Genomic DNA, 61,398 nt, shown 5'->3' with positions numbered 1-61,398 from the left:
TGTTATTTTTTTTGTAATGGTAATTTAGCCATATTCCGTAAAACACTATACATGAAAATATGACTTTTGGCTCCTTCGATAGCAAATTTGTTCACCTACGTCCTCGCATGCGTCATTCTGGTAATGGGTTTGAATTCTTAAATGAAAAATTATTGGTGAAGTTTTGGGTACCAGTAATTTGTCAGAGAAGCTAGGGTTGATGATAAAGTATGAGGTTTTATTGTACTGGAGACCAGGTTCGGTGGGTTTGGTTTTGGATCTATGATGGATATATTGTGTCCTGTTTGGCCTACTTGGATAATGAAGAAAATATGCAAACATGTGGTCATCTTATCATGTTATATTCATAAAAATATTGATTCTGAATGCTATATGGTTTATGTCATGTTTTTTTTTTTTACTTGGTTCGAATCCAGATTAGGAACGGTAAAGTAGCATTGTAATCATCATGGTAATGTAACCATGTAACGCCATGGTAGTTTAACCATGTAGCAGTTTGATTATGTCATGTTATTTCCTATTTTGATGGTAATTTAACCATTTTTCTAAAAACAAAATCAGTGGAAAATATGATTTTTTATTGTATGGTTGGCCAACTTGATCAATGAAGAAGTAATGCAAATATGTGGTCATGGTATCATGTTATATTCACCAATGACATTATGGATGCTAGATAAACCGTGTTGCATGAAGTAAATTTGACAACATGAATTCATTGTCAAGTGATGCTAGTAGGTGATAAATTTACCATTTTATATTGGCCAAGATTAGTCTACTTGAAAATTAGCCAATAATTATTTGTCAGTGTTTCATAATATATGGTCATTTTATCATGCACATTATAAACATGGTCACTGTATCATATCTGGTTGGCAACATAATCATTTATTTGCAAAATAATCCACATTGCATGACATAAGTTTAACCAATACCAGTTTTGAGTGTAAACATTCCATGTTTCATACATTATCCAGTCATGAAACCTTCATGAACAATCACCAAATTTACCTTACTTTTTCTGACCTAATTGATTGTCCTATATTATTTCAGGAGTTACGCCTAGTAATGTGGAAGGAAGAGCTAGGTTGAAACAAAGAGAAGTGGATCTAGATGATGCAATAGTTGAAGGTACGCCACCTTCGAAGATAAAAGGTATCAGACCACAAGAAAATCATGATGTGGAAGGGTCCTCAAAGATTTACACAAGATTTGAGAGTGTAGCACGAGAGATTAAGGCTAAACAGTCTCGACTTGATGTGGAATAGTCCGTGCAGAAACGCACAAGGGAGAAATACGTGAAACAGAGTATCGGGCAAGTCTGGATATTATTTTGATAGTTTGCCATGTACTTAACTGGAGTGTCTATTAACTTTTGGATGGATACTTTTCAATTGGTATAATATAATATGTGCATGTGGTTTTATGTAGTTGTTTCATTACTATTTTAATTGGCATTAGGAATGTATTAATTTGATTGTGGGCATTTGAGATATGGGCAACTGATTATAAAATATGCTTGGCTCAGGACCATATATTGGCCAACGTTTCATGGTTAATATACCACAAAAACTTGTAGGTAACATGATTAATTTACCATATAGGTAACATGGTTAACAATATTTTGCAATGATTGATAATGCTGAAATGTTCATGTACGTGTTCAATACATGTTGCACAGTGGAATCAACGGAACGATTCTTGATGAACAAGGCTTTGGCCATCTGCTTTGTGGAATATAAATGGAACGAGAAATCAGTGGAATTTTCTTTGTTGGAAATTTGAAATTTTGAAAATCCTCATCCCTTCTCCTGTTTTATCTCACTTAATTCCATAGATGCTTCCATATTCAACCTATTTGTTTCTCATAGATTTAAGAAACAGTTTTCAACCCCCCCTCCCCTATAAATGTGTAAATGTATGTATATTTAATATAAAAAATTAGTCTAGGGTCCACTATAGAGAACTTGTAACCCAGTTAGTCCACTTCTAATGTTTGTAACCCCTCTAGTCCACTAATATGGTTTGGTAAGGCTTTAAGTCCACTTCTTTTAAAAAAGAAATTAAACCAAGACAAAAATGTCCTTCTATATAAGCTGTCATATAGAAAGAAACCCTAAACCACAAACAAATCTAGAGCACAACCTCCTCTTTCTCTCTCAAACTCATGGCCTCCAAGCTCCGCTCTCAGTCGCTGACCTGATGTCCCTCCCCTTGCCCACGATCGCCACCGTCATCGGCCACGCCTCTGCTGTCGACGATGGACGGGCTCATGATCAACGTGACCTGTTACTACCCAGACTCGGCCCAAGTGCAACGACAAAGAGCTCCAAGCTTGGTACACCGAGTCCATCAACGTGGGCCACGCCGACCTCCGCCATGAGAAATGGGTAGTCCTTGATTAGGAGTTTTTGTCCAGTACTGCCATGCCCCTAAATCATTCAATCAAGATAAAAACGTTCGTTGGTTATTTTGGTTTTGCAATACTAACAGTAATCTACTTTTTTCCATCCCCCGATGTCCCCTAATCAAATCATTCCCAACAAATCTCTCTCTTTCTCTCTCTAAAGAACCATCTGTTCGTGAATGGAAGCAATCAGAAAATAAGCCACCAAGCTGATTGTTTATGACAATTTTTAGAGCCCTACTTTGATCCATGTAAAAGTTCTTGTTTTTTAGATCCGTTGGAAAGTCTTAGTTGTTAATTCTGAATTTTTTTTTCTATCGATTCATGGTGCCCAGGTGCGCGAGGTCCACGAGAAGATGGTGAGGGTGGAGGTCTTGGAAAGTCTTAGTTGTTAATTCTGATATTTAAGGTTATAGTCTAATTCTTGCACTAATCTTGAATGAATTTGGATTTTTGACTTGTTATGTGTGTGGAATTTGTAGTTTCAGTCAAATTATATAACGTTATTCCGTTTTTTCATAAACATGCTTTAAAGTTAGTTTGTCTATCGTATTAAGAAAGTTGATCCTGTCTTTTATTTGTTTTACTGGAGAGAAATCTGGAGTAGTAAAAACAAAAAATATAATATTATAAGAAGGTTGATCCGGTCTTTTGTTTGTCTCGTGTCCGGTTATCATCAGATTTGGAGGTTTTCGAATAAATACATAAGGTTGTATGTGTGTTTTTCCTAGGGTTAAAGATCTGAAGTGTTTTGAATAAATATATAAGGTTATATTTGTGCTCTTCATCAATCACCTATTGATTTGGTCCGCGCAGCGGCCTCTCCGACTTGCTTTTGATATATTTAGAGTTTTTTGAATAAATATATAAGGTTATATGTGTGTTTTTTCTAGGACTAGACATATAAAGTTGGAACAGATTGTGTTTTTTGAAAAAATATATAAGGTTATATGTGTGTTTTTTGTGCCACACATATAATGTTGTACATTATAAAATTTTTATCACTCATATAACGTTAAAAAATCAATACAAGAAAAATAGGAAAAAACAAAAAGAGAAATTTGTCACATATATAACGTTAAATATTAAATGTAGCGGGTTCAATAAAAAAAATCAAGAAAAATGAAAAAATACGTTTTTTGTTACACATATAACGTTATATGTGGCGTGATGGCAACGGCGACGGTGGTGGTGGCAGCGGCGGCCGCGGTGGTGGTAGCGGCAACAGTGGTGGTGGTGGTGGTGGCGGCGGCTTGATTGCAACAAAAACGAAAAAAAATGAAAAATATATATTTTTGTGTTAGCCAAACAAGACCCTTGTTTCTTAGGTTGGGTATTTTTGTCATTAAAATTATTAGTGGACTTAGTGGGTTGTGAAACTTAGAAGTGGACTAGATGGATTTAAAAAGTGCTATAGTGGACTTATGAAAAATTCTCCCTATTTAATATATGTATATATAATAGAATAAAGGGTAATAAAAGTAATTTACATATTGCAAGGATGAAAACATAAGCATGAAAATGAGCAGATAGATCTTTTTCCGTCTATAGGGTAAAGTCCACTTTGACCCCCTATGGTTATTGCCATGTGCGGATACCCCTCTCGTGGTTTAAAAGTGAGCACATAACCTACCTGTGGTTTCTAAAAATGAGCAGATAGATCTTTTTCCGTCTATTTTAATGGGATGTGTTATACACTCGCCTTGCAAGCGTGTGAGGCAGTGAAAATACATGGATTTAGGACCATTTTGCCCTCAAATGTCCACAAAAATCCACTCTCTCTCTCTCTCTTCCATAATCTTCCCCATTTCTTCCGCCCATCACATGTTTTCACCATTTTTTCCGTCAAACCTTTAGCATCATTACAAATTCCAAATGATACCCAACGGCCACCCAGTCATAACCTCAACTTACCATGGCGGACTCGTCGGAATCGGTTGCCAACGAGGTGGAGGCCCATCTTTTCTTCTTTTTCAATTTCTTCTAATTTTTTGAGAGGGTTTGACGTCGCCGGAATCGGTACAGACCTCGCCTCAACTCGACTTCGTCTCAAATCCCGCCCTCCCAACGCCGACCCACCAGTGCAATCAACTATAGATTCCCCCATCCCCAGATTCCCCACGGTGGTGATTCCCATCCCCGGTTTAGAACTACAGCCTTGCATTACCCATCCCCAGATTCCCCCACGGTGACTTCAACCTATCTCTCTCTTTGTTCAATTTTTTGAAAGGCAAAACTGTGCTTGTATAGTTATATATATACAAGGGCATATTAGACATTTCATCCTTTCCGTTAACGGCGTAAGCGTTGAACCCCTTTTTAGAAACCACGGGTTATGTACTCACTTTTAAACCATGAGGGGGGTATCCGCACATGGCAATAACCACGGGGGGTCAAAGTGGACTTTGCTCAATTGGATATATATATATATATATATATATATATATATATATATGACACAAGAATGATAGCACAAAAACAATTAATTAGCGCCATTCTTGCACAAATTTTCTATGGAGTTACCGTTCTTTCTTCTCTCATCGAATGTATGAGGACGCTTTGATTTGTCCTTTTCTTTTAAATACAGATCTTTGATGCTAAGGCTCCGTTTTGGAAACCTTTTTAAAAAATAAGTACTTATTTGTCATTTCTCATTCAAAAAATAAGAAGGGTCATTCCACAAAATTCAAATAAAAAGTTCCTTTCATATTTTCAAACTCAAAAATAATGTAAATGAAAAAAAAAATTAATTTTTTTTTGCACCGTATTAAGGATCTCAATGAGATCTATCAAATAAGATCCATAGTGGTAGGAAAATTATTTGCGTAAACACATGATTTTTGAGCTTGAAGTTGCCTTATACAAAAAATAAGACTGTTGCTATGATAATGGGCGCCGGCGGAGGAAAATCCTATCGGCGGCCGCGCCGGGCTGTTTCCGGCCACCAGACGGCCGATCCGAGCCGTCCAAAAATTCTAAAAAAAAAACCGAGGGGCCTAAGCGGGAATCAACGGCATCCAAGGTATGTAGGGTACTTGATCCGAGCATCCATTTTCCGTGTATATATGATCAAGCACCCTACATGGAAAAGGGGTGCTCGGATCAAACACCCTACACACCTCGGATGCAGTTGATTCCCGCGTACGCCCCTGCGGGTTTTTTTTTTTAAAAATTTTGGACGGCTCGGATTGGCGGTCCGGTGGCTGGAGAAGGCCCAACGCGGCCACCGGTACGATTTCTCTCCCCGGCCGGTCGGTACCTATATAAATTCTTCCAAAATAAGTACCAACCTTCTTATTTTTCGGAACAAGCCTTCTTTATCACACAAAAAACAAATTCTTATTGTGTTTCTGGAACACAGTCTAAGTAGTCTCTCTTAAAAAAGGTGCTTAGGAGATACTTTGATGCTTAAGTAGTCTCTCTGAGTAGAAAAAGTACTCAAGAGTAGATCAGATTGGAAAGTACAACATAACTTTTTTAGGGTTTTATCTTTGTTATTACTGCTCCAATATAAAGAGAGCTGGCCTCCAAGCGCCTCGTGTTCTCATAACGGCCTTGTGATTGTAGTGTCATGCATGATGTTGGCGACGGCCGACGTCAATGCCATGTCAGGTCGTCATGCGGCCCAGCTATGCCACGGTTGCCACCCTAACATCTGCATAGCGATGATTCGATAAGATCATATGCGAGTGGGTGGGCCAAATGTGGTAAGTTTCGGCCCAATAGTCGCACGACCGCGGTACGATAGACTGACCTGTTTTGATATCGTCCGTTCACAAAACTCCATTGGGCTCCCATTTGTACGAAGGTGGAAAGCTTATGACCCAAATACTATTAGTTGGTGGGGAGAGGGTGACCTTATGCTTTTGCCTATGCATTATTTGGGTCGAATTAGGGCTGTATTTGGTTGGACGAGCCCATGTGGCTCGTTGCTCAGTTCTCACCATTGTCATTGTCTGAGCAAATTTTTATTTGCCAACAGTTTTCGAAAAACACTTTTTCCACCTATCTTTCGTGGAATTTATTTTATTTTTTATGAACAAAGAAGGGAGTGATGGCGTTGTCAAATGTGTCCAAATTATTTCACTAAATAGGAATAAAATAGGAAGTGATGATGGTTTTTATTTTAAAAAATAAATTTTGAAATGTGCTCTAGAAAACTAATTCCCGAAAACTACTAAAAAAAATCCCTAATTGGTTTGAGTTGGTTCTTCTGGTTAGATTTTATTCCAATCTTCTCCTATGATATTCACGTATGGTGCAATTCTTTGTAGATGTCTGCAATTGAGTTTGACAACCGAAATACTAATTGGGCTATGAAAATTGTACTGGTTATTTTCCTACACGGGTTATGAGATCACTATGAGAGGGCATCTTTTCATTTTATTTTATTATTGCAAACAGTAAAAAAAATACAAATATCTAAATTACAAGAAACATGATACTAAGGCTCTGTTTGGTAGGATGTAAACTGAAAATGTTTTTCGTGTAAAATATTTCTGGTGTTTGGTTGAATTCGAATATATTTTTTTTTTGGTACAAATCTATAGGCAATAGTTCATTTAATTGGCCTAGTATGTGAGTAGTTGATGTTTGGAGAAAGCTTTGGAGAGAGATGCTGGAAATTGATGTGTACAGGAGAGAGAGAGAGAGAGAGAGAGAGAGAGAGAGAGAGAGAGAGAGAGAGAGAGAGAGAGAGAGAGAGAGAGAGAGAGAGAGAGAGAGAGAGATGCAATGAACGAATAGGTACACTGGATTCGAAAAAACAACATATCGGGTTTTCCAAGGTAAATCATTTTACCGCCAAGGGTATAAAAGATTTTCCCAAAAAAATTATGTAAAACACTTTTGGCAAAAATATTTTACGTCTAAACAAATAGGTCTAAGTCTTTACAGTTAGTTCATAAAGGAAACAAATATTCCCACCCCAGGGGAACGTTTGATCAATCTTTGCTTGTGGTAAGGATTTTTATTTATTTTTCAAAAAAATTGTAATAGCTTCATTGATAGAGAAAACAAAAGAACACAAGATAATCATATAGGAGTAGCATCCGTCCTTAATTAAAGAACTAGAAAGCCACAGACAAACCACAACTACATCTTCTAACCAAAGAATGGGCCACCTCATTCGCACTCTTACAAAAGAAAACTCACATGGATTAAAGACCCAAACAATTGTTGCAATGAAGCTGCATGACAAGTCCATTGATCTGGTTCGTCATTGGATTGGCGTCACCACCGTCTTCCTTTGTTAGAGAACCATCACCACCACCACCACCACCACCAATCTGAACCGCTATTTCAGTGATTAAAGTATACAAGAGCGGCCAATTGGGCCAACTCGAGTTAGTTTACTTATTATTTGATTATAATTTTGTAGATAATTAAGTTTCTTAAAGGAAAAGAAAATAATTGAAAATCCACCGTTTTTCCCTTTATGAATCCGGCCCTCAACTAAATAGCAATGCCACGTACACAAATTTATGTGCACAAATATGTCTTGAACCGTCCGATACACGTTGACAATATTCATTATTTTGCGAATTATCAATCCCGCGTACATAAAAGTTCGATACACATCCGTACGTGAATCTATCCGCGCAACTTTTCTCTAAACTAAAAACAGTAACAGCGCCCTAAGAATTTGAAGTGGGGTTCTTGAAAGCAAAGAGGACGAGTTCCATCAATTTTCAACGTGTGATCCATTATGGCACTTAATTGGTTCACCTGCCCGGCCAACTGCAAAAACGAATGCTTTGAGCTTTCGTTTTCTTTTAGTTTGCCAGCTGCACCTCATATACTTTAAGCCAATGAATTAATGCACTTCCCCAATAATCACGACAAAGTGTTTCGAAGAGTAATTTCTTCTGTTATAAAGCTTTCATGCTCTCATCCTGACATTCTTCTTCTTTCTTTTTCTTTTTTTACTTTCAATTTAGCCTCCTTTTGTTTCGATGTAAGTTACACTGAAAAATATTTTTCATGTAAACGATTTTTTTACAAAAACATAGTACTCCCTCCGTCCCAAATTGTTTGTCCGGTCCGCAAAACGAGGACTCAAAAATAATACATTTATTTCAAGAAGAAATTCATAATTTTTTCATAAATTAAAAAAACTCATCGATATCTAGTGAATTGTTGAAAAAAATTTAAATTTTGCTTGTAAAAATTGTATTGTTTTTACATCCTCGTTTTGCGGACCGGATAAACATTATGGGACGGAGGGAGTATTTCTTTTTAATTTTAATTTTTCCGTGTTTGCATGATTGACATGAGAGTATTTTCTTCTGAGGTATATCATTGGGTTTTTTTTTCTTCGTTTCTTGTGTAATTTTGCCACTTGTCAAGCGAAGTGTTGTTTTGATGGATGGGTTGGTGCTGTGAGGACAACGTGGAAAGGAAGCCAGAGGAGTCAATAAGTGTTGATGGTTCGATGGACTTCGGAAAATGACTTACCGGAATCTCACTAGCATAAGTCATTTTACCCGCCTTTGATGGAAATCATTTTCCCTAAAAAAAATTACACAATTTGTCAAACCAAACAACCAAAAATGAGTAAAAGATTTTCCTCAAAAAAGTTTTATGTCCAAACAAAGGGGCCTTACGTATTTTTCCTTTCAGAAAGCAAAAAGCCTACTTTTACTTGACTTTTCAATTGACTACAAATCAGTAGCCTAGAACCAATTTTGGACTTAAAATTGAACTTAAGTAGCCTAGAACCAATTTTGGACTTAAAATTGAACTTAAGGGTCTGTTTGGATGGGGGCTATCGAAAGGGTATTAGTAATATTCTCTCCTAAGACTATGGGCCCATGGTTAAGCCATGGTTTGGGAACACAATTGAAAAATGCAATTGGAAAGTCATGAAAGAGTATAAATGGAAAGTCATGAAAGAGTATAAATATACACACACGTAATTGGAAATGAAAAATATACGTAATTTATAAAGTGAATACACGTAATTGGATCCAGTCAATCATTTCCCTACGTAAATACAGTATGTAAATATAGATCTACTCCACACAACACCTCAAACCCACCCATGCCCCTACCTAACCCCATCCTCTGCAACACCTCGTGTAATCCGTCTGCCGCCGCCGCCGCTGTCAATCATCACCAGTCCGGCCGTACTCCTTCTCCTCCTTCTTCCCCAACCTCCTTCTTCTCTGATGTCGACGATCTCTGGGAGGTACCAGTACTCCTCCTCCTCCTCCTCCTTTTCTCTCTCTCTTCGTAATACGTTTTCTATTTGCCCCTAATTCCTCCAACAGTTTGGATGGAAGAGAGATTAAGGGCAAAACAATCATTCGCCTTCCCCATATCACCCCGCATATCCAACGACAGGGGTACCCCCTATCGTTACAAATCCGGGCGGAGGGGAACGTCGACCAAATCCAGGAGAAAATGATGAACTTTTTCCCTCTCCTATACATAGGAGATAGAGTCGGGCCTGGACTCCTTATCCAGGAAAGGGTTATGCGGGGTCTTAAGGACCCAGCCAAACAGGCCGCATCTCTCTTCCATTTTAACTACAAAATAACATTATTCCCCAATTTTATCCCTCATCCAAACCAAGTACTACTTAATCCTTCCGTCACATCAATATGAGCCCGCTCTTCTTACATAATACCCCATACTATCCTATCTCCCATTCATAACTAATACACCCAATCCTTATGCCACATCCAAACGGGCCCTAAGTTTGGAGGTTAGGGCCTATGACTCCCATGGGATATCAAGATCATGAGTACGAGCATTATTATTATTATTTTTTTAATGAATCGTTCAATGGACTAACTAATTTAGCAAATTAATTTTATCGTCCAATGGCAAGGAACTTAATTAAATTTAGGACAAAACTCTGTATAAATTGGTAGTACGTACGTACGCGCATGAAAATCGAACATGAGTTCAAGCAATATAAAGTAGCTGCAGCCTGCATGCATGGTTATTATTTCATTACTTCCGCTGCCTTGACATAATAATTTCTAGACCTACACTCCATAAAAGCTTGTCCAAATGATAACCTTTTTGGATTGAGATAATGATGTGTTTGGCCTGCATTATTAAATGGGGTAGTAGTTGCTTACCTTGCTGTCAAATTTAGTGCCCAGAATTTTAGTTATAGTTACGTCAATGGAGGTTTCTTGTCCAACATTCTATCGAACTACATTTATTACAAAATGAATGGTAAGTATTAGTCCACTTCTTATAAGAGCGTTCTTACCATATTAAAATGCGGACTTCCTTTTTTCTCCCCTTTTCCAACTAAATTTTGATGATCTAAACTGCTAATGTGTTCAGAACGTGATTTTAAGGGTATCCGCGAGAAATCAGCAAAAAAAAAATGACTGGAAAGGACTTGATTTGAGCAGTTTTTATTTGAATCATTCGATAAAATATAGACAAAAACTGCTCGAATCAAACCCTTTCTGGTCTTTTAATTTTTTTTACTGATTTCGCGCGGGTATCCTTAAAATCATGTTCTGCACACATTGAGCAGCTCGGATCATCGCAATTTGGTCGGGAAAGGAACGTCTTTACCTTAATACGGTAAGACCGCCCTTGTAAGAAGATTTGTGTTGTAAGTATATATCACCGGAAAATAAGCTTTGAAATAAATGTATCTAAATAATTAGGTCATCATTGACTAATTATTTTTACGCTGTAGTGAGCAACAAACTCCACAAATTTCACCATTAAGGTCATGAGGTCCCGTTCCGGAACGTAAAATAAGTACTTATTTTGTAAGAAGGCAATTTCAAGCTCAAAAATAATATGTTTACGCAAATAATTTTTTTATCAATATGGATCTTTAATACGGTGCAAAAAAAATTAAAAAATTATTTTTCATTTATATTATTTTTGAGTTTGAAAATATGAAATAAGCTGCTTATTTTTTAAGAAAGTTTCTGAAACGGGGCCTGAGTCTGGCGATGATCAAATCTGGGTGGAGCGTGCGCTAGTCACGGTAGTGCGTCAACCCCATAACAAGGACTCTTCTTGTTCATTGCAAATTCCAAAGAATTAATCTGATTGTCAAGACCTGAAATATAGAAACTTGTTATTTTTTGCGAGCATCTCCAATGGAGAGCCACTTTGAGATTCAAAGTCATATTTTGGCTTGAAGACCAAAATTCGATCTCCTCAAATGGGGTGCCATTTTGGGAGGGAAAAAAAATTGGATAGGCCACTTCCTTGGCCTAATTTAGCCATGAAAATGGCCATGAAAAACTCGAACAGGGGAATTTCTGCAAAGTAAAGCCGAACGGTCGATCCGGTCATTTATCTCGGCACAGACGACTTGGATTGAATCTGAGTGCATACAATTCTGAATCGTCCATCACTCGGTTTAGATTTGAGTCGTCAATTGCCGAGATAAACGGCCGAATCGACCATTCTTCACCCGTTTTATAGGGCACTGCTTGGCAACATCCAAAACTCCATGCCCTTCAATCCTGAGTCAGCCCCTCATTGCCGTTGTCATGAATTTACCTACGTGACTCAAGAAATTCAAACTCCTGTCGCACCCAACATGCACGCCTCAACGCACCACACCACAGATCGAAGCACAGAGAAAAAGCATGAAAAGTTCACACTTTATCAATCATGACAAACACCACCACCGCCAATGATCATATCCACCCCTTCACGCCTCCCCTTCTCCTTATCATTGATCCACTTAAAAGTACCACTAGAAAATTCAACCCCCGTGATAAAATTAAAAAACATTCAACCCCAAAAGCAAAACTACTCCTACTTAAAATCACATTAATTAATTAGGATAAAATAACTAACCACTCAATGTAAATATATGAGGACTACTCTTTTTGAGTTGGAGCTGAGAATTTTACAAGCTATTAAAACGTAGCTCATTCCGTTTCGCATTTTAGAGATAAATGGAGTGATTTACATCGTATAATATCAGACTTAACAACCAAGGCAATTAAATTCTGACGTACCAAAAAAAAAAAAACAACCAAGGCAATTGGCTTGAAAGTTGTGTAGATGTACTTTGATGCAGGGAGGCTTTGAGTTCAACTCCTATATATAGAAGGAATGTTGATACGCATGCCAAATCTAACAAAAGACGTTGCACAAAAATGGCTATATCTCACGGACCTAAAAACGATTGCATGTGAGAGAAATGTTAGATATATAACTCAAATGTTAGTTCAGTCTGAAACGAGTGACCCGTTAATATAATACGAGAATCATATCATTTTCATAGTCTATTACTAATCACTACTACAATAAACCATAAAGATCACAGTAATTGGCCGTGATTGTAAGTTTTTCATCACACTCCTGCAACCGTGATGGATCTAAGTGTGATTGTAAGTCACTCTTTTTTATCATGGTTATAAACCGTGATTGAAAGAGAGAAACAATCACGGCCAAAAGGCATGATCGTTTCTCTTTTATCACGGTTATAAAAGGTGATTGTTTCTCTTAGGCGTGATCATTTCTCTTTTCTGGGTGTGATTGTATGTCACTTTAGATCACAGTTTATAACAGTGATTAAAAGTTCAAAATGATCACACCACCATAAACAGAGATGAAAAACCATTGCGTGTGATCTTTTTTTTATATCTACTAAACCATCTTTTCTTGTCATTGCCAAGTTTCGAACCCACGCACCCTTAGTTAATTTTCCAAGCCCTTATCACTAAGCTAGCCAAGAACTTCTGTTACATTAGGAAAACAAAAATATTTATACTTACTTCCTAAAGTGTGAAAACTTTTTTTTCTCCTTAAAATTTGCTGAATTTTTTGAAATGCAATTAACATGATATTAAAATATATAAAAATACATATATAAATATTGTTTAAAATTTTTTAAAAATACGACAACAGATCTTTTGCCAATCAAAATTAGTTGTTGGTCACCAAAAAAATTTCTTGAGGCGAAAAAAAAAGTTTACCTAATGTGTCAAACGTATACTGGAAAGATATCCAAAATAACTAAATTTCACTACTACAATAAACCATAAAGATCACAGCTCGTTCAGGTAAAAATCGGGCACTAGCGGAATAGTCCGCCCATCGTTGAAGAAACAACTAGGCACTGGTGGAACCTAGTTGTGGGATTTGTCTTCTCTCTCACTCTTTCTCTATCTTTCTTTGGGCGTGAAGATGGATGAAACGTAAAGATTTTTTGGGATGAGTGTAATTAGGGCTTATTTTCTTACCTTTTGTAAAAAAAAAAAAAAACTTTTCGAAGTTCTTAAACGATATCGTTTTCTCACATAACTTTTCAAAGTCTGCTTAAATAAGTACTAGCCCGCCCACGTGGAAATTCAGATTGCGACCTAAATAGATAGGTTTTTTATCTCACTGTAAGAGTGAGATCATTTCTCACTTTTTTTCGCGCTAAAGTTTTTTATCACGCTACAAGGGTGAGGTCATTTCTTTTTTATCTCGCCACAAAAGCGAGATCTTTTATCTCATATTTTCCGCCCTAAAATCTTTTATCACGCCGCAAGGGTGAGATCTTTTCTCTTTTTTATCACGCCACAAGGGTGAGGTCTTTTTTCTTTTATCTCGCCATAAGAGCAAGATCTTTTATCTCATTTTTTTTCCGCTCTAAAATCTTTTATCACACTGCAATGGTGAGGTTGTTTTTTCTTTTATCTCACTGCAAGAGCGAGGTTTTTTATTGCGTGCTAAAATCCACTTTTTATCTCAGCTTTGGACTTAAACTGAGATAAAAAATTTCAAGTACCACTTTTTATCACGCTTTCACTGAAAATCGTGATCTTTGTGAATCTCCTTAGCGTGACGCATATCTATTATTGTAGTAGTGAATAGTTATTTTCGAGATTGAAGTTAAAGTACTTCTCCACTTTATAAACAACGTTACACTCGGCACCCACAACGTCATTACCAAGTCCTTAGAGATTCCCAGAGGAAATTAAACAAATGAAATCAATCAGTTTAAACTAGTAGTAGTAAAAACAGCACTAAAGTTCTAAAAGCATAGTAAAAACAAAAAGCTGAAAACAACAAGAAGCATATGCTTTGCAGTGCTCGATCCGATCGACAATTCAATCTGGGGCGCCTGCGTTCGAAAGCTCCTTTAACCATTCAAACGTCCGATGACGCGACACCGTTTGCTTCTTCTCCTTCTTCGTCTTCCCTTTCTCCTTTTGATCTTCCTCTTCTTCGACAATAACCACCCGTAACGGCATCGTTGTTTCCACCGCATCCACCGAGCACTTACAATCGCCGCCGCCGAAAAACCCACCGCCATTGTTGCCGAAAAACCTCTGCTTGTTTTTCTTCTTCTTCTCCTCACTACAACTGTTACTGCTGTTGCTGCTGCTATTGCTATTCCGGCTACCAAAACCACTCTTGTTACCATTTCTACTTCCACTCCTGCTTTTCAGGCCTTGTAATTCAATCTCCGGAGTATGAACCAAACCCACACGAAAAAAGCTCCATATGTGAGATTTCGGGACCCGGTTGCCGGAGTACCGGGAGCTGGGTATCCTGATCTGGGGCGACGGACTCGGGTGGGAGTGGAACTGGTTGAGGACTTTATGCTTGTGATTTGTTGTTGTTGTGGTGGTGGTGGTGGAGCTGCCGCTGCTGGACGAACGGAGACTCCTAACACTGCTACTTCTACTATTAGTAACGCTGTTAAGCGCCGTTATTGAGTGGAAACGGTCCATGGACTCCGACCGCGAGATGCACCGGCTAGGGGTCCGGCTGAAGGCGGCGCCTTCAGAGGATACAGAGTGGCGAAGTGGGATAATTTGGCCTCGGAAAAAGACATCGTCCGCAGCGCACATTTGTGGTTGTGTTAAAACAGAGCCAATCAATGACTTAAAATCGAAATCCTCTTCGGGTTTGATTGGTCGAGCTTCTTCTTCTTCTTTTGTTGGTTGATGGTTTTGTTGATTGTTGATGGGGAGATCACACAGTGACAGTGCTTCTTCTTCTCCTTCTTCTTCGATTTCGTCTTGTTCGATTTCGGTCGGTCTGGGATGTGCCCATTTTGCTTCGGGAGAGTTTATAGCCATAGCTCCACTTTGTGAGCAGAGGTGAAATGGACGGTGGTTTATATAGAGGGAAGAGATAAGAGGAAATTTGAATATGATGAAAGATAAAGGAAGAGAGACTAGTGGATAAAAAGAAGTAAAAGGGTCTAACTTGAAGGATTAAAATAGAAGGGAAAATTGTGGGAGGAGTCAGTGCAGGCTATCCAAAAACTATTCAGCTGTTCACATTCTACCAACACAGCGGTGACACATTATATAGTGTCGAAAATGTGATACTCCGATATAGTCACCAAAACATTGGTGGTGTACAAATTCAATTGTATCCGAAGCTGTCTAAGATTATAAAAAGAGAACAAAAATAAGGATGGTAGAAGCCTGATAATGGCACCTCAATATTGTAAATTTAAAGATCTTCCAAAACACAAAATCATAAATCGTACAGGGGGACAACTTTAACTTTCATCCTTAATCAAAAAGATGCTTTTGGAAATAGACCAAACTTTTTTTTTTTTTTTTCCCAAATGCAAAAGTGGAAATTTGCATACCATACGTGGCTACCGTAGGTTGCACTAGATCTTTTTATGGATTGGGATCCAAAGGGAATTTAAGGTTAAAGTTGGGTGTATTATGTTATAGAATCATAGATGATAGATATGGACTATGGAGGCGGTGGGGTCTGATCTGATGTTTACAGAGGGAATTCTGTGATTTTGTGGCGTTGGGGATATTGAATGTTATGTCATGGATCGCTTGTGACCTTGAGAGCGACAGAATGGGACTAAAGGATCAATTGCAACCTCTTACTTTCTTTTCTTTTCTTTATAGTACTCCATCAGCTAAGAACACCCAAAGCAAGCTTTTATTTTTCGCATTTTGGTTTTTCATATTTCTCTAGTGAAGAAATTTTAATCCTCCAATCATACTTGATTAGGGTTCTTCAAAACAAAGAACCGCTTCTGATTGTTCACATTAAAGTAATTATCATCGTCTTATCTAAAAATTAACTTAAGTTAGAAAGATGAATCTTATTGCTTATATCCACAATAGAATGAAAGATATATAGAGTAATTTATATACTGCAGCATTCAATTTTTCTGAACACAAATATACGTGGAAAGGTATTCAAAATGAGACCTATGATTAACATATTTAGGCAATATATCAAATTCAAACTTTCAATTTTTGGAGAGAAATGATGAGCATTTGAAGAGCAAGAGTATAAATGGGATTATGGTTGGAGTGTGTGTGAACAGTGATATAATATAGTCTCTAAACATATGTCTAATAAAAACATGATTTGGAGTTTTCCAAATAAAGATTAAGGTTGCTTAGAATGAGAAGTAAGAAACAATTTCCAAGAAGGAGAAGCATAAAAAATTTTCCCACTAACACTTCGGTGACCATATCTAAATATCACATTTTTTATACCATGTGATGTGTCACCATTGCATTTGGTAGAATATGCTCCAATGTGCCAATGGAATGGTGACACATTACATGGTACCTAAAATACGATGCTCAGACATGGTCAACATAGCATTGCTTGCCGGCCACTCTCTATTACTCCATCCGTCACAATTTAGGTGTCCACTGCGGTTCTACGTGATATTTTCAATTGCTTGTATCTCTCAATGTATATTGCTAAAAATACACAATATAAATCTTGTTTGATAGATCTCAATTTTTTCTATTATAAGACAATGATTTTGAAAACATAAAACACAATATATACTAACAACCTTTCTTTTTTACCATCAAAAAATGCCCAAAGAGCTACAAACACCAAAAATCCAGAGTCCTTCATTCGGAATAATCTTTTTTTCGGTTTACCAAAAAAAAAACTCAAAAACTTCTACAATTGCATTCGACGGGGTTTCGCCACGTGGTGCCCAAACTCCTCTCAACACCACATATTTTCGTGGGGTTCACACACTTAGCGGTGGAGTACTCTACAAAAATGTATAGTGTTTAGGAATATTAATGAAACACCACGTGGCGGTGCCCCAAGACTACCAAGTAATTTTTATACAACGTGTGAGGTGGGTTCCAAGTGAGGAAATAATCTAACGTGTTGTGGTCATCAAATTATAATGGGTGATGTTTTAAGTTTTTAACTTTCATGGAGGATAGGGTGGATTTTAAATGGAGAAATAATCTAGTGTAGCGTCATCATCATATTATAATGAAATTATTTATTAATTTGAAAAAAATAGTACTATAATATTAGTTTTTTTCTTCTTCCGTGGGTCGCCCAACCCCGCTACTATGCATCGTGAATGCCAATAATCAAAATCCCCAGTTTTTTTTTTTTGTATGAAATAAGGCCCCTTTCCACTAAATTTCCTATTTTGAAAGTAGTTATTTTTCTTTTTACGAGACAGATCATTTTAGCAAAATACATCAACTTTTTTTCACAATACATTATTTTTAATTTAAAAAATAAATACTTATTTTCTTTAACCGAACGGGACCTAATTTGATTTCTTTTCAGTGAATCATACAAAATCGATTGTTCATGATACAGACATTGGGGAAGATTGGGCCCATGCATGGCCGCCCAATTATGTGAACTCTTATACAGGGCCTGTCCAATACGAGTATTGTTGGGCTTGAACCAAAATATCTTGGGGTTTTAGAGGCCGGCCCTTTTTTTTTTAAAATAGTTCTCTATACATTATTTTTATTCAATCTTTTAGAATAATCCTGAACCATATTAATTCGGATAAAAATATTCTTGACTATGAGAACTGGGCTATGCATATTTCACATAGTCTCACCACACACTAAAATACATAATTCACATAGCCTCAATACACACAGTTCATATCATTCATCACAAGTTCACATAACCGAAAATACACAGTTCATATAGTCTATCCACACACTAAAATACACAATTCACATAGCCCCTACACACAGTTCACATAGCCCAAATACACAATAAAATGCATTAAAAAAAGTGTTACAAAACAAAGTAATTTAATTGGGTAGACGAAGACAAAGAAGAAGATGGATCTAACCTTCAAAGAGATGAGAAAAACATAATTGAACTTACAGGTGTAGAAATATCGGCAAATATATTGTTATATTAAGGCTCCGTACGTTCTACTAAGATTCTTATTTATCAAATACTTATTTTAGTTAGTAAAACACATCCTAAGAATGTCAGAAAGAACGATACCAATACATAAATTAAAATTATACCACCATAATAGAAATTGTAGCCAACAAAAATTCCATGACTATCCATAATCCAGTTATTGGATTTCCCAATTATTTGCCTTCCAAATAGCAACTATAAGAAAAGAAACACAGCCCTGTGTGAAGAGAATTACACCGAGGAAGAAAAACACAATCTTTCTCTAGTTTTTCATGTTTCTTCTTTCTCAGTGAACAATGTCAGGCCCCAATATTTGCTGAAAATTAAAGAAAACATCTTCAAAAACATATATTTATGCCCCTTCGAGGAAGCAGAGCATCAAATAACGTCCCCTTTCTTTATCCCAGTTCAACTCCAACTAATCGCAATTGGACTTCTAACAACATGCTTTCCATCAGACCATGCGATGCTTCCGTAGCTGAACGAATTCGATGGCATCGCAGGAGCACTAAACGTCGTCGTATAAGACTTCACTTCATTCAACTTGCTGAAACTCAACGTATCTGGATCAACCAAAACCCCGACTAGCGTACTTCCCGAAATAGTAATCGACACATTGTATGTCGCTGCTGGCCCGACATTCGTAAGTTTTCTTGTGTATTGCACCACCGACTGTTTGCTGGCACTTTGGAGAGGTACAGCAAAGGAAGGGTAGTTGAAATTAGTAAGACTGTAATCCATTTTGGGGTCACACTCGAAGCTCTTCCTGGCGAGTATCTGAATTTGCTGCGGAGTGTAGTTTAAGGCGCATAGAAAACCCAAGTAATCATCGACGCCCAAATCGTAGATGAGTCCAGGGTTGAGTGCTTTTACGGGGTCCACTTGTCCAGAGCCGTAAGCAAACGACGTAGACGGCTTTCCCGTGTCACTATCTAGTAATGGTTGACTATCGTTATACACGGCATACGCAGTGGTCATTAGGGCCGAGCGTATCGCGGCGGGGCTCCAGTCCGGGTGCGCCCCCTGGAGCAAGGCAGCAAGGCCGCTGACATGTGGGCACGCCATAGAAGTACCAGAGATGATGTTGAACTCCACACGCCTATTGTCTTCTGGTATTCCGGTGGGAGACGCAGCACCTGACCAAGCGGCCAGGATGTTGACACCGGGAGCGAGCACGTCGGGCTTGAGTACTTCTGGTGTGATTGGGTTTGGCCCCCTCGAACTGAACGCCGCAACTACAGGCGACGGTTCGATCCCTACCTTAGTTCCCTCAAAACGAATGGTGGCTGTTGGATTCGGATTGGAAGATAGGTAGCTCTTGATTTTGTCTCCGGATATTTGACCCACCGCCGTAGCCGGCAGTAGATGGGCGTCCGCTATCAGCTCCTCGCCGTTTGCCGCCAAGTTGGCCAAAACCATCCCGGCCCCACCGGCTTCTTTAACAACGAACCCTTTCTCTACCCGAGGACTCACCCCACGATCACACAACACGATTTTACCTTTCACTTTTTCGGGTATCAACGTACCCGCGAAACAAAGATTCCCGTTCACCGAATTACTCGCATTTGCAGCATAAATGAAGGGTAGCATCTTCGGGAACGAGGCACCTTTGTAAAGTGACACGCCCGGGAGTTCCATTCCGTTTCCGAGCCTAACATTCGCCGGAAAATCACGGTCCAGGGTGCCGGCGGCGACGGTGGTAATCCACGGCGCCACGTTGAAGACAGTAGATGGAGCGGGACCCGCGTTACCGCCAGCGCAGGAGACAAAAATGCCTTTCTCCATTGCCGCGAAAGCCCCGATTGCGATTGTGTCCGAGAAATAGTCCGTCGCCTCGCCGCCGAGAGACAATGAGAGGACGTTGACCTGGTCGTCGATGGCCTGGTCCATCGCCGCTAATATGTCCGAGCTGAAGCAGCCGCCGAGCCAGCACACCTTGTACATGGCTACCCTAGCGCGCGAGGCCATCCCCCGCGCTGTTCCAAAGGCATAACCGTACAGACTGGCGCCCTTGACCGATGAGCCGCCTGCCGTGGATGATGTGTGGGTACCGTGACCGTCGTCGTCGCGAGGTGATTTTGATTCTATTGACGTGTTGATTGGGCCATTTGCGGCCTCGTAGCCTTTCAAATAATACCTAATAAATATTAAACAGATCCAGCGGTTTCTATTAAAAATATGGCATATAAACGAAAGTAAATTTTCCAATCGTTAGATTAATTTCTGTTAATTTTGTAGTCATCAGATCATTTTTTTTTTGTAGCCATCAAATCATTTTTTTTAAAAGATACAAAGAATATTCTTTTAATAAATCTATATATATCTACCCTTACTTTTTAGGCAATGCATCTTTAAGTAAATATTGCATTTTATGATCAAATAAAGAAATACACATAATTAAAATGGTAACAGACGCTTTTTGGTGATTACAACTGTTGCGTAGAACAGTTGGGTAAAATGAATAATTTTTTTTTTTAATTTGAGACTTACATTTCAATATGCTTTCAAGCACAAGTATTTGCTAGTACCTAGTAAAAGTGATAACTCGTTATTAGAACTTGAGACAGCTTTCCCGTCATCCTTTTTTTGTTTCGATTTGGTTCCTATAACCGTTGTAATTTTGATTGGGATTCGACAAAAAAAAAAAAAACTGAGTCAGTTGGGATTCGAAATTTGATTTTCTACGATACCTTGCTCCAATTAGCTTTCGATTACAATTGGAGGAATTGAAATTGGTTCCGGACTCGCACTCCCCTTTCCAGCTTTTTGGAACGGGCCCCATTCCGCTGTCGTTAAAACTCTTGCTCTCAGGCCAAACGCCGGTATCCAACATTCCAATGACAAGTTCACTCACCGAGTCTAACCCAGGGAACAACTCGACGCTCTCGTAAAGGCCGAGGAACTGAGGTGTTCGAGTCGTTTGAAGCTGGTACCTCGTTTCCTCCAACACTGAGACGACCCCTGGTTGTTCTTCCAGTGTTTCGGCTTCGTCTGGTGTCAGTCTCGTGGAGAATCCATGCACCACGTTGTTGTACTTGTAGTGCATCTTGGCTGAGTCGGACACCGATTTGAGCGACGAGTGGTACCATTCAGCATGGTCTTTGAAATTCGCCGGTATTTGGAATTTCTCCATATGGATTATATAAGTTTTCTTTTGTAGATTGTTGTTTCGTCTTTCTGCAACGGACACGTGGCTGCAGAAAGACATAACAACTACTAGTGGGAAAAGGAAATTCATCAATGTCGATGATTTCTTCCCCATATTTCCTGTTCCTGACCTAGAATGCAAAATCGGAACGGTTGATGTTAAAGACTTCTATGCTGTTAATATATGGAGAAACACAACAGCTTTCAGATGTTGGAGGAAACAGTCGACATGAGATCGGGCTGAGCGGCCTGAGATTTTCTGCCGGCCTGGGATCGTCAAGATAGTCAAATGAGGAAGCGTTCGTATGTTCGCTAAAAAAATCAATTAAAAACAACGGAAAGATAATGTCGACAATATATAGTAATTAGCATAATAATTTCAAAGCATAGACTATATTAGCGTTGCTTCAGGCTAGTAAGCAAGTACGTACGTTTAAGATTTTCCCGGTCATGTCATAAGATAAGAATTTTTCAAAATACTAAAGAATTTACAGCTAACATCTTTGTCATTGAATCAACCAAAAAACAAGTACGTACTAAGATTTCCCATGTCATAACTTCTTTCTCCAATTTGTTTATTTTCTCTTCATGAAAATCCTTTAAATACTTTTAGTCTTGCCGCCTCCATGTTATTTTATCGAGCATCATGGGTGGCAAAGATCCATCTTTTGTGTTTTTTTTTGTAATGGAGGAACAGCCTTACAGTTAAACCACGAAATGAACTTGATTGCGCAATCCAAACCTCCTGGCAATGGCGGAACTGTTTATAGGCTACCATGGGCTGTAGCCCATGTCATTACAACGGAAAAAAAAAAAAAACTCTATATGGAAAATTGAATCTAAGTAATTTTAGCTCAACCCACCATCCAAATGATTTCAGTTGGCAATATCTCGAATTGCGAGGCTTTCGTAAGTATTTTCTTATTATGCAGAGCACAAGTTGGTGTGCTTAGATTTGTAATGATTCAATTGATGCAGAGCACTGGCTAATTGGCTTAAAATATCGGTTCACACAATCTTACTATTTTAGGTTTAAATTATAATGGGACAAAAAAAATGGAACGTTTTTTGAGATTTGTTGACGTGAGATTTGTTGATGTCAAAGAGTTTTTATGGGTGCATTTTTTTTTATATTGTGCATGTTAAAGGCATCACTGCATTAACTCTTAATAAATAGATATCTGATGTCCTCACTTGTTACAATCCGGACATTCGCAATATGCGAGGTCAAAGGTATGATGGTGCTACCAATATGCACGATGCATGAATTGGATTACAAGCCTTATTTCTTAGAAATTGACCATATGCATATTATATATATTATTTTGCCCACCGATTTTTTTTATTAGCCCAGGGCAGAATCAAGTTTTGGTTCTGCTCTTGCCTCCTGGGGAGCTAATGCGGCCACACCAATCATGGCCCCTACTTACTTTAGGGTACTCATCCTGTGGGGAATCGAACCTCAGACCTTGAGGAGTACTCCCAAAGCCTGAGGCATTCGTCCAAACCACTGGGACAACCCCTGAGTGTGTGATCCATCTTTTGTTGATAGCAAGGGTTAAACTTGTTTTTTGTATTTTGATTTCTCGAAGTATTAGATCGATAAACTAATCAATTTTTTTTCTTTTTGACAGATTCTTTTTCACCTCTCTGTGAGATTTTTTATTTTGTAAAAAATTTCTTTCTATTAGTAAAGGTAGGCGTCCGAGTCAAATAACGAGCACCTCGACTCATCCTGGAATCAATTCCACTGTCCACTAGCGGAGCTCCAAAATTCCTGGCTCCACCATTGTCTAGATGCATCACGCTTAGAATCTTATTTTGTTTTGAGCAGCGAAAAAAGAATTCTATTCATCAAAGCAAAGGATACAAAGATTTTTAAGGGGACACAAGCAAGATGCATCGATCACAATAGATGAGGGAATAGCATCCCATAATTAATTAGCTGTAGATGGACGTACCCCTTCAGAATCTGATTGCAGCAAACAAAGCTCCGTTGATACATCAGTCGGACCAGACTTCACACCAATTTTACAGCATCGATCAAACAAGATCACAGCAGCAAAAAAATGTTCTAAGAAATTCATGTAGCCAAACTCTTGTATGAGAATTTCTTGTATAGCAGCATCGGTCAAAGGCAGCAGAGCCCCATCATCTGCTGCGCAAGACCATACAGTTACTCCTTTGGATCCAAATATTCATGCGAACCAAAGAGGTAACCCCACCAGATGGGAAATTTTTTCACTGCTCGGTGGGTATCACGTTGTGCCTGTTCGGCGCATTCGAGCTGTCCATTGCGTTTTTGGACGGCCCGAATTTGGAAGAGAAAAATGAGAGAGAAAGTGTTGGTGTGAGAGAAGAGAGAGGGTTTCAATCCGTGCCATCCAAAAGTGTATTAGACGGCTAAATGTATTGAGCGGGTACCAAGTGGGATATACCCACCCGGCACCGAATTTTTTTTCAATATACACAAGTGCAAATAGAAATAAAGGCAAAGTCTACTTTGACCTCCAGTAGTTTAGTTCATGTGTAGATACACTCTCTATGGTTCAAAAGTCTACAATAACACCCTTGTGGTTGATGAAATGTGCACATAACATCCAATTCCGCCCATAATTTGGAATAACTCAATTTAAGTTGGTTTTCAACATTGAAAACTCCAATTAGCAAAGACAAAGAAGAAGGAGAAGAAAATGATAGGAACACTTTGTTAATACTATTCCATAATTTCCTGACAAAGGTTAAAAAACAAAGTAATTCCATTAAAAGACGATACAAAAACATGAAGGGAAAGAATTAATTACACTCTGTACACTGACAAAGAAAAACACATCTTCTGCCTAATTTCCCACACGTTCTCTGTCACAGAACAATATCAGACACCAAATCTGGCTTTTCCCAATTCTTTCTCCCAAAAAGAAAAAACAGAAAGAAAACAGCTTAAAAACAACCATCGATGCTCCTTCGAGCCAGTAAAGTGAACCGAATCACATTCCCTCTTCCTGACCCGTTCACGTCCAGGTGACCGCAATCGGACTTCCAACAATGTGCTTTCCATCGGTCCACTCAATACGTCCATAGCTGAACGAATTCGATGGCATCGAACTAGCAGTAAACGTCACCGTATAAGACTTCTTCTCATTCAATTCACTGAAACTCAACGAATCCGGCTCAACCGAAACCTTAACCGACTCACTTTGCAAACTAACCGACACATTGTATGTCGCCGCCGCTCCAACATTGGTGACTGTTCGGGTATACTTCACCACAGTGGAACCAACGCTACCGCTGGCGCTCCCACCACGACCCATTACAGCGCTTTGGAGAGGTACGGAGAAGGAAGGGTAGTTGAGATTAGTGAGACTGTATTTCACTGTTGGGTCACAAGTGTAGTTCTTCCTGGCGAGTGTGCTGATTTGTGCAGCGGTGTAGTTTAACGCACAAAGGAAGCCCAAGTAATCGTTCACGTCCAAATCATAGACGAGTCCCGGATTAAGGGCTGACACGGGGTCCACATGTCCAGCACCATGATCGAACGGCGTAGATGGCTTCCCACTGGCAATATCTTGAATCGGTCTACCATTTTTGTACACAACATAGGCAGTGGTCATTAGAGCAGAGCGTATGGCAGCGGGGCTCCACTGCGGGTGGGCTCCCTTCAGAAGGGCAGCAAGGCCGCTAACGTGTGGGCAAGACATCGAAGTGCCAGAAATGATGTTGAACTCCACGCGCCTATTGTCCGTTGCTAAACCTGTCGGCCCTACTGCACCCGACCAACCCGCTAAGATGTTGACACCTGGTGCAATAATATCAGGCTTGAGGACTTCCGGTGTGATCGAATTCGGCCCCCTCGAGCTGAACGCCGCCACCAACGGTGAAGGCTCAATGCCCACTTTAGTTCCCTCAAAAAGAATTGTGGCGGTCGGATCGGTATCTGATAATAGGTAACTCTTTATTTTGTCACCGGATATCTGACCCACTGCCGTAGCCGGTAGCAGATGGGCGTCTGCCACCAGCTCCTCCCCGTTCGCAGCGGTGTTGGCTAAAACCATCCCGGCCCCACCGGCTTCTTTTACAACAGCCCCCTTTTGAACCCTTGCATTTACTCCACGGTCACACAACACAATTTTACCCTTAACTTTTTCAGGAATCAATGTGTCCGTCATACAAAGATTCCCGTTTGTGGAATTAGTCGCATTTCCAGCGTAAACAAAAGGTAACATCTTCGTAGGCAGCGAATCACCTTTGTAAAGCGACACGCCAGAGAAATTCATTCCGTTTCCAAGACTAACATAGGCTGGAAATTCACGGTCCAAGGTTCCGGCCCCGACCGTGGTAATCCATGGCGCAACGTTGGAAAGGCTGAACGGACTCGGCCCCGCGTTACCAGCGGAGCATGAGACCAAAATGCCCTTCTCCATCGCCGCAAAAGCTCCGATTGCGACACTGTCTCTGTAGTAGTCAGAGCCACCACCGCCGAGAGACAAGGAGAGGACGTTGACGTTGTCGTCGATGGACTTGTCTATGGCGGCAAGTATGTCGGAGCTGAAGCAGCCGCCAATCCAGCACACCTTGTACACGGCTACCCTGGCGCGAGTGGCCATGCCTCGCGCCGTTCCAGTGGCATAGCCAAATAGGCTTGCACTGGCTACTGATGAGCCGCCCGCCGTGGTTGATGTGTGGGTTCCGTGGCCGTCGTCGTCTCGTGGTGATTTTGATTCCCTTGTTTCATCGACTGGACCCAAAATGGCCTCGTAGCCTTTAGAGAAATACCTGATGCAGATTTGTCACAGAATTAAAATGTGCACCATCCATCAAATGCTTACACGGCAATTGAAAAATCAATATGTGCATTCACCCCTAATAATTTGATGTACATTCAATTCTAACAAAATCAAAATGTGCATAAACCATTAAAAACTTATGCAGAGATCGAGATATCAATAGCTCTTCAATTCCCATAGGGCCTCGACTGGACCCAATGTTAAAGCATTCAACTCAAAATCAATCTAAATTATAAAATAGAGTGATATCTTAAAGGAATATTCCAAAATTTATGTACATATACAAATAATAGCACCTTTTTAGCCGTTGGATTGAGTTTTCAATACGTTACAGCCTTTGAATCTTACAACATGACATTTTGGTAAATACATTACATTTGAGTGGCATTTTAGTGAGGGAGGGAGGAATCCCAAATACTCCATAAAATTCTCTCTCTCTCTCTCTCTCTCCCTCCACGTAGGCAGTAGAAATGGGTTGGGTGTGATCCGACGAAGTAGATGACGGCCACGATGTTCCTGCAAAATCATTGATACTGCTCTGTTTAAACCAATGGTTCCCATCTCTAGCTTCTTTCATTCTCATGTACTCGCTACCTTTTTTTATGTTGCAAATAAGGTGTTTGATGGAATGCCCAACACATATTCGGTGAATCTGTAGTAATGAATTGATTGTTGTAGAAGTAAACTACCTTTTATTCAATTGTATGTATTTTGGAAAATCTTTGGAAGCAGGTAATGGCTATTGGCCATCCATTTAAGTTAAAAAATGTGTAAGAGCATGCAGTGTGTGAATAATAGTTCATGATTGAGTGTTTCATCCTTTTTTTTCTTAGGTATAAGGCTGCATAAATCAAAAACACCAAATTAGAAGGGTGATAATTTCCGTCCCCTACTCTTATTGCTTTCTTAATTTTATAAAACCAAAAGGCCAAAACCAGTACCAAAAAGAGTTTCCATTATTATTTTTCGTTCCCTACTGATTTAGTTGATTTAGAGAATTGGTTGGTATACTTAAATTTTAAAATGTTGCTTATTACTCCTATAATCTTACTCTTGGACAGAGGTTGATATATTGGGTTCAATGTCCAGTATTTATATGCAATGTGCTGATTGTTCGAATTGTGCCTTCAGACCACTAACTAGCAACGTGCCTTTAGGTACGTTACGCCGTGCCTGAAGGCACGGGCATGCATTAATGTGGGACAAACTCTACCACTCCCATCCTGACTTATCTATGCCTTTGGGATGAAATCGGCAGGCAAGGCCACGATTGAGCACATGCTCAGTTATACACTTGGATTTCAGGTATTGTCAGGGGCGGACCTACCTTGGGGCACGTGAGGTCATATGCCTCCACGCTTTTTTTTAAAAAAATTCCTGAATTTGTATATGTATATATATTATATATGTCCAACATATGCAAGAAGTTAGTGTTTGGTGTAGTGGTAGGTGGCTCTCTTTAAGAAATAAAGGACGTGGGTTCGAGTATCACCCCTTTAAGTTTGTTTTTTTTTTTTTTGCCAAAATCCACTAGAACTCTTTCACAACCAAGGTTTCCCCCACTTCCACGTCTCCAATCATTTGTATAGTATTCAATATACATCCGCACATTGTATTTGTACATTTTGGTCCCTGAAACTTGTAATTGTATAATTATTTTTGCCAAAATCCACTAGAACTCTTTCACAACCAAGGTTTCCCCCACTCCCCAACGTCTCCAATCATTTGTATAGTACTCAATATACATCCGCACATTGTATTTGTACATTTTGGTCCCTGAAACTTGTAATTGTACAGTTAATAATAGAAAAATAGATGATGAACATGTGATAATTTTGTTTTATCGCATATAGTAGAGGTGCGCAAGTTTGCCTAAGTAACTTATTATTAAAATACATATATACTTTAAAATTGTTACATTATCATGAATGCTAAAATTATTTTAGTGTGAATGTGCTTAATTGTAACTAATATATTACGGCGTTACAAAGAAAATTAGTGCCCCCACTATCTCAAATTTCTAGGTCTGTCATTGGGTATTGCAGTGGTTGTAACCATAGAATTTTTTTCCTTAAAAGAAATGCTATTAATTAACTAATGTGGGACAAACTCTACCACGTCTTGCTAGTGCGTGCGACCACTAACTTACACGGGATCGCACTTGGAAAGGTAAACAAAGGATCCGTAACATTAGTATCCTAACGAACAGGTGCACAACATCGGGACAAGCTCTAACACCCAATATGGCTTCGTAGCCTCTAGAGAAGCACCTGATGTAGATTTGTTACAGAATTCAAATTACATCAGCCAACAAAAGATAAACGTAATTTGGTGACGAGAGTATGACTTCTCACCAAAAATCCCACCATTTTCGTTAGATTTGGTTTTAAGTGAGTTGGACTGAGCTATCCTTTCTTTTCTCACCAAACCTCATCAATCAAAGGGCCAGCCCAAAATCAGAAGATCAACAACTCTTATTTCACTCACGAAAAGTCTACCAATGCAACTCCGGACACAATTGCATCCGGAGCCGTTCGATACACGTGGACCCATGTAAATGTGAATCGAACCCGTTCGATGCATGTGAATGTGAATCGAACGGCTCCGAACATAATTGTGTCCGGAATTGTGTTATAAAATTGTGTTAGCAACATTGCTCTTTTATATCAAAAAAAAATTAAAAAAAATTGTACAATTGCTCTTTCAATCATCCTAAAAGTGAAAAAGAAACAAACTATAGTATTTGGGTGTAATGTATAATTTCAGATCATACCTTGCTCCAATTAGCTTCCGATTGCAGAAGGATGAACTGAAATTGGTGCCGGATTCGCACTCCCCTCTCCAACTACTCGGAACGGGCCCCAACCCGCTGTCGTCGAAGCTCTTGCTCTCCGGCCAGACACCGGTGTCCAGAACCCCGATGATGACGTCGCTCATCGAGTCCGACTCGGGGAACAAATCGGCGGTCCTGTCGAGCCCGAGGAACTCGGGGGTCCGAGTCGTGTGGAGCTCGTACTTCACTTCCTCCAGCACCGTCAGAACGCCCGGTCGATCCTCGATGGACCGGGCTTCTTCGGCCGTCAGCCTCGCAGAGAACCCGTGCAGTACGTTGGCGTACGTGTAGAGGATCTGGGCCGAGTCGGACACCGATTTGAGCGACGAGTCGTACCAGTGAGTGTGGTCGTCGAAACTCGCCGGCATTTGGGATTTGGCCATGTGCACGATGTATGTTTTCTTCGGTACGTGGGTTTTCTCCACTGATGCCACGGACACGTGGCAGAAACATAGGACGACCGCTAGCGGTAGAAGAAACTTCATTTTGCTGTTCTGGAGCTGGAATGCAAAACTGGAATGGGGGAAAAAGAACTTCACTTTGTTACTGTAATATAGTGTGAAAACAGCAGAACAGCTGGAAACGAGGTGAAATCATTGAGGAAAAGCAGGGGAGAGAGAGAGAGAGAGAGAGAGAGAGAGAGAGAGAGAGGGTGGGGAAGGTGCTGGTGTTGTCTGGTTCTGTGAATGATTGCGTCAAAACAAAAATCGAAACAGGCTGGGAGAGAGAGAGAGTAGTACCTCATCGAAGATGACCAGCTTTCATCACGTGTACTCTTCCTTTTTCATCACTCTCTCTCTCTTTCTCAATCACTCCGTTCGTCCCAATTTGAATGTCAAATTTTGATATATGTGTCAATTTTAATTATTTATATTTTTCAAGATGAATTTCAAAATATATGCAATATAGATCTTGTTTGATAGTTTTTAATTAGTTCTACCATACAAAGTTTTCAAACTCATGAAAAATATTATAGATTAAAAGATATAAGCGATAAAAAATGACACAAATTTCAAAAATTGTCATCTATTTTGGGACGGAGAGAGTACTATTTTCCCTTTGATTTTATTCCTCTTTTGAGCTTTGCAGGAGATTGTTAATCTCTACTCTCAAGGGCCTCAACTACTTCTTTCTCTTTTTGTGCTTTTGCAGGTGAGTGAATAGAAGTTCTGATAGGCACAAGCGTTGGTCTGGTTGGTTGATTGATTTGTGCACAGATACTATTGATTAGGATTTTATTCTTAGGGTTAGGCCACGAAAAATTTTATTCTTGTAAATTTTCTAATCTCAGTGCCACCTGACTAGAAAGAGAATTAGTAGAGGTGTATGTAAGATAATCCGAACATCCTGATGGTCAAAAAAGAAAAGAAAAGAAAAAAAAAAAGAAAAGAAAAAGGTCGTGTCGTGGTTTCCTCCTTTCTTTGTTTTTTGGTGCAACGGAATTCAAGGTTTTCCTCGTTTCGGCAACTGCAGAAGTGGGTCCGATCTGTATAGTTAAAATCTTGTGGAGTTCCAAGACGGGAGTACATTGCACGGATTACGTGTGGTTTTTGTGGGTCACGGGTCTCGGTAACATTATAATAGTAGTAGAGTATCTTATCTTAAACCGAGTGGGGTGGGTGGTGTGAATTGTGATATAAGAGCCAGTTTGATAACAGTGACAGATGGATGAGATTCGTAAGTAGATGAGATTATAATTGAGATTGGTAATGAGAAGAGAATATTAATGAAAATGAATTGATAATAAGTATGTTTGTTTGGGATGAGATTAGATGATGCGATTGGATTAATAGAAGAAATTGATAATGAAAAATGATTGATAATATGAAGGAGTTAGGATAAGACTATCAATCCCAAATCCCAAATCCCACGGGGCATTAACAATACCCCTTATTACCCGGATTATTCATCCCATCGGACTAGCAGTCCAAACTATTTTTGGTTAACAAACAAGAAAAATTCTAAAATCAGCCCAATGGACTGACAATAATGAACGTGTGAATGTGTATTAAAGGGTGTATAAAATACACAAAAATACGTATTTTTCTTGTTTTTTAATGTGTTTATTATCAACCCAGTGAACTGACAATAGCAAGACCGAACAAATAAAGGCTTCATAATCCCATAGGATTGATTATCCACTCCCAACATGCAAGAGCCTTATCAAACGGGTCCTAGAAGTTATAACCTCCAACCTACCTACAAAAAAGCAAACCAACAAAAACATAAGTACTCCTTTCACGGCGGGTTTACTGTTTAGAGCGAAAGTTCCCATGTATCTTGCCCGCAACATACATTTGTACTCGTATATATCTCATGTTACTTTGGCGGTGTATCGTGCATGCACACAAATATGCACATTTTGTATATATGTATCGTGGCGCATGCAACATACAATTATACAAAATTTGAAGAAGAAGAAGAAGTGATGTGCAGTGAGTACTTTAGTAGGAAAGGTTCTGGTCAAGGAGCTTTATAAATTGAACGGTTAAGATGAGATAAGATAATGTAAGTAACGTGGGACTGATATCGGCAGGACAGGGTGATGTGTAGAGTGACGTACGTGTCTCTCAAGAGTCAGGAGTAGTACTACAGTATTACTCTTGGGTAAAACACACACAATCCTGATCCCTATTGAAATTAGGGGAGTGGGCCCCAGTGGATCACATGCACCGTTTTGGGACGAAAGGATTTTTTCCGACAGATTTGTTTGGATTGAAAAAAAATTCTCAAACCCAAAAAATACTCAGGTGTTCCACTCTTACAAAAAGTTTTTTTTTTTTTTTCAAACGAAAATAATTTCAAACTCAAATATAATGCACATGAAAAATATTTTTTCAATATTTTTTGCACCGTTTAAAAGATTTTAATGAGATCTATCAAACAAGATCCATATTGGTAAAAAAATTATTTGCGTAAATATATGATTTTTAAGCTTAAAATTGCCTTCCTTTTCTAAAAGTTTTTTTTTTTCAGAAAATGGAACACCCTCTTATTATTTCTATTTCAAATTACTACTCATCTCTATTTTCAATCATTTTTTTCTTGATCTCTCTCCAATTATAGCTCTCATTTTTCCTTTCACTCAAAATCTAATAAAATTTTTCAAAAGCTCATCCAAACACAACAAAAATAAGGGACAAAATGTTCAACAGCTTCTGCGTCGGATTTGAGTGCTAGTAGTAGTGTTATATTATTATACTATGGGATTGGTCTCTCCGCGATGAATTTAAATACGTAAAAGAAATTGCATGGCTAGCAGACGGGCATGAGTGTCGGATACCGACAGAGGGATTCTCTCTTTGTTTTTTTTTTGATCAGCAGATTCTCTCTTTGTTTGAATACTGGAATTTTATACGAAAAGGCTTCTTGCACCGACCAAACCCTCACCGGAGCGTACCGACGAGTGTACGGGATCCGCTCTGAATCCTGCATGAATGATCTTTAAATTAGGAAATTGAAATCTACACTCTCTTTTTTCACATCTACACTCCTTTTTTTGTCTTCTAGCAAAAAAATTACATACACTTTCAATACTAAAATTCAAAAAATGAAGTGTAGATGTGAAAAAAGAGAGTGTAGACTTCAATTTCCTAAAACTAGTGAAGGAATCATAAAAATACGCACAATAATATTTTATTTTTTATTTAAAAATTATGTGTCTTTTCATAAGACTATTTGTAATTTGAACAGAGGAATTTAATTACGGTATAAATATCAACATATAAGGCCAGTTTGGATGACGTACAAGAGAATAAGATTAGTTATGTGGGAGATAAAGAGGTGGGGTCCACTCTTATTTGTGGTTTGTTATTAATTAAAACTCCCGAATGAGGCCGAAATAATACCCCATCCTCTTTCATTTCAACTACAAAATCACCTTATTCCTTTATTTTATTTCTCATCCAAATCAAGTAGAGTACTATTTTATCCCCTTAGTTTTAATACTTCATCCAAACCAATTTTTTTTATCCATCCTTCATAAAAAATCACATCAATGTGGATTCACATTCCATAAATAATACCTCATACAATTTTATTCTCCTTCATAAATAATACCTCTAATCTTTATTCCGCATCCAAACGGGTCCATATAGAAAACAGATACATTCAGCTAATTAAACTATCCAGAGCCAAAGCCATACGTACGTGCATAGAATTTTTTTGAGGGAAAAAGAAACGCAACTTATATCGATAAAATCACACAAATTAGATGTTCACTGCCCTATTATCTCGGAAAATAGATCGATAAGACAGAGATCTAAGATTATCTCCAGCAATCATTAGGTAAAATGCCTACGCAAACAACTAAATTCTAATTTGGCTTGCCACAAAATACATTCTCACCCCAAGAGCTTAACAAAAATGACTATTCAAATGACAAAACTAATTTTGATCCAAAAAAAGAAATTCACAAAACCCATCAATTCCTCTCGCTATCCGAAACACTTTTGTGCCTCCTCCATCACACCCATCACCATCTGCCATACCCACCTCTCTCTCACACACAAATCGGCCATACCCATCATCAACTGCCACACCCATCTTCTCCAACGAACTTATCGTTTCACAAAACTCATTTATTCCTCTCGCTATCCGAAACACTTTTGTGCCTCCTCCATCACACCTATCACCATCTACTGTATACCTCTCTCTCACACACAAATCGGTCATACCCATCACCATTTGCCACACCCATCTTCTCCAATGAACTTATCGCCACTCATATCGGTCCATCTACCTCCCGATCTCAGCATCACCAGCCCACCCACATCCTAAACTCTATCTCCAACTTCGAAACATATTAAAATCAAACTGAAAACCCACAATCAATGCCATAAAACCAGTGGAGTGAATTTCACGATCAAATCTTGTGGCACAGAGAGAGAGAGAGAGTGAGTGTGTGTGTGTGTGTGTCGCTGGGCGTGGTGAATCACAGTAGCAAATGTTACATTGCCGATGAACGTGGCAAGGCAGTTGGGAGGTTTGGTTCGGCAAAACCTCTAAGGGCATGTTTGGATGTAGGTAAAAAAATTGGGGTAAAAAATATGAAGGGGAGATAAGATAGTAGGGAATATTAATTTTGATGGTTTATGAAAGGAGACAAAATTTGACTTTGTTTGGATGGTTTATAGAGTTGGGAAATAAAAAGTGATGGATGATGAAAAAAAGCTGTCAAATAACCATTTTGTCCATATGCAATGTTAAATTTATTATGTATTAAAATAAGTATATAATAAATTCAAAAATTAATATTACCCACCGGCCACCACTGCCTACATTTACTACGTACTATTACCCAACCTTTCTTTTTTATTTTATTATGCTTCTCTTCTTCCCCATGAAACCGAAGGGTTTCAGAGACTCCGGCAACGGCAATAACAGGTACATCTTCTCTCCTCTCCTCTCATTCTCTCTCTCTCTCTCTCCCTCCCCCCTCCCTCTCTGTCTAGTCATCTCTCTCTCTCTCTCTGTTTTTCAAAAAAATTGAAAAAATAGGGTTAGTTGCAGAGATGGAGGGGAGGGGGATAAGGAAGGGCATAATCGTCCATATACCACCATCCACAGTTGGATAATTTTTGGGCAAGCTGGGGGTGCCCAAAAGTTATCCCCCTCAACCCCTCCACAGCCGAATAAGTTTTGGGGGGGGGGGGGGGGGGGAATAATCTGGGAGCAATTTTGGGCTTCCAAATGGTAGATATGAGACTTATCCCCCTTTATCAGGGGTGAAAAGAAATCCGAGAGGCTATATCCCCGTCCAAGTAGGCCCTAAAGGGAGGAGATGCCTTTTGCCGAAGTTATTGGAGATGCTCTAAGAGCGTCCACGTTAATCTCTCTACATTTTGAACTGAATTACTAATGATCAATCTCTCCAATGATGAATCAAGTCCTGCATGGAGCCCCAATAATAGAAAGAGAGAGGGAGAGAGAGGCTACAATTGCACCTCCAACCTTATCTTCAAACAAACCGTCAAATATAATGTTGATTTGGCAGCTTCAAGTTTACTTCAAATTTGGCAGAAGTGTCAAATGATTTTTTGAGAGAAAGACAACCAGGGATGGTAGAGGCTCATGGCTCACTCTCACATGGTTTGGGTGGTCAGGAGGTCATAGGTTGACTTGTGCTACCAAAGCCTTCTTCGAACATGATCCTCTTGTGAAGCCCAGTTGTAGTCCACTAATTTTTGGTGGGACGATAGTTGTTATGTATAGCTCTTCGTTCATTTTGGGTCCCGCGCGCCATGGATCTGGAGTCTCTATGGCCATGCTTAGGGAAGGATTGCTACGATCGATTAGCCCTCCTCCACCTCATACATTAGCATAATAACAATCGAGAGAAATAGATATATATAAGTAATAAGTGGAGTGAAAACTTATATAAACTTATGCTGAAAGAGAGGTAGTGGTTCTAGGAACTCCGAGTGAACAAAACCTTCAATATTTGAATTTATGATTTGGATATATATATACACACACATACTAATAATAACTATGTGATTGCACCGCCTAAACGCTTAAAATACCCTCATATTTTATTGTCCAAAATAACCGCCAAAACAAACATAAATACTTGCACCTTTACATCATATTTTACTTGAAATTTGGAATCTATCCCTCATTATTAGTAATTATTAGTCCTCTTGCTTTTTCTAGTTTTTCCTGTAAATTGCCTTTGTAGGCCATGCAAGTACTTCACATGGCTGAATCAGGAATTCATTTATACCCCGTTTCGTAAAGGAAAATAAATACTTATTTTTTAGAAGGTAATTTCAAACTCAAAAATTATGTGTTTACGCAAATTATTTTCATATCAATATGGATTTTATTTGATAGATCTCATTGAGATCTTTAATACGGTGCAAAAAAAAAATTGAAAAATTATTTTTTATTTACATTATTTTTAAATTTGAAAATGTGAAATAAGTATTTATTTTTTAAAAAGGTGTTCTGAAACGGGACTTTTGTCACTTATAGTATGTTGGATTGTTCCCAAATTATTGTCGTTTGTTTCTTGCACTATTTGTCCTGGAGGACCTGGACCACCAGAAAATGACAATCAACTATTCCATCTTAATTCCTATACATCTAGAACATGCTCCCAGCTGGGACAAGTTGTCAACAAATTTATTATGGGGAATTGATTGAGGGTAAAATTGTCATTTGGTTCTTCTCCAGAAGGAGTAATTATTCAGTGGTCTTAATTGGGGCACCGGCACGTAATGCCCCAAGTCACCCTTCTCCAATACATATTTTTGTGAATTTATGCAGTTATTAGTACTGAGCTCCACAAAAATGTGTGGTAAAAAAAAATATTGAGGCACCAAATTGCGGTTCTCAAAACTACCAAATAAATGCATACCAAAAGCACCACGGTACACCCCCTAATATTATGTTTGTACTTTTCGTAGAGATTAACTTCATAAAAACTTGGACATTACCCTCACTTTTTTCTTACCAACCTTAGTTTATTAACCTAACCTAAAGTGCTTTTTTCCCTTCTATGATTCTATCTCAGCTAGATATAGCCTCCCCAACGTCACCCTAAGCCGCCATATTAGATAGCCTTGGGAAACTGAATCCTCAAGACCCAGTAATGACGCGTACAGATTAGACAACAAAAATTGTAAAACCCTATAAGGCGAAATTAGGGTTTTACCTCAACTCTCTGCGACACGAACGCTGGTTGAACTTGTTATAACACGCCTTGCTATAAACCACAAATACTGCTCGACCGTACCTTACAATCTTCTATCGTATTATAAAGGGCTACAATAGAGACCTAAGGAATAATAAGTCTGGGCTCCTAGTGTAAATAAGAAAACCTAATCCCACCAAGATTATATTTCTTATTTCACTAATTATAATTCACCCCACTATAGAATTATGATTGCACTCCCGTCCTTATCTCAATTATATTACGAGCTCCATGATATTAAATACTTATTAATCTCTCAACGTTAAGATTACAGATATCTGTTGATTAAAATAAATTACTAACACCCCCTCCCCAAGCTTCACACACATGCAGGGAGAGACCTCGATCTGCGGTGGAATTAAGCTAATGTTCAGATAATCAGGGTTGAACAACAATGGCTGCTCGTTTACATATTGTTGCAAGAGGTTTAGAGACTTTATTTACCATATTGGTCTCTAATGTACTTAAAATTATCAACTGAAACATAGAACAGTTGCATGATATGAGATTGAGAGAGATTTCGTTGTCTTTTCGATTAAGTGAATATATGTTTACATCAAGTTGGATTCTTGTATGTGTTCTTCTAACTAAAATAAGTACATATTTTTTTGGATTAAAAGTGATGTATTATGAGAGAATAACTTGTCTCGTAAAGCGGGAGATAAATACTTAAAAACTAAGAATCTTAGCGAAACGGAGAATCTTAATTAGCAGAAATAAGTGCTAGAGTTATGTATTAAAAATATTAATGATTTTTATAAAAAAAGAAAGAAAAGTCATATAACGGTGAAAAAATAATCTTGAAAACTTGAGGAAGATTATATGATACTCCTTCCGTTCCAAAACTTTAGTTGTTACGAAAAGTCATTTTGTTTATTGGAATAGAAAAATAAAGTACTTTTGCGTGAAATTTTATTAATTTTGTTTGTACCAATTTGAAGAAGTAATTGAAATCTTCAAAGTTGGTGAGGAATAAATTTAAAAATAATGCACGAAGATTCTTTATTGTTGATCCAAAAGTAGCACGACTTTTTGAAATAAGTATAGCAAGTTCATTGCAACAAAGTTTTCCTTCTCTTGTTTCAATCTCTTAATTCGTAAAATTACTATGAGATTATTCAAATTTTCTTTTGCAGCTCAGTGGAAACAATTTCAACTCCCTACCCCGCCCCCCCCCCCCCCCCCCCCCCCCCCCCCCCCCCCCCCCCCCGACTTTGTGGATGAAAGAGAACAAAAAATTAATTGTTAAGATTTTTGGAAGAGTATAATTAATGTGACTGTGTTTGCAATGAGAAGGAAAAAGTTGTGCATTGTTGGCGCTCCAATTTATTTGTCATGGACTCCATAAAGTGCTGGTGAATGTCACAGACAATTAAAGCCAATATATTGTGCTTGAGTCGGAAACTTTTAAAACACATTCCAAACGGTAGGGACTAAATGTCTGCAACTTGGGATTTTAGGTACCAAAATGCCAATTGTCCCATTCATTGGCGACCAAAAAGGTAAATTAGCCATGCATATAACGGACAAAGCAAATGACGCCTTGGTTGGTGACCTATTAAACACAAATTACAAACTTCAGGGATTAAATATCTACAATTGGTACACTAGGAAACCAAACTGAAAGTCGATCAATACATCGGGGACCAAAAAAGTAAAAATAAGCCGCATTTTTCTTTTCACGCATTACTCTATCCACTAACTAAAATAAATACTATCTTTGTCTCTTATTTAGAGTCCAGTATTTCATTTTGAGCTGTCTCTTAATAAGTATTCATTTTGTAAAGTTAATGGGTAAAAGTTGGTGCATTGTCTATTTTGTCCCTAAAAGTAGATTCTATTTTGAAAAGTTAGTGAGTCAAAATGTAATGATAATGGATAAGTAGAGAAAGTGGAGGAAAAAGTTGATGGAAAAGGTATAATGATGATGTCTTCTTAATAAGTTGGAGTTACGAAGCAAGACACTTAAAAAAGGATGAAGAGAGTACTTAATAATGTATTGTGAGAGAATGACATGTTTTGTAAAACAAAAAATAAGAACCTTAGCGGGGGCCTAAATTCCAAATCCCAAACATGACACATACATATGCTACAATTTTGGACAAGGTTGTGGCATTAATTTTGACATATTTTGCTTGACCCGAATGGCAACTTATCGTGTTTCACTTTCCTTGTTTACATCTTGTTATCCAATCTTGCCATTTCCTCCAAGGAAAAGTTCAAGGTTAATACTGTCAAGTCATTAGCTGTCCAGGTAGACTTCTTTAAGTTTATGCCAAATTGCCAAGAAACCCCAAATGTGTTAAAGTGACATTTCAAGTAGGTCTGTCAATAGGTCAGATCTGATCCGGATTCAACAAATCCGAATTCGATAATACCCGAATTCGATCCGAAAACTTTTTTACTTCAAATATTTCCGAAAAAAAAATTTCAAAAATCAAAATAAAAAATAAAAAATAAAAACACAACTTCTTAAACATTTTTTTTTTCAAAATAAAAAATTTACTGTTTTTTTAAAAAAAATTTTAAAAATTTTAAAAAAATAAAGTTCGGATTCAGATTGATAGCAGATTTAATCCGAATCTGATCCGATCCATATTTGAATTACCGAATTCGGATTATCGGATCGGATTCGGATCTGATCTATTGACAAGCCGAATCTCAAGAACATTTGTTTATTAATGCTCGATATCGATAGGTGATTATTTCTGGTTACTGGTAGCCAGCTGTGTGAAGAGCTGAGCACTATCTATCAACAGTGGTATGCATGTGAAGTTGGGGAGAGAATCCAAAACAAGGGTGGCACTGTGGATTAATCCTAAATTTCATACCAAGATATATACAGTGAAAGACTCGAAGGGATACTGATACGTAGGAAATAACCTCCCAAGGTCAGCCCATATCAAGAAGCCTAGCACAACATGAAGGGTCATGTAGGGGACCTAGTGACATGGAGCTTAGCTTGAAGAACTGATCGAGCTCAGTGGACCAGCCTAAGGGCAAAAGTCATCCCAAGGTCAGTCCAAACCAAAGAGCTCATGAGCACAGCCTTAAAGGCTCGAGCTAGAGTCCCAAGAACATGGAATCTAGCCTATAATAGCTAGCCTCTATTAAACCAGTCCAAGGACGGAGGCCAGATCACGAACACAGCTCATAGAAAGATACCGAGCTCAGCTCACCAGTTGAGCTCGAAAAATATGACAAACCTGCAGCCAGACTTATGAGACACTCCATGCAAGAGGTTCGTACAGTCGAAAAGACAAAGAGAAGTCGGACTCTTATTCCCCTTCTAGAATATCCAAGGACTTATCTCATCCCAAGAGATGTGGCTGCGAATCCCAAGGGATAACCGTGAGAAACCCATGCACAAAGGAAGCTCAGGGAGCAGCCACAAGCCTTATCTCCTCAGAAGAGGTCAATTCACGGTCCATAAAGGATAACTACAGAGATCCGTCCACCAATTAGACTCCTAACCTGATAAGCAGGCACAAGAGTCCAAAGGTGAAGGGACTCCTCAAACTTGATAAGGACCTAAAAAGTCCTAGGTAAGGAGGACATTCCAACCTATTTCCGTCATGTGCGGATAAGCCCAAGAGGTCCCAGCACCGTAAGGACTCTTAACCTGATAAGCAGGCACAAAAGTCCAAAGGTGAAGGGATTCCTCAAACCTGATAAGAATCAGGAGATTCCTAAGATAAGGAGGACACTTCAACACCTATCTATACCCGCCACGAGCGGATGAGACTTAAGAGTCCTTGTCCCAAGGAATTCCTTCCAAAATGCCTATATAAAGATCACATCTCCACCTCACAAAGGTAGGCAATGCAAAAACTACAGAACTCATACTCAGTCCATACTCTCTTCTAAAGCAGATCGACTGACTTAGGCATCGGAGAGGTGATGGCGACAGCCACGCCGGTGCCCATAGCTTTTCTGTTTTGTATTGCAGGTCGTTAATCAAGCATGCAGGAGCCGTTTCATCCGCTGGAGGACAAGATGGACGGTTGAGGTACCCCTCCTACGGGAGGTGACTAAAAACCGCTTCATCAGATACCTTGATGGAATTTGAAAATGGAAAGTCTAGCTTGGGTATTTAGGGTGCAACATAGTACAATTTTTTGTTGGATGTTTTTCTTCTTTGTTTTCTCTATTTCTTTCATGTTGTCTATTGGTTGAGCAAGAATGTTGCTCGTACCATTTCTTTCCCCTCAATGTATCCTTCTCGATCTTTATAAAATCTTCATTTGCCAAGGAAAAAAAAAAAGAGCGCTATCAAGCCAAAATCGTAGTGGCCGACCAATCTAAATTTCTGTTAAGTATATAAGAAAATGATTTGCTAGAGGGACAAATTTCAGGGCTTTCCAACAACAACGATAATGTGTCTTGCATGCAACGACTACAATGGACCTCCAGGAGGTAGATGATGGTCTCTCCACACATGACACACCTCCACGAGCAGTTCGATGAGTTCCAACACCATAGTTGTGTTGTTTTTATTTTTACAGCTTTTCTTGTCGTACTTGGATTTTATTTCTTGGGTAGCCTACAAACTTTCCGAGCAAAATCAAAACCGACCACAATGTGAACCTGTCGACCGCCACAAGATCCGGACGATTGCTTCGTATATTGTTGCCAAAAATGGAGAGTATGATATGAATTGTGGAAGGCTGCAAAACATTTATTTTACATATGTCAAATACTTAATTTGCGCTAACTATGCTTTTAAGAAATAATTTTTTTTCATAAAATATAATCAAAATCAATTATTTGTAACAATTATCTTCTCCAAAAGAGCTCAAAACGTCACCTAAATAAAATGATAAAATGACTGCTAAATACCAGAGAGAGAGAGAGAGAGAGAGAGAGAGAGAGAGAGAGAGAGAGAGAGAGAGAGAGAGAGAGAGAGAGAGAGAGAGAGAGAGAGAGAGAGAGAGAGAGAGAGAGAGAGAGAGAGAGAGAGATTAAAAATAAATTTAATTTCATTACTTGAAGTTGTTTCTTTAACACAGGGAGAAGAAACAAGGAATATTTAAATATTCATCATCTTTATTCATGTCATGTAAGAATTCATCCCGCCCTTTTTTCATGCTTATGTTTTCATTGCAATATGTGAATTACCATTATTACCCTTTTACTATGATATCTATAGGAGTTGATATATACATTTATTATTTCCTAAATTAAAGGGATTGGAATGAATATCAATCTCTGCAATTGAATAAGATATCATAGGAGGATTTCAAGATTTCAAATTTTCAAATTTTTTAAATGATGTCTAAGCCGATATCATGGTAAATAAACCATCTACATTTACAGCGTGAAATATTTAGAACATAGACAAATAATTAATTAACCACGAAATAGTTTCATGGTAAACATTCCAAAAAATTAACCATGAAATGATAGGAACATAGACAAACATATTTCATGGTAAATAAAATAAATAATTTATCATGAATTAATAGAATAAAACTAAACAAAACCAAAATCGAAAAACCCAGATCGTGGCCTTCTGGAATTAACTCCGACCGCGTTGTTCTTCTTCCACGGACTTCGCAACAATGGAGGCCGAATTGGTGTGGATTTTTGCCGGTTTGGGGTGGATTTTTCCCGGACTAGTTTCATGGTAAATGGTCCAAATAATTAACCATGAAATAGTTTCATGGTAAACGATCTAAATAATTAATCATGAAATGATAAGAATATAGACAAACATATTTCATGGTAAATGAAGTAAATAATTTACCATCAAAACAGGTATTACCATGATTAAATTACCATCATGATTTCGAGATCTAGGCCTAACTCTCACAGACCACAGGTGACTCAACCCAGCCCTTGCCAATTGAAAATGAAACAATCAAAACAAAAAAAAAACAAAAAAAAACGTACACAGGTCTATTGCAAAAATTGGAATTTCTTTTCAAGAGTTGAACTATCTAAAACCCAATTTTGAGTTCAAAATCGCAGACCCAGATTGTGAAAACAACGCCACAAAAATGCCGGATTGTCAGGACGGCGACGGCACTCGTCGACGGCGAGATCCACATAAAGAAACGTGAGAACACTAAAACTCAAATATACCACTGATGCATGTGAGAATGAGGATAGGCGATTGAATGACGACCGGAAGAACGTCGTCGTTGACAAGGGTACAGATCGATGGTGAGTCAAAACTGCATCTATCCCCTAAGTTTTCGTCTGGAGCTTCCGCATGAGTACGACGCGGAGGAGGAGGTAGGAGGTGGAACCGTGGAGGAGGCGGCGCCGTTCTTCATCGCCAGAATTCGCAACCAAGACGACTGGTATGGGTTTTCGATTGGAATGAGTTTCTGCCGTACGTGAAGGATTTAAGGATAGGGAGCAAGAATTTAAATGGATTGGTTACGGGGATGTCAAGATTCTCGGGATTGAGAGGCGAAAATTTTGGGGGATCCATCACCGGTAAAAACGTGAGGACGGGAGGAGTTAATTTGTTGTCCCAAGATTCATGGCTATATATATATTAAAAGGGCACTTTTGATATTAAAAGAGAGTGAGGATGAAAACACAAGTGCTAAAATTAAGCAGGATGAAATCCTACAAATAGTGAGTTTTGAGGATGATTATTAAAGTCTCCCAAGAAACAATGTAATCTGCTGGAAGAAATTAAGACATGTAGGGAAAGAATCACACCATACATTGAGCAAGGAAACACTTTCTTTTTTATCAGCAAAATTTTTTTTTATAAATCTCGAAAAGTTACATCGAGGGGAACATTGAAAGCACACGACACTTACGAGATCAAGCAAAGAAGAAAAAAGGGCGAAACACTAAAAATAAGCATTCAACAGATAGTTGAACGGATCACTTGACATACTTCAAACACATATTACAATTTCACGTTTCTGACTCCAGCAAGGAAACAGTACTTATTGAAAACAGAAAACAGCTCCAAAAAACATGGAGTATATGCCACTTCGAGAAAGCAAGGCAGCAAATCACATCCAGCTAATCGCAATCGGACTTCCAACGACATGCTTTCCGTCAGACCAGGTAATACTTCCGTAGGTAAATGAATTCGATGGCAGTGAACCAGCAGTGAATGTTACCGTATAAGACTGCCTCTCATTCAACTGGCTAAAACTCAGCGAGTCTGGCTGAACGAAAACCTTAACCGTCTCGTTTTTCATATTAACAGACACGTTGTAGGTTGCCGCTAGTCCAACATTCGTAACCGTTCTTGTATATTTCACCACTGTGGACGCGTTGCCACCACTTCTGAGAGGTACAGCGAAGGAAGGGTAGTTGAGATTAGTAACGTTGTATTCCACTTTTCGGTCACAAGTGAAGTTTCTCTTGGTGAGTACGCTAATATCCGATGTGGTGTAATTTATGGCACATAGGAAGCTCAAGTAATCACTTGCGTTTAGATCGTAGATGAGTCCAGGGTCGAGTGCTTTTACAGGGTCCACATGCCCAGCGCCGTAAGCAAACGGGGTAGCCGGCATTTCATTGATACTATCTAACAGTGGTTGACCATTTTTGTACGTAGCGTATGCAGTGGTCATCAGGGCCGAGCGGATCGCGGCGGGGCTCCACTCCGGGTGGGCCCCCTTGAGCAACGCCGCGAGGCCACTTACGTGCGGGGTTGCCATCGAAGTTCCGGAGATTATGTTGAACGGCACGCGCCTATCGTCGAACGCTAGCTCAGTGGGTCCTGCCCTGCCCGTCCAAGCCGCTATGATGTTGACACCTGGCGCCAGCAGGTCAGGCTTGAGTACTTGTGGCGTAACTGGGTTTGGCCCCCTTGAAGTGAATCCCGCGACTACCGGCGACGGCTGGATGCCCAGTTCGGTTCCCTTGAAAATAATCGTGGCCCTCGGATTGGGGTCTGAAAATAGGTAACTCTTTATTTTAGCACCGGATGTCGGACCTACCATTGTAGCTGGTAGTAGATCAGCCATCGCCAGTACCTCCATCGCGTCGGCCGCCGTGTTGACCAAAACCATCCCTAACCCACCAGCTTCTTTTACAGCGACCCCATCCTCTATCCTAGAATATAAGTCGCCGTTACACAGCACAATTTTACCGCTCACTTTTTCTGGTATCAACGAGCCCGATGCACAAAAACCCCCGTCCGGGAATTTACTCGCATTTCCAGCGTAAACGAGTGGTAACATCTTCTTCGGCAACGAGAGACCTTTGTAAAGCGACATACCGTCAGAGAATTTCATTCCGTTTCCGAGACTAACGTCTACCGGAAAATCACGGTCCAAGGTGCCGGCACCAACAGTGGTAATCCACGGAGCAACATTGACGACAGAAAACGGATAGGGACCTGAGTTACCAGCAGCGCAAGAGATGAAAATTCCCTGCTCCATTGCCGCATAAGCTCCGATTGCGATGGGGTCCAAATAATAGGGAAACGCAAAGATAGAACCGAGAGATAAGGAGATGACATTAACCTTCTCGTCGATGGCTTTGTCCATCCCAGCTAATATGTCGGAGCTAGAGCAGCCCTCTAACCAACACACCTTGTACATAGCAACCCTCGCGCGCGAGGCCATGCCCCGCGCGGTTCCGGACGCATAGCCAAATAGGTTAGCACCAACGACAGACGAGCCGCCGGCTGTGGTGGTTGTATGAGTCCCGTGACCGATGTCGTCTCGTGGTGATTTTGATTCTTGCGTTTGGTTGATAGGGCCAACTACGGCTTCGTAGCCTTTAGAGAAATACCTATTGCAGATATATCACGTAATTAAAAATGCATCAACCATCAAAGGTTAAAAACGGAAATCAATGAAATCAACATACCTCTCTAGGTAGAGTTTAAACTAACTGAAGTTTTTTTTATTATTATTTACTGTTACTGACAATTGGTGACTAATTTTTTGTTGGTATTGGATTTTTTTTAAAGAATCAAATAGGCATCCTATTTGAATTTGAAGGACTTATTTATGTACAATTTCATAGCACTATTTATGTTCTCATCCTAAAAATACATTATTGCCCATCATATCTAATTTATCACCACACACTCTCTCCTCAATACCTCATTCCTAATTTATCATTACATTCTATTGCCTCCCTCTCTAACATAGCCCCATCTCTCTCTCTCTCTCTCTCTCTCTCTCTCGTGTTTTAATCAAGTTTTATGGTAAATTTATTGTATGCGGCATTTGTTAGAAGATATGACAAATTTGTTAGGTAAGATAATAATTTGGGAGAGAGGGCGAGTAATAATAAAAATAAAAAATTGGTGGGAGGTCCACTATAGCATGTTTGTAACCCACTAAGTCCACTTCTAAATTTCATAACCCCTCTAGTCCACTAATATAGTTATATAACCTAATAGCTCAAATTTACTTAAAAAGAGATATTTTTCAAGACCAAAAAACCCTTCTATATAACATATAGAGAGAGAAACCCTATATCACAAAACAGATCTGAGCCTCCCTTCTCTCTCTCCTCCCCTCCCAAAAACCCTCCTATATAACATATAGAGAGAGAAACCCTATATCACAAAACAGATCTAAGCCTCCCCTCGATCTTTCTCTCCTCCCCTCCCCTCCCCTCCCTCCCTTGGTGAACCGTCCGCCTCCAAATTCACTTATCGAGAGGCTCCTCAAGACCTCGTCATATCAAGGTATTTTCTCGGCTACCAAACAGAAAGAATGAGAAACAGGTGAAAGCTTCCCTTTCTTCCTCTTCCTATTGTATTTTCTCGACTACGTACCAAATAGAAAACTAATTGGGTGTTCTTTGTTTTTTTTTTCTTCCTTGATTGGCAGTAACTACAGTGGTTCTGGCACCAAGGCTTTAATATTTCTGGGTTTGGATGGAGATGATCTGAAGAACCCAAATCAACCTTCTGTTTCCCCAAACATCCAGCAGGTACGGTGTTTTTCTACTTTTTGTTTATGAAGAGTCTCAGAACACAACTTCTAGACACAATTGTGTACGAGCCCTCGTGCATTGAACTGCTCTAGATGTAGTTATAGTCTATTTCTTGCACTAATCTTGAACGAATTTGAATTTTTGATTTGTTATGTGTGTGGAATTTGTAGTTTTAGTCAATTATATAACTTTATTCTGCCTTTTCATAAACGTGCTTTAAAGTTGGTTTGTTTATTGTATTAAAAAGGTTGATCCGGTCTTTTATTTGTTTTACTGTAGAGAAATCTGGAGTAGTAAAAACAAAAAATATAATATTATAAGAAGGTTGATCCGGTCTTTTGTTTGTCCCGTGTCCGGTTATCATCAGATTTGGAGGTTTTTGAATAAATACATAACGTTATATGTGTGTTTTTTCTAGGGTTAGAGATATGAATTTTTTGAATAAATATATAAGATTTTATTTGTACTTTTCATCAATCACTTATTGATTTGGTCCTCGCAGCGGCCTCTCTGACTTGCTTATGATATATTTGGAATTTTTTGAATAAATATATAAGGTTATATGTGTGTTTTTTCTAGGGCTAGACATATAAGGTTGGAACATGTTGTGTTTTTTGAAAAAATATAAGGTGATATGTGTACTTTTCGTGTCAAACAAAAAAAAATATTTTTGTGTGTTTTTGTTGTTATTTAATGTCACTTTTTTAAAACATTATCAGTTAGAGAGAGATATAATAATATATAACGTTATATTGTTATATATAACATTCTAGATTAGAAATATTCTATGTTATTTAATAAAGAGATTCAAGAGAACATATTGTTATATGAGAATATTTGTGTGTGTATATATATGAGCTTGTATTAACATAAAAAAATTATTTTAATTTGCATAGAGAACATATAATGTTGTATATGAGATTTTGTCCTGGCCTCTCAAAAGCACATATGAATATATCCATATATTATCAGAAACAAGTCGAAGAAGCCGCTGCGCAGACCAATTCAATAAGTAATGGACAACGGAGTATATAACGTTATATGTGAACTTCTGTCATGTATAATATGTGTTTTTCCTAAGGTTAGACATATAATATTATATCTCGTTTTTGAGATATATTAATGTTGTTTATATTGTTTTGAATATGTATATATGTAAATATAGAGGTTATGAGAATGCTATTCGGCGGCAGAAAATCAAAATTTTGAAGGATCCGACAAAGGTTTTGATGAAGAAACGGTGAAAAAAATGAAGCTCGACCTCTTGTAGCCTCATCAACATTCAACTTGGGATTCAAGGCGCGACTAGAAACAAGGATAATGGTGGCATGATATGTGAACATATAATGTTATTTTTGAGATATATCATATTGTTGGAAAAATATGATGTTATTTTGAGAACATATAATTTTATGTCATCTTTTTTGAGACTTAGAGCTACAGAAGCTCAGATATAATGTTATATATTTTGTTTTTTTTGTGAGATTTAGAATATGCTCTGTTCTATTTTTTTGTGAGATTCAGAACTACAGAAGCTCAAATATAATGTTATATGTTATTCTTCTTTTTTGCGATATTTAGATATTCAAAAAACTCACATATAATGTTATATGTTTTGTATGAACCAGCATATAACGTTAAAGACTAAAAAAAAGAAAAACCAAAAAGAAATGTTACATGTTAGAAAATTTTTGCCACACATATAATGTTATATGTTAGAAAATTTTTATCACTTATATAACGTTAAAAAATAATACAAGAAAAATAGGAAAAAAAAAAAGAGAAATTTGTCACATATATAATGTTAAATGTTAAGTGTAGCAGGTTCAATAAAAAAAATCAAAAAAAATAAAAAATTACATATTTTTTTACACATATAACGTTATATGTGTCGTGATGGTAGCGGCGATAGTGGCGGCGGCGGCTTGATTGCAACAAAAATGAAAAAAATGGAAAAAATTACATTTTCGTGTTAGCCAAACAAGGCCCTTATTTCTTAGGTGGGGTATTTTTGTCATTAAAATTATTAGTGGACTTAGTGGGTTATAAAACTTAAAAGTTGACTAGATGGATTTAGAAACTGCTATAATGGACTTATGCAAAATTCTTCCTTTACCCAAATATTTTGAACAAAGACCACTTTTAAGTAGAAAAAGTAAAAAAAAAAAATTACTTAAAAGTGATCATTATTCAAAATATTTGAGTAAAAGTAATTTTTTTTTACTTTTTCAAAAAGTCAAAAAAATTTGACGCAAAACGAATAAATGCGAAAAAAAATTCAAATAAGAACAAAACCCAAAAAGTGAAAAAAGTTGTTAGTGGAATGGAGTTATCAAATCAAGTAGGATGGAGACTTAAGTATATATAGATAGAACCAATATTTAAGTTCTTTTTTTTAACTCTTGGTGTGGATATTTAATTTTTTTTCTCATGTGTTTGTGCGCTGTCTATTGTTTATCCAAGCAGTTTAGGTCCTTAGATGTTAAGGGCTTTGCCCTTTGGCTGTATTTTTCAACCTTTGATTGGATTCCATTCCCATTTTTCTAATAAAATGCTACTTTTGTCGATAAAAAAAATAAAAAATAAATCAGAAAAGTAAAAAAAAAACTTTGAATTGAATTTTAAAAACGTTAGGTGAAAATACATCTACAACTTTTGAATGAAAATTAAATTTTCAACAATACCTTGCTCCTATTAGCTTCCGATTACAGTCGGATGAATTGAAGTTGGTGCCGTTCTCACATACCCCTTTCCAACTCGTAGGAACGGGCCCCATTCCGCTGTCGTTGAAACTCTTGCTCTCGGGCCAAACACCGGTATCCATCATTCCAATGATAATATCACTCACTGCGTCAGATCCGGGGAACAACTCGGCACTCTCGTAAAGGCCGAGGAACTCCGGCGTCCGAGTCGTGTGGAGCTCGTACTTCACGTCCTCCAACACCGCGACAACCCCGGGTTGTTTCTTCATTGACTGGGCTTCGTCTAGAGTCAATCTCGCCGAGAACCCATGCACCACGTTGTTGTACGTGTAGTGCATCTCGGCTGAGTCGGATACCGATTTGAGTGATGAGTGGTACCATTGACTGTGGTCGTCGCCGAAACTCGCCGGCATTTCGGATTTCGCCATGTGCACTATGTATGTTTTCTTCTGTGCATGGTTCTCTTCCACTGATGCCACGGACACGTGGCCGAAACACAGACCCACCACTAGCACTAAAAGAAACTTCATGTTTGCTGTATAGATTAGGATGTGAAATTGGAATGTGGGTAAGTAAAGGCTTCTCTCTTGTTAATATATATAGAGAGAAACAAACAGCTCAAACAGGACGTAAATTAGGCCAAATTTTTTTTAAAAAAAATAAAATATCCATACAGGGCTAACGTGAGATTTTCAGCCGGCCTGAGATTTTTAGGACTGTAAAACGGGTCGGCCGGCCTGAGATTTGTAGGACTGTAAAAAAGGGTTACGTTTATGCTTAGTAAAAAAAATAAAAAAGAAGAGAAGTGAGTAGATTCGTTAAACTGAAGGATTATATAAGTACTCTAAAGCGTCCGCCAGTCAGATTTGATTACTACTTTGGTTCTTAGGAGTATAATTAATTATCATTATATTTTGTATGGAACTCGTCTTTATTTTTCTTTAATTTTTTTGACAATACCTTCAAGATAGAAAGGGACAGCGGATAGTCGTCACCATGCCCGAATCAGGAAGTGGCCCCGAGAAAAATAACTTATTCTAAAATATTTCTTCAACCGGTTGATTTGTTAAACTAATTAGGGTTGCTCAGAAAATCCGTTGAACCGTGAAATCGATCCGGACCGAATCAATCCGTACTTTTTGAATTTTGTCTGTGGATTGGTCCGAACACAGATTGAAAAATTAGGAAACCGTGACTCATGATTCGGTCCATGGATTTTCATTACGAAACCGTAGATTAATCGAACCAAACTGTGAGAATTTATTATATATAAATAAATAAATATATTAATATGTGTGTGTGTGTATGTGTGTGTATATATATATATATAATTTTCACCTATAAATAAAAATTTTATACCAATTTTATTATTTTACTTAATAATAATGGAATATAGTGTAGGTCTACATAAAATTTAGGGGGTAAGTCATAGTTATTCACTTCTTACAGATTGTCGTGCTCTGCATTTTGAAAGAAGATCTTATTCGGTGTTTTTTTGTTCCACTTTGACGTTTTTGTTGTTGTTTGGTTTTAATGAATGTCTGAAGACTAAAACTGCATGTATTGCTTTCATTTAGTGTTTGTTTTTATATGGTGTATGCTCTATTCTAAAACTGTAATTATGCTTTGGGCTTTGGTTTTTGGTTTTGAATGGATATGTACTGTTAGTCTGCGAGATATATGCTAATGTTTAATTTTTGCTTGTTTACGTAATAAAATTCTTGGACAAAATCGTAACCAATTCGCGAGTCACGGATTGAATTGAAACCGAACCGTAGGAATTCGTAATAATTTCGAAAGAGGGTCAAAGCACCTTTCTCTCATACCAACGGTTTGGTACTCGGATTCGTAAGAATTCGAACAGAACTGGACCGCGAGCAGTCCTAGTTAAACTATAGTTTGAATTACGTCCGAACTACGGACAACGTAATTCTCCTACTTTAGTGATACGTATGCAATTGCGTGTCCTTATCCGGAGTTACATAGGTAGCCTTGACCAGGCTTGGTCGACCTTTGAATGTATCAATGTTAAGTCATTCATTTACAAATTTATGCCAAGCGGATCAAGTCCGTTGGTGTAAATTTCTAAGTAATATATATCCATCACTATCCATACGATACTTCAGGTAAATAGTGCGCGCGTGCTTTTGTCTCAATCATTTTGAAACTGAAATGGCGAAAGAATCTACTTCCTTTAGTTGTTGAAGCATTTTTTATTTTCAGAAATTTTCGTAAAAGAGTGATATTAAAAGCAGAAGAAGAGTACGATTTTCTTTTAAATCATTAACTTGAGTAAATATTACAACGCTAACGTGGGGAAAAAAAAATCATTATCAAGAAATTAAATACAGCATTTCAACTATATATAGATTGTAAGATACAACTTGACAAAGTAAATACCCGATCGACGTATCCCCAACAAATTTGATGAGATACATCCAACCAAAAAGAAGACCAAATTAAACACAGGACCTACTTAATTTAAATCAAATAATCATAAATAAATAAATAAACGATCACGGCATCGCCTATGGACACGACGTCATTGAAAATTTGATTATATTGTATAATTGTTTTTTTGTCAAAAGTGAGAATATTTTATTGATAAATGCCCAACGGTACTTACAAAACGGAGATCATTACAAAGAACTTGGACAAAATTAAACTAATTGTCTATCAAATACAAAACATGTAAACACAAGGCAAATTGATGTCTTTCATCCTAACCCAGACATGGCATGATGCAATAACGACATTTTTAAACTGCCTAACATCTAATTAGGAGTCTCAAACAAGAAAAAATGCAAAGTTAAGGACAAAAGACACCAAATGCCCAAATGATCAGATGCACTCCACCAAAGTATCAACGCACCAATGAACTCCCAAGAACTACAGATCTGCCAAGCTGCCACGGGTTGCCTCGCCAAAGACATTGTATAGGGATAGAACGCTGAAACATAGATATCGTTGTGAACCAACCTCGATTGAGAGAATCCGATCTGTAGACAAAATTCGTCCAAAGACGAAACTAATAAATCTCATTGAACGAGAGACAAAACTCTCATAAATCAGACGACAAGTCATAGACCTGGAGAGACGAAAGGAAAAAAAAAAACACAAAGAAAAGGAGTTGGTAGTACCATGGTCTGCCCTCCTGCCACCGCACACAGGTATGAAACCCTCGGGAGGAGGGAAAGGGACAAGATCAAAGAGTTATGGTGGCTAGGGTTGAGAGAGAGGAAGGGGGTCAGAATGCTTGACTAACCTTATTCTTTGCACGATTAGATTGTATAATTACATATCGATAGTATTTTTGTTTGGGCTTAAATGCTGCAATTTCATATTTTAATCCCTAGAGTTAGTTGTCAACACAATTTTTTGTTTTTTTTTTTATTGAAAAGAGAAATTTTTTTTTTATCAGCCATAGAAAAGAACAATTTTTATTCCATTATTATGTTATTATGTATACCGGCCGGCAAGACCACAACATTCAAATATGGTATTCATCAAATCGTGTTTGACAGGAATCGAAACTAAACTATAGTGATAACAAAATTGTATAAGTTTCCGTATTAGTACGGTTAACCTACCTCATCAAGACGTTGGAGGTCAAAGGATCGAGGAGCGACTAGTCATGGCAGCCGTCCACACTTACTAGCTTGCAGAAAATTAAAGGAAACTCTATTATATATTGCCGTCGATTAAAATAACAGAAATTTTCAAATAACTAAGCTTTGTGAAATCACCCTGTTTTTTTTATGGGTCACTTAGCGAAAGACAAATGGAAATTTTAGTTTAGAACAGAACTGGCCTCTCTAAAAAGTACATCCGCCGATACTGCACTGGACCAGCAATCTTGGCCTCTCTGCAATGGTTAAGTGCTCCATAATATCAAAAAGGATGGAGGGAAAATTCTCTCAAAGTGGCAAAGTGTAAGTGCAATTTGGAATTGTAGACTGTCAAGTTCCTCCACTTCTAGTTTTTTGGGCATATTTGGCTGTAAAGAAATTGCTCAACTCAATCAGTGGTTTTACCACTTTACCGGAAGTACTTGTTGTATGGGAAAATGACGGCTAAGGACGTGTTTGATAATTAATACCCGCCAAGAATATTTTTAGCATTAATAAATGTTCTTGGCTTGTCCTTGGCGGGTATTAATTATCAAAACACGTTCTGAACCGACATTTTCCCTTCTTGTTGTATTAGTATATAATGACTATCATGAAATATTGGACGCATAGAATAACCATCTGGCAATTTGAGATTCTTCAACATCGTTAAGAACAAAATTTTCTCTCTATTGTCCATGGCGAAGCACATGCATGTGGCAAATAAAACCTATTGTACGCAGCTCTGGTGAGTCTCTCCCTTATGCACAATAAAAGATTACATTCAAAACATAAGAATACGAGTAATATTACGGATCTGGCTTCTCTGCAGTTACTTGCAAAGAAGGATGTGCGGTTCTGAACATTCATGTTGACAAATCGATGGTTCAGATTTGTTGAATCTTTTACTGGTAAAAGACTTAAAACAAATCTGAACCATTAGAAATATTATTCGACTGTTGCGATCACTTAGACCGCAACTCTGCAGTTCAGACCTGGACAGCAAACTAGCCAAATTCAATACCAATGTTGCAAAATGATCTACGCATGCAAAATCCTAGCTATTGGAATGTACCAATATTCTGATATTCTATTTTTTTTTAACCATCTAGTATATATATTTTGAAATGTATGCCAAGCCTATCAAGTCCATTGGCAAAATTTTCTAAATAGAATATATATTTTAACAATCGTTCGAAGCTTTACTTGATCATTTTCTACAATGGAGTTGAGTGTCTTCCCATAGTTCTAAGCTAGAATTCTGCCAGTTAAATTATTCCCAAAAAGTTGTTAAATCGGTTGATTTGTTAAATTATAGTTTACGTCCGAACTACGCACAACCTAAGTCTCCTGCTCTAGCAATACGTATGCAATCGCTTCTCCTAATCCGGGGTTATATAGGCAGCCTAGACCAGGCTTGGTCGCCCTTTGAATGTATCATTAATATTCAGTTGTTCAATTTCCAAATTTATGCCAAGCCAATCAAGTCTGTTGGTATAAATTTCTAAGAAGATATCAAGATCACCATCCATAGGATTCTTCCGGGTAATAAATAGTGCGAGTGTTTTTGTCTCAATCATTTTGGAAATGAAATGCCGAAAGAATCAACTTCCTTTGGATTGTTGAGGCAATTTTTGTTTTCAATCACGAAATTTTGTAGAAACACTTCGGCTATAATCAAAGCAAAAGAAGATGATATGATTTTTTTTTATAAGAAAACATAATTTTGTTTTCTTGAGTAAATATTACAACAAGTTTCTAGGAAGAATAAAAAAAATTATTATCAAGAAAATACTATATATCTCAGTTAAATTGGAACATACAACTTGACAAAGTAAATGCCCGACGTATCCTCAAAATTTTTGACGAGATACCACAACCAAAAAGACGAGCAAAACACAAGACCTACTTTAAACAAATTACATATCACAAAAAAGAAAAAAAACAATCACGTACGGCATCGTCAACCTACACGGGCACACAGCATTGAAAATAAATTAGATTGTATAATTACACATAGATAGTACAGTAATTTTTTTTTTTTTTTGGGGTCTAAATGCTGTAACTTGATCGATTATTTCTAATTAAATCTTGAAAGTGAGCGGTCAATACAGTTTTTGGTTTTTTTTTTATTTATTGAAAAGAACACTTTTTTATTATTATCAGCTATAGAAAAGAACAAAATTTTAAATTTCATTCATGTATACCGGCCAGAACCCACTGATAAAATATGATAGTCTTCAAATCGTGTGTAACTAAAGTAGTGATAAAATGAAAATGTCACCAACAATTTTTATTATCCAGAATTAAATATGATAGTCTTCTTATATGTTTTCTAAGCATATAAGAAAATTATGAATGCAATGTATGTTGAAGGTATGATAAACCTATCTCGTCACGAACATTGGAGGTCAAAGATTTGAGGAACGACTAGTCGTGGCAGCTGTCCACTCTTCCTTGCAAAAAATAGAAGATCTAATATTGCAGTTGGTTAAAATAGTAATTTAAAAAAAAAAAAACTACGTGGGGAACATTAGCTAGCTTTATGAAATCAAGGTAAACCTGATCTACGTGGTGAACATTAGATTTTTATTAAATTAGCTTTATAAAAAAAAAAATCTATTATCGCATATCTTTTGACACGTAAAGTGATGTGACCCAGTCATGCACCCGACCTTTTTGTGGTTCGCTTAGCGATCTCATTTATAAATCAGAAATGCTAGGGACAAAGAAAATTTACCCCGAAAGTATCCCGAAAAGATCAACTAGTGGTTGAGATTCACTTTGATGTGTGTGACATAATCATCAAAGTGATTCTCAACCATTAGTTGCTGTTTTTGGGGTACTTTCGGGAGAAGTTTTCTTTGTAACTAGCATTTTTAAAAATCTATTCCCTCAGGCAATATGAGAGGTTCAATTGCAGAGTATCTAGAGAGCAAATAAATTTTGAGAGCTAAATATGAAAAGTTACAAAAGGGTAATCGAATAATGTTAGAAAAGTTTTTACGTCTGTTGAGAAATACTAAGATACAGGACCTTTCATTTCTGTTTTCTTTTTCACTTATCCTTACCAAATTAATCCCAGCAATATCACAGTACTCACTTTACTAAGTACTCCTCCAATCATCCCGCTGATGTATAAAATGTGACCAAAGAAAAAATACAGAGATGTGTTTGTACGAGTTAACAAACATTTGCCCCAAAGTAAAGCGACCCAGTTTTGATCATGTGTAGCGCTTGTAAGTATTTTGAATCATTCATTAGCAATACGTGTCCGAATTTATGGGTTCTAATACATGTCCAAATTTATGGGTTCTACCGTGCGTTCATTGCGGTAATCTAAACCGTCAACTTGTAGGGTCCCTAAAGTAGTGTATTCACAAAAAAAAAAAAAAATCAGCCTTGGCAGACATCTACAGGTATTTTTATTTTTTCAATCGGCAACTTTATTCATTACTTAAACTGAAGAGGAAATATCTAAAGATGCTTCCAACTGAGCCCAGATTCGAAAATCGTCCAACTAAGTTAGAGGAAGGTGAAGACATAGGGCATATTTGGCTACCAAATGAGCCACCCTATTACAAGTACGAGGAATGAAATTAAAAGAATAACCGAGTCTTATGTTCTAATCACTTGGGGTCGGCTATCGTTATTATATTTGGATTCATATCATAAATATCTGACGGGCTTTTTCCGTGCTGGCTATCAGCTACCTAACACACAATCCTCTTTCTTTATCCGGGCTTGGAACCGGCCGGGAAAGAAAGATAAGGCTCAATGAAATTAAAAGAACAAGAATGTAAATTACGAGCTAACTCCAAAGTACCAAAAATAACCACTTCCAGTTCCAGATCAACACTGATTCGACTGGTTCCTTGCAGCATCTTGATGATCTTCTCGGCATCGCCGCCTTACATAGTAAACTGATTGTCTCCCATGTTCTGAATTGCTGTCGTCGCCATCCGAAAACCCAAAGCTTAAGTCAATTCCGCGAAGTGTGCTTAGGAACAGGAGCAGCTTCCATCTTCAAGATATCACCCCTCTCATTTCTAATTACTTTATCCCAACTCCTCCTTTTCCAATTTCAACGTCCTTCACGAAGGCTCCATCGATGTTGACTTTAAGGATCCCTTGTGGTGGTTTCCGCCATAATGGCCGGTGTAGCCTCTGCAGCTTGATTACCCCCATGTCCAGTTCTCTCTTCCGTAATACTAGCATGACCAAAATCAGTAAATTCCGCAACTGCCTTAACGCTAATCCTCTCTTGAAGTCTCTTCCGTTTGCCTTAAGTCCGGATGATCGAACTCATTCCTGCCTTTCCAGATGTTCCAACAGATAAGAGAAAGAAGTCCCAAATTAATTATCCCAATTCCCTGCTTCAGCAATTGCATTACCCATTCCGTTCGATCTAGGGGTCTCCAAGCTGCATAGTTGCCATAACTTCTGGCCTAAACCGATCGAAAGGGTGATGCCATCCATACGCGAGCCATGCACCTTCTCACATTGGCATAGCATATGAGAAATTGTTTCTGGTTCTAAGTTCTAACCCACGTAAAGGACACATCCGATATATCAACAGGCATAGCTAGTACGATGATAAAGTACGTACTTTGTTCACTGGTACAATTAATATTATGTACGTGAACATTTTCACATGAATATTATAACCTTCATAGGTGCTTTGATTTTCCATATTCTACGCCATTTGTCTTCATCCTCACTACAACCGCTAGTTTGCCCTCTAGCTAGTGGTGGAGCTATGTTGGGGCCCCGGACCTCCTCTGAGCCTCCGAGTTTTAAAAATTTTATTTTGCATATACCTGATTTTGAATATTATTAATAATTATTCGTGTATAGATACATATAATCTTTAATCTTAGTAATAATTTTGGTTTGATTTAATAAAATATTGATTATTTTGCATTCTCATTTCTCAATATGTTGAAGTTGCCTAAAGAAAAAAACAAAATAATTGTTAAGTTTTAACTGCATTAGGTTAGAATCATTTCAATGTACAAATGTAATGTATTCAAAAACAAAACAAAAATAATAATAATAAATTTACATTATGCTAAAAAAATATATATGTCTATTAATTCGGCCCCCGGATCGAAAATTCTGACTCCGCCATTGTCTCTAGCTATCACCACTGTTTGTACCTCGCATGTGGATACTGGATAGTTTCCTTTGCAATTACGTAGGCCGTCTTAACCGTGAACTTTCTCCATCCTCCAAGTTTTACCATCCTTCAAGCCCGTAGGGCCAAGGGGAATTTTCAAATTTTGGTTTGCTTCTCTCCCCAGGAAAATCACTTTTATCAGCACCGTGTTCCACAACTTGGTATCCTTGTCATCAATATATTTGGGTGTAAGAACTTTGGGGTATAGCGGGTCCAGTAGCCACTGATTTATATTTACTCTCTCCATTAGCCACCCTCCACTACGAGTCCATCTATGTTACACAAATTATTTTTGTATATATGGTAACCAAAAAGTTACTTTAGTGGTAAGTATTTTATATTGAGTAGTAAGTATTTCATAAGAAGTGATAAGTATCCCACATTGAGTGTTAAGTGTAGAATTTTTATCACTCAATGTGGGATACTTAAACCATTTCATTTGAAATACTTATCACTCAGCGTGGAAGTATTTCACATGAAGTGATAAGTATTCCACATTGAGTGATAAAATATTATACTACATTTGAAATACTTACTAAATGTGAAATACTTACCCATTCTTATGAAATACTTACCACTCAATGAGAAATTCTTACAATTAAAGTAATTTTTTAGGTACCATATACAAAAAAGTGTTTTGTGTACCATAGAAAAATTCCTCCACTGCCATCCTCATGCAATCATCTTCCCAACTCGCTTGAGATACTTTGCCGTGCCCGAGAGGAAGCTTGTTTGGGCTGTGCCTCCAAAAACGAAGTGTTAAAGGTATATCAAGAATTGATATAAAACGCTTGTTTTTTTGGTTTATAAAACCGACGGCCTGGATTTTGTCAATAGTTCTTAAGTTCAAATGTCTATAATTGTCTATTTTGTTAACAAAAAATTAATTTTTAATATAGCTATCAATGTTTAATCAAGCTGATTTTTTACGTGAATACACTATTCCGTAGACCCAACAAGATATATGCTTCAGATTACCACAATAAATGCACGGTGAGGCCCACAATGGGTGGTGGAAACTCCATCCAGAAACAACTTATTCTGCCTTTAAAATTCAATGATACGGAGTATCATTTTTCTCTCTCATGGACTCAATTTGTCCGATTTTAACCCCCCTCCCCCAAAATTTACAAAAACATAGTCGTTGTTTGGAAAGCCTTCCAATGATATATCACGAATAAATCCTATACCATATGCCGCATCCTTCCCAATTTTGGGTTAGCCCAGGACAGATTAGATTTCTTGTTCCGCCCTTGTTGGCAGTAGCGTAAGTGCAATTTGGGATTGTAGACTGTCGAGTTCCTCCACTTCTAGTGTTTTGAGCATATCCCTATAGAAATTGCTCAACTCAATCAAAGGTTTTGCCACTTTTTTAGGCAACAGGTTTCTCACTGCCACGGGAAGTAGTTGTTGCATTAGTATATGACTATCATGACTTTTCAATCCTATCAAGTCCATTGGCCAAAAAAAAATAAATAAATAGAATATACATCACAATCATTCGAAGATCCATGCTAGCTACGATTTCCTGTGTGTTTATCCAATTAATTCATAGTCGGAGCTTTACCTGATTTTCTACAACGGAGCTGCGTGTCTTCTTATATTTCTAAGCTAGAATTCTGCCAGTGTTTAAATTATTTCTACAAAGTTCTTAAATCGGTTGATTTGTTAAATAGTGCGAGTGTAATGGATTCTTCCGGTAAATAGTGCGAGTGTGTAAGGGATGGCAAGTGTACCCGCCCTGCCCCGAACGGGGTGGGTTTTTCACTCCATTTTCTGGGGTCGGGGTAAAATTTCCAAAACCCGTCCCGAAATTACCCGACCCGGCGTGTGTGTATGTGTGTGTGTGCGTGTATATATATATATGTATGTATGTATGTATGTATATGTATTTATTTATATATGTAAATGTATTTATTTACATGTCCTTTAATTCTTTTAGTATTAATCCAAAAAACAATGTCTTTTTACTGTCAAGTAGTCTAATCAAATTTAAAAAAGAAATAAAAATTGATATTTATTGGTGTTTAGTGGATTTTTTAAAAAGTTTTCTTCAAATATTTATAATAAATCCTACACATAAAGAAATGGAATGAAGTATCTAAAATATTGATTGCAATTAAAAGTTTATATAAAATCGCGATACCAAAAGACACAAAAATAATTTCAAAACTTTTATTTTTTAGATAATTTTTATTCTTATTTTGCATTTTTTTTTAATTTTTTACTGATAGTTTAATTTTTTTAATTTTTATGGGGCGGGGCGGGTAAACCCGTTCCCCGATCGGGGCGGGGGTATCCCAAAAAAAACCTGGCCGGGGAGGGGCCGGGGGGCTGGTAATGATTTTCGGGTCGGGTCGGAGTATGCAAAAACCCGCCCCTTTCCGTTGCCATTCCTACTGTGTTTTTGTCTGAATCATTTTGAAAATGAAATGCCGAAAGAATCCACTTCCTTTGGGTTGTGGCATTTTTTCATTTTCACAAAAATTTCGTAAAAATGTTCCGGCTTCAATAAAAGAAGAAGAAGATAATATGATTTTTTATTTATTTATTTACAAGTCCTTAAGCTTATGCAATGGGATCAATAAACAAAAATCTTCCTTGCGGCAAAGCGAATATGACATATATTAAAAAAGATTGTATCACCCTTCCAGAATGCTTTTACTCCTACTAGTGCCAAGGCATTGCTAGACCACAAAGTCTTGCACTTCCAGCAACACGTTCATAGATGTAATTGTCTTCCAGGGTTCACTTGAAAGTTGAAACTGATCAACTTGGCCACTTGGGTAATGGACATACTGCTCATGTACTCTAGATCTCTTCCATTTTTCGTTCTTTTTATACACAAACAGTCAAACACTAACTGATTCCTAAGACTACTAGGGACTGTATCCAAAGGATTCTTAAAAACTCAACCGTCATGGGGAATAACAAATAGGCACAAGCAATCATGCAGCTATACTACAAGAAAGTTAGCCTTGAGCAATCAACAACTATAGGATTTTTGTTGCCCAACAAGCAATCGTGCAGCTATACTGCAATTGTAATTGACCCAAACAAGC

General features: G+C 38.0%; 4 protein-coding genes across 4 annotated transcripts; all 4 read right to left on the bottom strand.

Annotated features, from left to right (window-relative positions):
• Window positions 1-14,318: 14,318 nt before the first annotated feature.
• On the bottom strand, window positions 14,319-15,779 carry LOC131298133 (uncharacterized). Its single transcript, XM_058323441.1, has one exon. It carries the CDS (start codon window positions 15,427-15,429, stop codon window positions 14,452-14,454), a length of 978 nt encoding a protein of 325 aa, XP_058179424.1. The 5' UTR covers window positions 15,430-15,779; the 3' UTR covers window positions 14,319-14,451.
• Window positions 15,780-18,629: 2,850 nt separating this feature from the next.
• On the bottom strand, window positions 18,630-21,804 carry LOC131336350 (subtilisin-like protease SBT1.7). Its single transcript, XM_058372137.1, has 2 exons — window positions 21,199-21,804; window positions 18,630-20,645 (listed from the first exon to the last, which is right to left on the bottom strand). Exons 1-2 carry the CDS (start codon window positions 21,768-21,770, stop codon window positions 18,917-18,919), a joined length of 2,301 nt encoding a protein of 766 aa, XP_058228120.1. The 5' UTR covers window positions 21,771-21,804; the 3' UTR covers window positions 18,630-18,916.
• Window positions 21,805-24,349: 2,545 nt separating this feature from the next.
• On the bottom strand, window positions 24,350-30,088 carry LOC131336266 (subtilisin-like protease SBT1.7). The gene is made up of 3 exons (XM_058372054.1): window positions 30,013-30,088; window positions 29,213-29,785; window positions 24,350-26,428 (listed from the first exon to the last, which is right to left on the bottom strand). Exons 1-3 carry the CDS (start codon window positions 30,015-30,017, stop codon window positions 24,667-24,669), a joined length of 2,340 nt encoding a protein of 779 aa, XP_058228037.1. The 5' UTR covers window positions 30,018-30,088; the 3' UTR covers window positions 24,350-24,666.
• Window positions 30,089-43,665: 13,577 nt separating this feature from the next.
• On the bottom strand, window positions 43,666-50,113 carry LOC131298474 (subtilisin-like protease SBT1.7). The gene is made up of 2 exons (XM_058323954.1): window positions 49,532-50,113; window positions 43,666-45,686 (listed from the first exon to the last, which is right to left on the bottom strand). The coding sequence occupies exons 1-2, from the start codon at window positions 50,077-50,079 to the stop codon at window positions 43,949-43,951; spliced, it is 2,286 nt and encodes a 761-aa protein (XP_058179937.1). The 5' UTR covers window positions 50,080-50,113; the 3' UTR covers window positions 43,666-43,948.
• Window positions 50,114-61,398: the final 11,285 nt, after the last annotated feature.

The sequence above is a fragment of the Rhododendron vialii genome, chromosome 8a, assembly GCF_030253575.1.
Source record: "Rhododendron vialii isolate Sample 1 chromosome 8a, ASM3025357v1".
Taxonomy (NCBI): domain Eukaryota; kingdom Viridiplantae; phylum Streptophyta; class Magnoliopsida; order Ericales; family Ericaceae; genus Rhododendron; species Rhododendron vialii.
This window is presented reverse-complemented; position numbering and strand designations above follow the sequence as displayed.

Coding starts and splice junctions, on each gene's coding strand:
- LOC131298474 (XM_058323954.1), bottom strand. CDS start 50,079: ATGAAGTTTCTTTTAGTGCTAGTGGTGGGTCTGTGTTTCGGCCACGTG. Junction 45,687..49,531: donor CGGAAGCTAATAGGAGCAAG/GTATTGTTGAAA, acceptor TATCTGCAATAG/GTATTTCTCTAAAGGCTACG.
- LOC131336350 (XM_058372137.1), bottom strand. CDS start 21,770: ATGGGGAAGAAATCATCGACATTGATGAATTTCCTTTTCCCACTAGTA. Junction 20,646..21,198: donor CGAAAGCTAATTGGAGCAAG/GTATCGTAGAAA, acceptor AATATTTATTAG/GTATTATTTGAAAGGCTACG.
- LOC131298133 (XM_058323441.1), bottom strand. CDS start 15,429: ATGGCTATAAACTCTCCCGAAGCAAAATGGGCACATCCCAGACCGACC.
- LOC131336266 (XM_058372054.1), bottom strand. Junction 26,429..29,212: donor CGGAAGCTAATTGGAGCAAG/GTATGATCTGAA, acceptor AATCTGCATCAG/GTATTTCTCTAAAGGCTACG.